At 39.7% G+C, this 72,089-nt stretch overlaps 2 protein-coding genes across 3 annotated transcripts; one reads left to right on the top strand and one right to left on the bottom strand.

Annotated features, from left to right (window-relative positions):
• Positions 1 to 29,144: 29,144 nt before the first annotated feature.
• Positions 29,145 to 32,213, top strand: LOC145014655 (serine/threonine-protein kinase BSK5-like). 2 transcript variants are annotated; one of them, XM_078973087.1, is made up of 11 exons: positions 29,145 to 29,301; positions 29,357 to 29,470; positions 29,598 to 29,824; positions 30,153 to 30,288; positions 30,369 to 30,502; positions 30,570 to 30,675; positions 30,768 to 30,853; positions 30,924 to 31,112; positions 31,222 to 31,386; positions 31,475 to 31,588; positions 31,819 to 32,213. In XM_078973087.1, the coding sequence occupies exons 1-11, from the start codon at positions 29,181 to 29,183 to the stop codon at positions 32,059 to 32,061; spliced, it is 1,635 nt and encodes a 544-aa protein (XP_078829213.1). In that variant the 5' UTR covers positions 29,145 to 29,180; the 3' UTR covers positions 32,062 to 32,213. The 2 variants fall into 2 exon arrangements, with proteins under 2 accessions (XP_078829213.1, XP_078829212.1); XM_078973086.1 differs by lacking the exon at positions 29,145 to 29,301 and having other exon boundaries at positions 29,335 to 29,470.
• A 2,225-nt stretch (positions 32,214 to 34,438) lies between these two features.
• TIM10 (Tim10/DDP family zinc finger protein) lies at positions 34,439 to 36,280 on the bottom strand. The gene is made up of 6 exons (XM_078972512.1): positions 36,157 to 36,280; positions 35,385 to 35,465; positions 35,198 to 35,250; positions 34,984 to 35,022; positions 34,800 to 34,869; positions 34,439 to 34,679 (listed from the first exon to the last, which is right to left on the bottom strand). Exons 2-6 carry the CDS (start codon positions 35,427 to 35,429, stop codon positions 34,629 to 34,631), a joined length of 258 nt encoding a protein of 85 aa, XP_078828638.1. The 5' UTR covers positions 35,430 to 35,465; positions 36,157 to 36,280; the 3' UTR covers positions 34,439 to 34,628.
• Between the last annotated feature and the right edge of the window lie 35,809 nt (positions 36,281 to 72,089).

The following is a 72,089-nucleotide window of genomic DNA, read 5'->3' on the forward strand; positions in this document are numbered from 1 at the left end:
TTCACCAGTCAGCGAGAGGGTGTTGTGATACTACGGGGAGTCGTAGTATTCACCAGTCTACGAGAGGGTGTTGTGATACTGCGGGGAGTCGTAGTATCCACCAATCAGAGAGAGGGTGTGGTGATACTGGGGGGAGCCATATTATTCACCAAGCAGCGAGCGAGAAGCGTTGTGAATCTGCGGGGAGCCGTAGTATTCACAAGTCAGGACATGACTCAGGGGAGTTCCTAGGCTTGAGTAGCCTCATCATTCGAGTCTGTAGGATCCTGGTGGTCGAACCAAGGGCGAGACTAGGGTCTCCATATTTTTCAGGAATCCTTATATTCTGAGTGGAGTTGTGGTTATCGCAGTCGAATGGAATTGGGGAAGTGATGTACGCGTGGGTTGCGGATCATGGGTCATAAGTTGAGTGTTTCATTGGGACGAGTGGTTCCAAATTAGTGTTGGACCAGACTCTCAAGTTTGAGTTTAGATTTGGTGGTGAATTGAGTAGGCGAATGAGATTCTGGATTCAGATATGGGTTCCATTTTGAGGGGTATGGTGTGTCATCTGATGTCTTAGACCTAAGTGGGTCAGTTCATTTGTATGGGAAGGACTGCGAGACACATGGAACTAATGAGTAGTAGGCGAAAGAGGTCGAGGCTGTGACATCCCCAATTTCACGGCCAGAAAAGACCAATTTTGTTTATGCTTTATGAAAATCAAAGTACCTCTTTTAATAAAAATGTTGCGGAATTTATTCCCAGAAAAACACGATAAATACGTTATCAAAGCATTTCTGAAGAAACGTATTTTATTCATTTTAAAACATTTGGGATGTCATTGTCAATATAGAAACATAAGCATAAACAGAACTTACATTCATTTCACTAGTGATCTATATCTCCATAATCTCTTAGTGTAAATGTCACAACTGAAAATTTTGAGCTATGTAATCCATACATTCAAGTTAATGTGAATCAAAAACTTCAATCAAACACATCATACAAGTACTACAAGTAGTCATCAAACAATTGGAAAACCCTAGAAGTGCTTGTTAAGTCTATTTTAGACTAGAACTTCATTATTGGCTCCAAAGGGACCAATAAGCTTCCAATTAGACTATCATGGGCTTAGAACCCTAATTAGGCTCTAATTGGACCCACACTTATTTAATTTAACATTTTAGGTCATGTTGGGCCTATAATGAAATGAATTGAAAGCCTTGATACATGAATAACCTAAACTAGTCCAATAAAAATATAAAAATCATACTACATTCTTTTAAGCTTAAAACACACCTAAGATTAACTCTAATAGTGGGCTTAGGGGCAAAAGCCCAAATTTTTCCTTTTTCCCTTCACATTCTCGGCCCAAAGGCCCAAATCCAAGAAGATAAGGAAGAGTTGACTTAAGTATGCCACCTCATTATTGTCCATAGGATCTCCATGCAAGATATTTCCTTTTCCCATGCAAGTATCACTTCAAAAATCATCTCACTCCTTCCTCTCTCTCACTCTCGGCCATACACCCACACACACACACAAAAATCTCTCAAATCCTCTCTAGATCACTCAAGAACAACTCTCCCTCCCCACTCAAAAATCTCGAGTTCTAGGAAGCATTCAAGAGGAAATCTCCACAAAATTCTTCATCTAAGGTAATATTATGCATAGATCTATGGTTTAAATTCTTTTGTTATCAAAAATCCTTTCCTAATCTATGCAAAAATCGTGATCTTGCATCCTAGAACCATCTCAAAACTCGAGATCTCATCAAAGGGAGCTAAGGCCAAAAACACTTCATTTTCCTTCCATTTTTCCTTGCAAAACCGAATCAACACCCCAAGGTGAGCTTCATACCCCCTATTTTCTGTTTTTATGAGTTTTGTGGGGGGGGGGGGGGAATACAAGTGAAAGTGTAGATCTATATGTGTTTTGTATGCCTTGTACGATTTCCATGCTTATATGTATGCTTTTATGTGTTTTTATGTTGGATCTAGCATTAAAACCCATCAAAACCGAGATATATCTTGTGTTAAATGATTTTAGCTTCAAATATATTTCTAAACACAAAGTATTTCAAGAAAAATGGCTAAGTGGTTTAGTAATAATTTTCTTTGGGTTAAAAACACAAATTTTGGGCCTAAAATGTGAAAAATGCAAAAATAAGGGCCCAAATTGACATTTCACAGATTCTGATGGATGAAGTGTGCCAAAACAGTTTCCATAAATAAATTTCTGGAAATATACTCATTTAGGGGATTAAAAACATAAATTCCAAGCTTAATGGGCTAAAAATGAAAATTTCGGCCCAATAAGGCCCATTATGCGAATTTTTCTGTTTTGGAGGGCCAAAACTGTAACATTCTGTAAAACAGCAGACTATAAGTGTTCCAAATCCTTTTCAAAGGTTTAAAATGCTTTTTAAATTTAAAAAGGACCAAAGTTGCAAAAATTTTCCAATTTGGGCCAAAATTGTCAAAGTTGCGAAAAGAAGGGATTAAAACCGAGAAAACTGCATTTTCAAGGACTTAAACTGTTTTCTATGAAAAATTTGCTGAAAAATATTAATTTCAATAATTTTTGGTGTTAAAATGTCAAGAAAAATAGTTTAAGGACCAAACCGGGAAGTATTTAATAAAAAGGGTTGAAAATGTAAATTTTACAAATAATGAGGGGCTGAAAACAGGAATATTTCAAGGCTAGTTCAATGTACACAATTTGATCAAATAATTGCACCGCGACTATCGACGAAATACAATACATTACAATACCCAAAAGTCGTTGTTAAACGAATTGGCTCGGTCTCGAGCCAATAGAAATCTACAACTACTAACACTACGACACTACGATTCATACAAGTAACGTTTGGTAATACATATACATGCGAGTGTGCACAGACGTCTACGCACCATCTTTGGGCCCCACAAGTGTAAAATCTTGTTCGTTGAGCCTAGCTAGCCCAATGACCTGATCTTAAGGCCCGAAGACATTTTTTTTACGGTGTGTTGGGTTTTACCGATCCGACACAACGTAAATGGACTTTCAATGGCTTGTATACCACCGGTCCCCAAGGGTCCTTTGGTATTGCTAGTAAAGTCTACATTTCATGCGAGGCGGGTCGGGGACCCCTCGTACATTTTATCCCCAACCGGCTAATGGAGTTACCGGGGTCTTCGTGATCTCTTTCTCTTCGGATGTGGGACTACACCTAGTCAGGGCGATTGGATAACGCGATTAGTACTGACGACGCCTTCGGAGTCGTTAGTATAACTATAAACTGGGCGTTTGTGTAACGCGGGTTTGTAGTAAATAATCCTGCTCGAAAACCTTCCAACGTCGCCTGGGACTGACACTATACGCTATGCAATGGTTTCAATGTAACATCACGTAATTCAAGGAACTAGGAGAACATCGGGTTTTCCTAGGGTTTTCAATACGAACTGATTTGAAATGCATACATTTTCAATGAACATTTTTTTTACAAGTATAGAAACGAACAAGCATACCTATGGATCTTCACAAACGTTTTCGAAAACTTATCTTTTCAGAAAATATCGGATTTTCTGGTGGTTCTTCAAACAATACAAACATTCGATTTCAAACACTACTTATGAACTCACCAACATTTCATATGTTGACGTTTTTCAAAATACTTGTATTCTCAGGGAGCCAGTGAATCAAGGGAAATCATATCCAGTGACGGTTGCGGTTTATTTTTGTATGAATTGAACAAATTAATTTTTGGGGAATGTAATGTTTAAACAATGTATGATATGTAAACACTACTGGTTGTACTATGTTGATGAATGGTGACGAATGTTGTTATGTTTCATATATATTCAATGTTATGGTATTCAATTGAGTCACGACAGCCCCCGGACGTTTCCGCCGTCTGGTTCGGGGGTGTGACAGGTTGGTATCAGAGCTTTGTTTATAGTGAACTAGCATGTCGAGCCATACATTGATATGCAACTATAAACCAAAAAGAGGGACTAACATAACTCTGAACAACACAAGTAAATAAAACACACTTGCTTGCATTAGGGATAAGAACCTAACGTCGAATCAAACACAATAATACTGGTATCTCGGTTAATTCGGGACTGTTCTTAGTGATACCAAGGAGTGAATGTAGCCTGATCAACTACATTCTCTCCAAGGTAAAACTAACACATGTCTTGATGAGATCAGGATAGCCAGGGAACCTAAAACTATACCCTTTATCACCCCAAAAAAAAAGAGAATGTTTGCTTAGTCTGTACAATAGTCATAGCATCCTAGGATAATGTTAGCATATTTACGTACTTGCGCAGACAGCATGGCTGGTTTTCATCACCCGGGAGACCCCTACTTCCCTAATCAGGGAAACAACGGGTGGCTAGAGGAGGAGGAGGAGCCTGAGGAAGAGCCTGAAGAGGAACCTGAGGAGGACCCCGAAGAGGAATCTGACGGGGAACCGGAGGCGGAAGTCGAGGGCGAGCCTGCCGAACCCGAAGAAGACGAAGAACATTTCGAAGAGGAGCTCGATGACAGCGAAGGGGGTGATTCGGACGCAGAGTCCGAAGTCATCGACCCCCCTTACCCGATCAGGGTGCCTGCTTATCGTGTGGGACCCACTGGACCTACCCCTCCTTGGGGCATTGATCTTTGGAGATGGAGCAGACATCAGGGACAGCGACCCCCGTTTGGCATGTCACGTGAGTTCTTTGACTTGAGGGACGGAGGACCAGCCGACCGAGCCCTACCGGTCATGGTGAGGCGATTACGGGACACCGGGGACCTTGCTCAGGGCACTGCTGATCAAGTACGCCAGTTGTGGACTAGGGTCGAGCGTGCGGAGCAGGAGACGCGTGGCGTCCTCCGGGAGTTTCACATGAGGCAGGTAAGGTGGGAATCTCGACTTCAGGATGCAGAACGCCTAGTGGCTCGTCTTCAGGGAGCATCCACATCTTCGGCACCCCCTCCTGACGCAGCTCATCGCGGTTAGGGATAGACTCGTCGTAGTAGATCATTAGGAACTATATTATGTACTCCGGCTCTATGTTTAAGTGACTACACTACTCATGGAGCCGTTATGCTGTCGGATTAGCGTTACTAATGTATGCTCCTACGAGCAAATTTTCTTGTACTAAATGCGGATAATATTAATAAACTTTTGTGTGTTTTGCTATGATATTCTCAGTTGTTATGTGTTGAGACGTTATGATTGTATGCTTGATGATAGTAACGTTTAGGTTCGTACCATACACCTAGTTAGTAGAGTCGCCACCTCACAGAAACCACGTACACTCAACATCTTTCCGTTTCATGACAGAAAGATGCCTCGCCCAGCTACTCGCGGAAATCCCGAACCAACCCCGCCGGAAGTTGACTCCACTGCTTTCCAGGCAGCCGTGTCTGCTGCAGTCACAGCGGCTATGGCACAACTTCACCGAGGGAACAACGGAGGAGGTAACGGGCAAGGATCCGGAAGTTCGAACAACGGGACGAATCAAGGACTCACTAAAACGTGCACCTACAAGGATTTTGCGAACGCTAAACCCCGAACTTTCAACGGTACCGGAGGAGTGATCGCCCTGAAGCGATGGATCGAGAAGGTGGAGTCGGTATTCGAGATATGTGAGTGCCCCGAGCAGATGAAAGTGAAGTTCGCGGCCTGCACTTTTGTGGACCAAGCACTCACTTGGTGGAATGGTCATGTAGAAGCTATGACACTTCCTGTCGCCAACTCTATTCCCTGGGCAGAAATGAAAGAGATGTTGACGGCTGAGTACTGCCCCCGAGGCGAAATACAGAAGATGGAGCAGGAACTATGGAATCTCACGGTGCAGAATGGGAACATCGATGCTTACATATCGAGATTCAGCGAACTATCTCTGTTGTGCCCGGGTATGATCACATCAGAGGGAAAGAAGATTGAACGATTCATTTGGGGACTGACATCCCCCATTCAAGGGAATGTGATAGCTGCGAACCCTGAAACTTTTGACAGTGCGAAGAGATTGGCAAAGAGGCTATACGATCATAACCACAAAAAGGGCGAGAAACCGGTAGAGACTGAGAAGAAGAAGGAGAGTGATGGTAAGAAAGGATGGAACAACAAGAGGAAGGGGCGTCAGGGTCCCGAGACCTCTAAAAAGCAGCAAACGGTGGCAGTTCACGCTGTCATTGCGCCGGTACCAGTCACATCACATGCTCCAGCCTCAGCTGCTTCAAATACTTCAAAACCCTATTCCGGTAATCATCCCAAATGCAACAAGTGCGGTTTCCATCACCAAGGAGAATGTAGGGAGTTCCATTGCACCAGTTGCAACCGAAGGGGACACACTGCAAGGTTCTGCAGGACTCATCCTTCTCAGAACCAGAGTCAGGGAAACAACCAGAACAACAACAACAACCACCGCAATACCAACAACACCAATGCCGGCGGCAACAACGCAGGGCCTAGCCACACCTGTTTCGGGTGTGGAAGGACGGGACATTTCCGTCGAGACTGCCCTAACAACAACAACAACTCAGGAAACAGAGGAGCAGGAAGAATGCTGACTATGGGTCAGAGTGATGCAGTTCAGGACCCCGCAGTTGTGACCGGTACGTTCCTCCTAAACCACGCTTATGCATGCATCTTATTTGATACCGGAGCAGAGCGAAGTTTCGTAAGCGAGAAGTTTAAACATTTATTAAAACAACAACCCCAGAAGCTAAATGAAACCTATACGGTGGAAATGGCCAATGGGAAAACCGAATCCACTAGGGAGATCTACATCGGATGTACCCTAACCCTTAACCAACATGTCTTACGAATAGATCTGATGCCAGTGTCAATTAGGAGTTTCGATGTGATTATCGGCATGGATTGGTTAAGCCCCCACCATGCTGAGATTATGTGCCACGAGAAGGCCGTTCGCCTTCGTCTCCCGAATCACGAAACCCTAGTAATTTACGGAGATAAACCTAGCACGAGTCTTCGTCTTATCTCGTGCATCAAAGCACAAAAACATCTGCGAAAGAACAACTTAGCATTCTTGGCCCACATAGTGGACAAGGCTAAAGAAGAAATTAACATCCAAGACGTTCCGGTAGCGTGTGAATTCCCGGATGTGTTTCCCGAAGATCTTCCAGGAGTACCCCCAGAGAGACAGGTTGAGTTCCGAATCGACCTCGTCCCAGGAGCAACTCCCCTCGCTAAATCACCATATCGATTGGCACCTGCTGAAATGCAGGAATTGTCCAGCCAACTCAGTGAGCTTCTGGACAAGGGATTTATCCGACCTAGCTACTCGCCGTGGGGAGCTCCGGTGCTCTTTGTCAAAAAGAAGGACGGATCTTTCAGAATGTGCATCGATTACAGAGAGTTGAATAAACTCACTGTTAAAAACCGCTACCCACTCCCACGAATCGATGATCTATTCGACCAGCTCCAAGGAGCTATCTATTTTTCTAAAATAGATCTACGGTCCGGATACCATCAACTCAAGGTCCGAGAAGAAGATATTCCTAAAACCGCTTTCCGAACCCGCTATGGACATTATGAATTCGTCGTAATGCCCTTCGGTCTAACAAATGCACCCGCCGCATTTATGGACCTAATGAACCGAATCTGTCGACCGTTCTTGGACAACTTCGTCATTGTGTTTATCGATGACATCCTCGTCTATTCTCGAAGCAAAGAGGAGCATGGCCAACATCTCCGACAAGTCCTAGAGACGCTGCGATCGGAAAGGCTTTACGCCAAACTCTCTAAGTGTGAGTTTTGGCTACGGAGCGTGAATTTTCTCGGTCACGTAGTTAGCCAAGATGGAATTCATGTGGATCCCTCTAAGGTCAAAGCTGTGGAAGGATGGGCAACTCTGACTACGCCCACAGAAATTCGTCAGTTCTTAGGCCTAGCAGGCTACTATAGGAGATTCATCCAAAACTTCTCTAAAATCGCCAAGCCACTTACCTTGCTTACGCAAAAGAGTGTGCCATTCAAGTGGACAGACCGACAAGAGATTGCGTTTCGAGCCTTGAAGCAAGCTCTTTGTAGCGCTCCTGTACTATCTCTACCCGAAGGAACGGAAGATTTTGTAGTTTACTGTGACGCGTCAAATCAAGGTTTAGGTTGCGTTCTCATGCAACGTGGAAGAGTGATAGCATATGCGTCCCGTCAACTAAAGACGCACGAAGTAAATTACACAACCCATGACCTAGAACTGGGAGCCGTGGTCTTCGCCCTAAAATTTTGGAGGCACTACCTGTACGGTACAAAGTGCACCATCTTCACAGACCACAAGAGCCTCCAGCACATCTTGAATCAGAAGGAGCTGAACATGAGACAACGAAGATGGGTGGAGTTGTTAAACGACTACGAATGCGAGATCAAGTACCATCCAGGCAAGGCCAACGTGGTAGCTGACGCATTAAGTCGGAAGGAGTACACAAATCGCCGTACGAAAACGCACTCGATAACCATTCAGTCTCATCTGACCGCTCAAATTGCATCAGTCCAGGCAGAGGCTATGAAAACGGAAAATAGAACTAGCGAGGCATTACGCGGAATGGAGAAGAACCTGGAAGTCAAAGAGAATGGGGTATACTACTTCATGAACCGTATTTGGGTTCCAAAGATCGGAGGATTCAGGGAGATCGTTATGAAGGAAGCCCACAAGACACGATACTCCATTCATCCTGGTTCGGACAAGATGTATTTGGACATTAAGCAGCACTATTGGTGGCCTAACATGAAGGCGGAAATCGCAACTTATGTTAGTAAGTGCCTTACGTGTGCCAAAGTAAAAGTGGAATACCAGAAACCTTCCGGATTGTTACAGCAACCGGCAATCCCTGAGTGGAAATGGGAGGGGATTTCTATGGACTTCGTGACCAAGCTGCCCAAGACGTCGGACGGATTGGACACCATATGGGTAATAATCGACCGACTGACGAAATCTGCCCATTTCCTGCCCATCAAAGAGTCCTACAAGATGGAGAGGCTGACGCGTTTGTACCTACGAGAGATTGTAAGACTTCATGGAGTGCCAAAATCTATCATCTCGGATAGGGACAGTAGGTTCACGTCACGCTTTTGGCAGTCGCTCCACAAGGCCATGGGAACTCATCTTGATATGAGCACCGCGTATCACCCACAAACGGACGGTCAAAGCGAACGAACCATTCAGACGCTTGAGGACATGCTTCGTGCATGTGTGATAGACTTCGGAAAGTCTTGGGATACCCACCTACCGTTGATCGAGTTTTCATATAACAATAGTTATCATTCGAGCATTAAGGTGGCCCCTTTCGAAGCATTGTACGGGCGTAAATGTAGATCACCGTTATGTTGGGCTGAAGTAGGTGACACCCAGCTAGCAAGAACACATACGTCAAACAGGGCATTAACGGGACCGGAAATCATTCGCGAGACCACAGAAAAGATTGTCCAGATCAAAGCTCGATTACAGGCATCGCGTGACCGGCAAAAGAGCTACGCTGATAAACGGCGAAAGCCCTTAGAATTCCAGGTCGGTGATCGAGTATTGTTGAAGGTCTCACCCTGGAAAGGGGTTATACGTTTCGGAAAACGGGGAAAGCTGAACCCGCGATACATTGGACCTTTCGAAATCGTCGCCCGAATAGGTCCAGTAGCATACAGACTACAACTACCTGCAGAGCTAAACGGTGTACACCCCGTGTTCCATGTTTCTAATCTGAAAAAGTGCCTGTCAGATGAAACCCTAGTCATTCCTCTTGACAAAATCGAAATCAATGAGAATCTCCTGTTCGTCGAAGAGCCAATCGAAATCATGGACAGGGAGGTGAAGCGTACTAAGCAGAGTCGCATCCCGATCGTGAAGGTATGGTGGAACGCAAAGCGTGGGCCAGAATTCACGTGGGAACGCGAAGATCAAATGAAGCAGAAGTACCCTCACCTATTCTAGCATTCTCAAATCTAGCTTTCAAACAGAATTTCGGGACGAAATTCCCTCTAACGGGGGGATGATGTCACAACTGAAAATTTTGAGCTATTTAATCCATACATTCAAGTTAATGTGAATCAAAAACTTCAATCAAACACATCATACAAGTACTACAAGTAGTCATCAAACAATTGGAAAACCCTAGAAGTGCTTGTTAAGTCTATTTTAGACTAGAACTTCATTATTGGCTCCAAAGGGACCAATAAGCTTCCAATTAGACTATCATGGGCTTAGAACCCTAATTGGGCTCTAATTGGACCCACACTTATTTAATTTAACATTTTAGGTCATGTTGGGCCTATAATGAAATGAATTGAAAGCCTTGATACATGAATAACCTAAACTAGTCCAATAAAAATATAAAAATCATACTACATTCTTTTAAGCTTAAAACACACCTAAGATTAACTCTAATAGTGGGCTTAGGGGCAAAAGCCCAAATTTTTCCTTTTTCCCTTCACATTCTCGGCCCAAAGGCCCAAATCCAAGAAGATAAGGAAGAGTTGACTTAAGTATGCCACCTCATTATTGTCCATAGGATCTCCATGCAAGATATTTCCTTTTCCCATGCAAGTATCACTTCAAAAATCATCTCACTCCTTCCTCTCTCTCACTCTCGGCCATACACCCACACACACACACAAAAATCTCTCAAATCCTCTCTAGATCACTCAAGAACAACTCTCCCTCCCCACTCAAAAATCTCGAGTTCTAGGAAGCATTCAAGAGGAAATCTCCACAAAATTCTTCATCTAAGGTAATATTATGCATAGATCTATGGTTTAAATTCTTTTGTTATCAAAAATCCTTTCCTAATCTATGCAAAAATCGTGATCTTGCATCCTAGAACCATCTCAAAACTCGAGATCTTCATCAAAGGGAGCTAAGGCCAAAAACACTTCATTTTCCTTCCATTTTTCCTTGCAAAACCGAATCAACACCCCAAGGTGAGCTTCATACCCCCTATTTTCTGTTTTTATGAGTTTTGTGGGGGGGGGGGGGGGGAATACAAGTGAAAGTGTAGATCTATATGTGTTTTGTATGCCTTGTACGATTTCCATGCTTATATGTATGCTTTTATGTGTTTTTATGTTGGATCTAGCATTAAAACCCATCAAAACCGAGATATATCTTGTGTTAAATGATTTTAGCTTCAAATATATTTCTAAACACAAAGTATTTCAAGAAAAATGGCTAAGTGGTTTAGTAATAATTTTCTTTGGGTTAAAAACACAAATTTTGGGCCTAAAATGTGAAAAATGCAAAAATAAGGGCCCAAATTGACATTTCACAGATTCTGATGGATGAAGTGTGCCAAAACAGTTTCCATAAATAAATTTCTGGAAATATACTCATTTAGGGGATTAAAAACATAAATTCCAAGCTTAATGGGCTAAAAATGAAAATTTCGGCCCAATAAGGCCCATTATGCGAATTTTTCTGTTTTGGAGGGCCAAAACTGTAACATTCTGTAAAACAGCAGACTATAAGTGTTCCAAATCCTTTTCAAAGGTTTAAAATGCTTTTTAAATTTAAAAAGGACCAAAGTTGCAAAAATTTTCCAATTTGGGCCAAAATTGTCAAAGTTGCGAAAAGAAGGGATTAAAACCGAGAAAACTGCATTTTCAAGGACTTAAACTGTTTTCTATGAAAAATTTGCTGAAAAATATTAATTTCAATAATTTTTGGTGTTAAAATGTCAAGAAAAATAGTTTAAGGACCAAACCGGGAAGTATTTAATAAAAAGGGTTGAAAATGTAAATTTTACAAATAATGAGGGGCTGAAAACAGGAATATTTCAAGGCTAGTTCAATGTACACAATTTGATCAAATAATTGCACCGCGACTATCGACGAAATACAATACATTACAATACCCAAAAGTCGTTGTTAAACGAATTGGCTCGGTCTCGAGCCAATAGAAATCTACAACTACTAACACTACGACACTACGATTCATACAAGTAACGTTTGGTAATACATATACATGCGAGTGTGCACAGACGTCTACGCACCATCTTTGGGCCCCACAAGTGTAAAATCTTGTTCGTTGAGCCTAGCTAGCCCAATGACCTGATCTTAAGGCCCGAAGACATTTTTTTTACGGTGTGTTGGGTTTTACCGATCCGACACAACGTAAATGGACTTTCAATGGCTTGTATACCACCGGTCCCCAAGGGTCCTTTGGTATTGCTAGTAAAGTCTACATTTCATGCGAGGCGGGTCGGGGACCCCTCGTACATTTTATCCCCAACCGGCTAATGGAGTTACCGGGGTCTTCGTGATCTCTTTCTCTTCGGATGTGGGACTACACCTAGTCAGGGCGATTGGATAACGCGATTAGTACTGACGACGCCTTCGGAGTCGTTAGTATAACTATAAACTGGGCGTTTGTGTAACGCGGGTTTGTAGTAAATAATCCTGCTCGAAAACCTTCCAACGTCGCCTGGGACTGACACTATACGCTATGCAATGGTTTCAATGTAACATCACGTAATTCAAGGAACTAGGAGAACATCGGGTTTTCCTAGGGTTTTCAATACGAACTGATTTGAAATGCATACATTTTCAATGAACATTTTTTTACAAGTATAGAAACGAACAAGCATACCTATGGATCTTCACAAACGTTTTCGAAAACTTATCTTTTCAGAAAATATCGGATTTTCTGGTGGTTCTTCAAACAATACAAACATTCGATTTCAAACACTACTTATGAACTCACCAACATTTCATATGTTGACGTTTTTCAAAATACTTGTATTCTCAGGGAGCCAGTGAATCAAGGGAAATCATATCCAGTGACGGTTGCGGTTTATTTTTGTATGAATTGAACAAATTAATTTTTGGGGAATGTAATGTTTAAACAATGTATGATATGTAAACACTACTGGTTGTACTATGTTGATGAATGGTGACGAATGTTGTTATGTTTCATATATATTCAATGTTATGGTATTCAATTGAGTCACGACAGCCCCCGGACGTTTCCGCCGTCTGGTTCGGGGGTGTGACAGTAAAGCAACTTCGTATCAATACCTGTGATACAATTAAACTGAGTGGGTCAGGCTTGGGAGCCTGGTGAGCATATAGGGTTTTTACCCCACAATAAATAAGTTTATTATGCTTAAACATCAAACAATCAACCCAATTACCCAATCCCCATTATCTTATTCATTTCTTAAGGATTTACCCTAAAAATCAACTATCACTCATTACTAAGGTTCATCCTAAGGAATAGGCACCAAGTCCATCGCTGCTCAAGGTTTATATTACAAGCACTAACAACATCGATCCCCACATACTTATCATATACAATGATCTTACTAGATCTAGCCTAAAGGATCGATATGAACAACCAACTAGCGAAACTGCTTCGGAAATTCCCTAGCAGCAAACGAGGATCGAAGAAGACATCAAATGATTGGAATAAGTTTAACCACGAACCTTTGTTCGTAAAAGAAAGAACCACCAGACAATTAAGTCAGGGGTAATTGTTAATGCCTAGGTTGTGGTCTGAATATCATGAGGTATATAACCCCCAGACGCACCCTATTCGGAAATGGAAACGCTGACTAATGCCTAGGCTGTGGTCTGAATATCGTGAGGTATATAACCCCCAGACGCACCCTATCCGGCAATGGAAATGATGACTAATGCCTAGGCTGTGGTCTGAATATCGTGAGGTATATAACCCCTAGACGCACACTATCCGGCAATGGAAACGCTGACTAATGCCAAGGCTATGGTCTGAATATCGTGAGGTATATAACCCCCAGACTCACCCCTATCCAACATCGAGAATGGAAACAATGACTAATGAAGCTCTTCCGATCACTTCATAAAAGAAACAAAGACTCCAAATCTCTTCAAAATAAAGGTATAGGGAAAATACTAATAAAGTACTCCCGTACGCTCCCGTACCCCGACACGTAATAGTGTCAAAAAGAAGAACTAACAGATGAACACATAGTTCAAAAACACCTAATGAACATATAGTTCGAGAACACCTTATGAACATATAGTTCAAACATACCTACAGATTACAAGTCTGCTAATGTTCCACTCGACTATCTAAAATAGTCTGTGGCTGTTTTCTATACTCTGCTAGATGACTAGATCATCTTAAACATCGATACCTCTCATCACCTTTTATTTCATCACACATCATCTAATTCATCTACCCCTGTTTTACCCAACATATTTGTAGATAAAAATACATATACAGTTTACAACTTGTATAAAACATCTATTCAACAGTCACCTTAATTAAACAATTAATATAATTACACATAGTACGTATTTAAAACAAAATACTTCATATATATATATATATATATATATATATATATATATATGTGTGTGTGTGTGTGTGTGTGTGTAAGGTGAAAGTGACTATACAATCACCTGGTAAGGTGGTGAGTCGGCACTCGAACAGCACTTCATTACTCTTAAAACAATTTTCCTCAATAAAACAACAGATTTTAAAGAAAATCGGGCTTCGCTCGGAGTAGCATTTCGAAACCGAAAGACCCTTTTTTTCTTAGGACTCCGGGAGCCTCGGGGCTTCCTTCGGGAGATAGGGGGTTTACTTAGGGTTTAGGAGAGCTAGAGAGAAAAAGAATTTAGAGAGAGAAGTGAGAAATGGTGTAAGGAAGTGAATGGGTCGATCTTGCTATTTATAATAAGTTTTTATGACACTCACGTCGTGAGTGTCATAAGAATCACGTCGTGATTCTCATGATTCACTCCGTAGACTTGCCATTTGCGTCCCTAGCTTCGGATGGTGGCCATGACACCTCACGTCGTGAATTGGATCTTATCCTCTCGCAACTTCTAGATTCCTAATTATGACAAAGTTTCGTGAGCGTCATCATTATCACGTCGTGAATCGGATCTTATCCTCTCGCAGCTTCTAGATTCCTCGCAGCTTCTAGATTCCGAATTATGACAGAATGTAGTCAGCGTCATAATTCTCACGTCGTGAATTAGCTAGTTTAGGGTTTTTAAAAGCTAAATCTTCGGAATGCCATAACTTTTGCATACGAACTCCGTTTTTGACGTTCTTTATATCCACGTGTAGGTGGAGACGTATTATACAACTTTCATTTAGATCCCTAAGTCAAAAAATCCTCTATCTTAAATTCACTATTTATGTCTCCCGGTGCCGTGCCGGTTTTGCCGAAAAACTTCGACGGGCCATAACTTCTTCGTTATAACTCGGATTTCGGCGTTCTTTATATGTACAGAACACTTGAGACATATTCTAAAACTTGGTTAAGATTATTTATTATAAATAATCTTTTATCGAAAAGTCGTTTTCGATCCCTATTATCTCTAAATTGACTAGCCCGGATCTACGGGCGTTACAGAGGGTGGGACGATTTTAGTTGGGATTGTAGTATTTTCTTGGGGTTAAGCGAACCTCGTGACTTGTATGTCATAATGATCCAAGATAGTTGTTGTGAGAAGGAAGTCCGTAAAATGTTTTGGGGTATGCAACTGGTAACCTTTGGAGGTTCAACAGTTGGGTCGGGAGTTGACCTAGTGCTCAGTGTTGAAAGAAATATCTGAGAGGGAGCTAGGGTGTATGATGTTAGATGTCAGAGGAAACTTCTGAGCGAGTATGATTTTTTTATGTCTGAGGACAGAGTGTTGAGAGCTAATTGTTTAGTTGGGTTCTGAAAGCAGTAAAGTGGATGGGTCTCTGGTGTAATGTGACCCTTTGGTTCCTTGGAGTATGATATGGATCATTTAGTATGTATGGTATGAGTGATCGATAGCCAATATTTGGGCATTGGCTTGTTTCTATCAGTCTCAACGAGAGAATCTGAGGGTCAGTGAGTTATTAGGGTCTATTATTCAAGAAGCGAATAACATGGTGATAGATTGAGATGGAGGTCTGGCAGCGAGACTGGCCATTAGAGTTTCCAGTTTCTGGGGTGTCAAAAGGGGTATCGTAGCGGCAGAAGGGTATGTCCTCTTCTGAGTTTCGGAGTTCCTATTTGGTTTCGAATGTCTATGGAGGAAGTTAGTAGTGTGGTATGAGATCTTTTCGGTGGTACTTTTCGGGTTTTTGGGTTCGATCTATGTGACGTCGAGAAGCGATTTCGAGGGCGAAAAGTAATTCAAGTGGGGGATAATTGTATCATCCGAACCTTCAGATGCATTAATGGGTGTTTATCTTTGAGATTTATGGAGTGACTCGACGAGTTGTGAGTCCAACTCGCCGAGTAGGGCTGGGTTGGCCACATGGATTTAATGAGTGGACTCGACGAGTCAGAGAGCTGACTCGCCAAGTAGGTGTTGGGCAGAGAAACCCTAATTTACGGGGATTGGGGCCTATTTAACGGCACTTATAGCCTCATTTTAGGCTACACTCCCCTGAGACCAAACCCTAGACGACCTTTGAGGTTTGAGAGAGAATGCTTGGCTAATTGTGAGTGTTTGGTGCATCTTGTGAAGACGAGAGAAGAATTCCAAGCCAAGGGTCAAGAAGGTGTTGCTAGATCTGAGATTATTCCTCTTCAGAGCTTCTGGGAAGGTATAAACCTTTAACCTTTCTCATTATTTTGTATAGATCTCATGATTTTATGAATCTAAGGTTTTTCCACCCAAATATAAGGACCTTGAGTATTTTATGTTCATTGAGAGGGTTGAACTACATATCTGGACCATGTGAGGTCCCTAGAGCCCAAAAGTCCCTGCTTTATCCAACCAAAATAGTGATCTTAAGTAAAAAACACTTTTTGAGATGTGTTTTGGCATTTTAATCTCAAAATGCCATGCATGAACGTAAAGCCTATGGCTTTACGTGATTGATGAGCCTTAGGAGTGCAGATCTAGAATTTGGGAAGGTTCTCTGCCTTGACAATGGCTGAGTAAGATATGAGTTTGAATAGACTCACTGAGTCAAGAGGCCGACTCAACGAGTCGGTGAGGGTTTGTCACGATTGGTTTGATTGTGCGATAACTCGGCGATTTGGGGGTCAACTCGACGAGTTGAGCTAGACTTTCTTGAGACTTCTGAAGAAACGAGGGGACTCAACAAGTTGCAAGAGTGCACTCGACGAGTCGGGTCAAACATGGACTGTTGACTCGAGTTTGACTTCTGTTGACTTTAGGGTTTCATCAAAATGAGTAATGGAGACCATGGAGGGGTAAAATGGTCTTTTACCCAATTCAAGAGTTAAAGAGAGAAGAATAACATTTGGTTGCTTAGAGTCGAGAATCTAGTATTTATTGAGATAACTACCCTATGTGTTAGGCGGTGGCTAGTTCGAGATTCGAGTACAAGGATGCTTGCATGCTGTTGAGGTGAGTCTTCTCACTATACTTTACCTAGAGTGGTAATTTTTGTGTGAGCAAAGGGTCTTATGTGTTTATTTGAGTTATGTGATATTATGCATCTTGTATGTGTGATATATATATATATATATATATATATATATATATATATATATATGTGCTATATTATGTATTACTGAGACCGGACCGGAGGGTCCAACAAGCCATGAGACCGGAAGGTCCTCACTGAGACCGGACCGGAGGGTCCAACGAGCAGTGAGACCAGAGGGTCCAACGAGCCGTGGGACTGGAGGGTCCCACTAAGACACATTGACCGGAGGGTCTTACAAATCTATAGCCTCGAGTGGCTAATCATTTTGTGTGTGGTATTTTCAGGAACTCACTAAGCTTCGTGCTTACCGTGTTATGTGTTTTGTGTTTCAGGTTTTTCTCAGAATCGCGGGAAGGCACTGGCTTGATTGTACATACCAAAGAAAGTGTTATGTATTGAGAGGATCCTGGAGTTTTGATATATACAGTTTTTGTATATGAGATTTGATGAATTGACTTTGTGACCTTTTGTGATTTTATAATGGAGATAAATGTATTTTTAAGTTGAAATTTTTGGTTTGAAAATTTATGGTGTTACACACACGCTCCACTAACGACTTAAAAAGGTGTAAAGTGCAATTTCATAGGTTAGTACCATATTTACATTTTCCTAAGTAACTAAGATTGGGAATTTATAAGTGTTTAGTTACTTAGTATTTCATTATATACTTTTAATGAGAATTTAAATGTCCTGTCAAACCCTTTCGGCTAACGATCCTCCACCAGTAAAGGAAGCGATGGGTGAGAAAGGACACCCACTAAACTCCCACTTTATAGGAAGTAACCTTATACCCCCCTTATAGATCGGCTTCGTGAATGAGGCCTACTAACGCTAAGACTGACTTTACTCTTATATATATATATATATATATATATATATATATATATATATATATATATATATATATATTAAACCTATAATATTATAATAGTATAAGGGTTGAATTTTAAACTTTTAAAATTCTAGGGTTTGAAACTAAATGTTTCAAAGTGAGACTTTGCATTTACAAATTCCAAAACTTGAGGGCAAGTTTTGAACTATTCAAAAACTTTTGGTTTCCATAACTTATAAGTTTAATATAGGTTTTATGAAAAGACTCTTGACATTCCATGACTTGAGGACAAGTTATGGAGTTCATAAAAACATTTATGTAAAAGACTCTTGAAGTTCCATAACTTGAGGACAAGTTATGGAACACTTAAAAACATTTATGATGACATTTAAAAATGCGACTTTTCACTTTCCATAACTTGAAGACAAGTTATGGATTTCACCAAAAACAATTAGATACAAAATTCCTACTAACAAAATCAAACAATTTGTCTATGATCTAATTAAACTCATCAGTTAAGATAATTCATATCAAACAAGTTTCAAGAAATTAGTCTAATCATATAAACTAATACAAATCATGAAACTTTGACAACTATCTTTTATTTAGATGAGAATCATCATTACCATGTCAACAAAATCAGATTTTATGAACTAAAACATTTTGTGGTAATGATTCTAATCCAAAACAGGCCAAAAAAACTCGAAAAACTGCCCACCAGAGCACCAACTCGGCGAGTACATGAACTAGACTCGTCGAGTTGGACTTTTTCATAGTGGACTTGGCGAGTTCACTGTCCAGAATGCAGAAAATTCGATTTTTTTTTTGCTTTGAAAACCAATAAAACATCAAGTATAGTGGAAAACAATCCTAGACTCTGATATCATTGAAGGGTTTTAGTATACTACAACATCCTATGGTGTACATACAACCCTAAATGCTTTAGATCTATGTTTTCTCTAATTATACACGCAATATTGTTTCCAAAGCATTAAGCCTACAACTAGCATGCAAATGACATAATCGACATAAAATTGAGTTATGGAGTTACCTCTTTGTTGTAGCTTGTAGAACTTCTTGAGTTGGCCTTTAAGAACTTAGTGCGCCAAGTTTTGCACTTCAAATGGAATCACAACATAGCTAGAAAAAAGGAGACTTTTGAGAGAGTATTTCTTGCACCAAAATCGGCTCAATGATCTCCAAGAACCCTAGTGTGTCTAGTGCATCTAGTAGCTAATTTTGGATGCTAAGAGGCTTCTTATATAATGTGGCAAGATTAGGGTTACACCATGTAAACCCTAATGTGCATGACCTTCCATATTCCTTAGGCTCCATGGGTTTAAACCCCCATGGATCATCCATGGGTTGTAACATTGGTTTAGCCCAACCTAAAGAATCATGGATCATTAGCCCACACCATAAGAATGAATGATTTACCAAATCAATCCCCATATATTTAACTAGTCTCTTTTGATCACAAAATTAATTCCAAATTAATTCTTGATCAATACTAATTAAATCATATGATTTCATTTTAATATATTAGAACTTATAATATATTAACAAATCATAAATAAACTTTTCTTAAAAGTCCATCCTATCAAATTGTCTTGGTGATATGCAACCCAAATGGACCATGCTACTCTCGGATCAAGTACATATCAATTATAGTTATGGGCTTAGACACCTAATCCAACACAAATATCACCCTCCCACACAAGTTCATGAGTGAGAATGATCCAAAAGGGGTTGAACCAGAAGCGTTGTTGTTTGGAGTAGACATCTGAAAAAGAAAAGAGACAAAGTTTAGATTAGATATGAATCCCTAATTTAACACCCAAATGAAAAATTAGGGCTAGGACCCAACACAATTATTTATAATTCAGAAGAGGGATGTCATAATCTAATTGCAAATAATTTAAAGGTAGGTAAATGAAGATTTACCAATTTCCACCATGAAAAACGAAAAAGGCAATTAAGTTTTTAAATGAATTGAAACTCCTAGATTATTTGGAGATTCATTGAAGTTTTCAATGGCATGTTTAAATCTCGATATGCTCTTAAAGTTTGTGACTGGGATACCGAGGATCACAAACAAGGTGTGAATAACCATGCACATGTACTTGGTACTCTCGATGTCATTTACCACCTAATCAATGTGCTGGTTAGCCACACACACTCCATTGATCTATGATAAAAATCGAGCCACCCTTTTCCACCCTTGTTAGTCCCAAATTAACATGCCGGTTATCCACGCACGCTCCACTAACGACTTGGCAAGGTGTAAAGTGTAATTTCATGGAATAGCATCATTTTTCACATTTTTCCTAAAGTAACTAAGATCGAGAATTTATAAAAAACACATTTAGTTACTTTATAGATCATTATACTTATTAATGAGGAATTAGTTTCCCTATCCTACCCGTTTGAATAACGACCCTCCACTAGTCAAGAGTGCGGTGGGTAAGAGTGGATACCCAATGGCGGTCATTTTATAGGCTACTTCCTTAAACACTTCTTATAGACCAGCTTCATGAATGAGGCCTACTAACGTTAAGACTAGCTCATCTCATACATACATACATACATATATATATATATATATATATATATATATATATATATATATATATATATATATATATATATTATAATAGTATAAGGGTTGAATTTTAAACTTGCAAAATTCTAGGGTTTAGAATTTAAATATTTCAAAATTAAAACTAATAATCAAAAATTTAAATTACAAAACTTGAGGGCAAGTTTTGAAACATTTTAAAACCTTCTAGATCAAATTTCAAATAATTTAATTAATTAAATAATTTGTGATTATTTAAATTTGACCTAATTCATTTATGGCAATGTAATTCATATTAAATAATACAAATAATTTATTTTATCATATAAACAAGTAATTATCTTATTATTTAACAATTATCTTCTAATTAGATGAGGATAATGAATACCATATTGAAAAAATCGAATTTTATCAGTTAAAAACATTTATGGTAATTATCCCAACCCAATTCTAGTCAAAATCCCGAAAAATCTACTAACAGACGAGCCGACTCGTCGAGTAGTCCTGACTCGTCGAGTTCATCAGGAAAAAGTAGATTTTTCGACTTTTTCAGCTTTGAACAATTTAGCTATGCATCAAATATAATAGAAAAACGACATAGGCTATGATACCACTGATAGGTATTGATCAAAACAAGAATCCTATGGTGCACATGCAAACCCTAAAGCTTTGGATCTAGGTTTTTCTAATTGTACATGAAATAATCATCCAAAGATTGTAAACCCTAATCTATCATATAGAAATCGAAATCAACATAAATAAAACAAGTAAGAATGTTACCTTTCAATTGTAGCTTGAAGATCCTTGCCTTTGAGAGCTTAGTATAACAAGTGTAATACCTCTAATCGATCACAAACACCAAGAAGCAAGTTGGAGAATATGAGAGAGAGAGAGAGAGGAGGCTCAAAATCGGCTCTAGGATCTTTCTAGGGTTTCAGGTAGCCGATTTGAGGTGTCCAAGGGGTCCTTTATATAGCTGAAGAATTAGCTTTTCAGTCAAAGACCTAATCCGGTTGCTTAAGCCCTAAGCAACCCATAAGAATCTTCCGTAATACCTAGCCTTGGATGAAATCTAGTGGGCTTCCACAAGGATTTCATCCACCTTTTACCTTAGGGTTCCTCAACTCATATTACAATTATCACATAATTACAATATCAGTCCCTTTAATTTAATTAACCTCTTTTGACCACAAAATTAATTCTAAATTAATTCTTGACCAATATTAATTAAATAATATGATTTCTCTTTTAATATATCATTCACATAACATATTAATAAATCACATTTATCCTGTTTCTCCACTATTCATCCAGTCAAGTTGCTTTGATGAAGGCAACCCAAAAAGACCATGCTACTATCGGGTCAAATACATACCAATTATAGTTATGGGCTTAGACACTAATCCAACATAATGTTCCTCCATTTTACCCTTTGTCGTTTCCCTTGTCATTAATATGACCCTATGACATTGCACATTTGATACTTCAAAATAGTACATCCTAAGGAAATTCGCCTTCATCTTAGTCAATGTCATTATGGGATTCTGATATTGTCCAAATTAGTCATGTATTTTTGGGGTAATTATCTTGATATTTAGGGCTTAATTATTATATTTAAAGATAAAAGATACTTAAAATGCTTTAAATTGAATAAATATATGAAATTTAGTGGCTTGGAGCACAAGGAATAAGTTGGAGCTGAAAATAATTGAAAATGTCTGAAAAACAAAAAGTGTGAAGAAAATACACTAAGATGCGTTGCGTCCCACCGGAATTCTTAAAAATGTGAGATAATAGTTTTTCAAAGATCGAGACCGACTTAGATAGTAGATAATGGTTAGTGTCGTGAAACCCAACCATTCGCACCGTTAAGTTTGAGATTCGATAAATATACGATTTTCTACCCTAATTCGATGTGTAGACAAAGGGAAACCTTTGGGTCGATAAATATCCGTCCAAGAACCCTTTTTGGTCGATCTAAAGGTTGAAGAACATGATAGGAGCATCGTTTTGAAGATCAAAGCTAGGCAACGCTATTTAATCACTCAGTTTGTTTTAGTTGTATTGTTTATCTATTGATCAATGATTGTATTATGTTTTTCAACATAGATTATGGGGTAAAAAAATTTTGATTCTACTTAGATGTAGAGGATTCCTAAATACTATGGTTTGATTTGTTAGATGTATTTGTAAAATTTGAATATTTATGTATGATTGATCGTTTTATCTTATGTAATAAAGTTCTGATTTTTATTATTTTTTTGTTGAGTTATTCGTGATTTAGATTAATAATCTAGTTGTATTAACTTTAATCTTAATTCGTTTATGAATAATAAACTGTTAGAACTAATTATTTACCAAATCCTAGCATTAGATAATATAATTATTAACTTGAATATATAAGAAAGTATTGGATATCATTGTTATGCTAAATTAATTGTCAATAACATTGATAAGAAATCATTAGATCAATTCATTCATAACTCGATTGTTTAATTAATTTTTTAGTTAGCTAATTGAAGATTATTATGTTAGTTGCTTTATAAATAATTGTATTAGTTTATCGGTTCAATGTAACTAATCATTATAATCGGTAATTAACTTATCAATATATTACACTCTAATAAATCAATCATTGGAAAATATGATGATTCAAATTCTAAGTAGAAGTACTTTAAATCGATTGTTTGAATCTAGTTCTTTGCATTTGTTTGCGCTCGTTTGGCTATTAAATCACGTTTAATCTAATTTAAATGCCCCCCCCCCCCCCCTTTACTTTATTATTTTTAGGATAATGAACTGCTGTTATATTTGAATTAAATCATACTCGTTTCCCAAGAGTTTGACAACCTTACTCATCAAAACTATATTGTTATATGATCGAGTCCACTGCATGTTGATACTATTTGGGTCATCATGGACCGATTGACCAAGATTGCCCACTTTCTGGCAATTCGAGAGAGCTCGTTGACCGAGAAGTTGGCTGATGTGTATATTCGCAAGATCATTGCTCGCCATTGGGTTCCGGTCTCTATTGTTTCAGATCGTGATGTTCGGTTCACCTACCGATTTTGGTAGAAGTTCCATGAGGAACTGGGATGGAGTTTCAGGTTGGTGACATTATGTTTCTGAAGGTCTGACCTTGGAAAGGCGTGATTCGCTTTAGAAAAATGGTGAAGTTGGGCCCCCAGTATGTTGGACCATTCCAGATTGTTTCTAGGGTTGGAAAGGTTGCTTAAAGTTTGGATCATCCGGAGGAGCTCAGTCAGATTCATAGCACTTTCCACGTTTCGCAGTTGTGGAAATGTGTATTGGACGAGGATGCAATGGTATCATTAGATGATATTCAGGTTGACGAGCGCCTAAACTATGTCGAGAGGCTAGTAGCTATTCTGGAAAGGAAGGTAAAGGTTATGCAAAGCAAGGAGGTACCTTTGGTAAAGGTACAGTGGCAGCATTGGAGGGGATCTGAGTGGACATGGGAGCCGGAGGCTAAGATATGGGAGCATTATCTGGATTTATTCATCGTAGCAGGCATCGAGGACAAAGCCTAGTCCAAGTGGGGGAGAGTGTTAACATCCTGATTTCCAGGTATGAGATTTATTCTTTAAAAGGCAAGTTTCCCTTGGAGCTCGGCGAGTTGATGGCCTCAAATCGACGCGTTGAAATGCTTTGGGTTGCGCATCTTTTTGGACCAACTCAACGAGTTCGTGAGGAAAACTCAACGAGTTGGCTGCTAGGTGAGAAACCCAAAATTTTAGGGTTTGCGCCCTATATATCCTCCTTAAGTCCTTGAGGCTGATCTTTTATCAGCCTCCAAACTCTCATATCAGCCTTGTGAACCCTAATCATCATTTCATCTCTTATTGTGAGCTAGTATGGCATTTTGGATCAAAAGAAGGAGAAGATTAAGAGAAGGAAGCAAGGATCTAGCAAGCAAAGCTCTTATCTTCATTTTGGCACTCTTTTGGACCATTGTAAGTGTTCAAGATCCAATTTGTATCTATCTATGTAGCTAGATCTTGAGTTTTGTCCCTTTTCTCCTTATTCTTGGATGTTGCAATGGATGGACTTCATAAAGTTTGCAACTTTATGAATCTCCAAGTCAATGTGACCTTATAGTGGGTTGGATTTGGTCTTTAGCCAAGCTTTGATGCCATGCATGGAGTTTAGGCCATATTTCCCCTTTTTAACCCATTTTAGGTTCAAGACATGCATTGGACATGCATGTCTATAAAGCACCAACCTTTAGGACATTTTTGAGGCTAGAATCTCTTCTGGAAAAGATGGGTTAATGGTTAAGCCTTTGAGTTTTCAAGCCTCATGGAATGGTTTTTGAGCATTTGGAGTAGCCCCAAAGGATAAAGTTGGAAACTTTATCCTTTTAGACACATTTGGAGTTTAGATTTGAAACTTAGAGTCCCTGGAATCAAAGAATCATCTGGATGTATTAAATTGAGGAAAACTCTACGAGTTTTCCAGCAAACTCGGCGAGTTGGCTAGGGTTTTCCCCGACTTTCTGAGTACTGTAGAACTCAACGAGCTCATAGGTGCGCTCGACGAGTTGGGTCAACATGGACTGTTGACCTTGACCATTGACTTTGACTTTGACCATGGTTGAACAAGTTAGACTTTTGAGGGCGTTTTGGGTTTTTCGGGATTTTGATGGGCTTGGTCATGATGGTTGTAGGCATTGATTCGGGAGCTGAGACTCGGAGTCAGACCTTATCAGTTCTGCACTACTTGTGAGGTGAGTTGTCCTCATCGTACTAATGTCGGCCCATTGGATTGATATCTTGTTATGCATGTTATTGTATTGTTACGATCTGTTAGATCGGTATCCTAGTAGATAGGATGTTGCTATGCTTAGTGATCTATAGATTTGTGTGACTGGATGTAGACTGTTATATGATTATCTGTTATATGTGCACATGATTTATTGGTGGCTAAGGCTTCACTTCTTTGTGCGTAAGCCAACAAGCCGAGGCATTCCAACCCGATAGTTGAAGGCCTAGGGTATTCCATCCCGAGGATGATTGGACCCATAGTATGTTGTCATTCCAACCCAATGGTTGAGGGCTTGGGGGATTTCATCTCAAGGATGATTGGACCCATAGTATATTGGCATTCCAACACGATGATTGAGGGGCCTGGGGTATTCCAACCCGATAGTTGATTGGTCCTAAAGTATGTTATTACTATAACTCTGTAATTTGTTATGTATTGGTATTTTGGGGGAAGTCACTAAGCTTTGGGCTTACAGTTTGGATTATGTTTCAGGTACCTCAGTGGATCACGGAAAGGCGAAGGCGTGATCGTGCACCTCCTCATGTTTTGATTTTACGATTTTGGGATTTCTCTGATGTGAAACTTATTTTGAAAACACACTATAATAAATGATGGTTTGTGGTTGTTTAAAAAGTTTAAAATTTTCAAGAATTTTACGAATGTTACACCTTTGCACAAAGAGGCATCTCCACCGACCAAGAAAACAAAGCCACCTGCTTCACTGTTTTCTTTCAATCATGCCAAACGAATTGAATCCAAAGCTACCCGTTTTGGTGGATCCTTTTTGCCCGCTTTTCACGCGCCTATGTCGGTATCCCTTTATCATGAACAAGTCGAACTTTATTCCTCACTAATCATTGTTGTCTAATTAATGTAGACACAATCGTTTGATTTTTTCTGCCTTTTGATTTCAACCGATCAACGTCTTATTCTCTTTTTTGACAACCTAGACCTAATCAAACTTGTTCCAATATCAATTTTCCACCGAACAACAAGACAAGGTCATGACCACCTTTACCGTCTTCCGTCACCCGCAAAACGAACCGAATCAAAGCCACCTACTTTGATGTATTTTTGTCCGTTTATTCCACACCTTCGGTTAGTGTCTCTCCACCTTAGAACAAGCCTGACCAAGAGAAATCAGGGTTGATGTTGAGATGCTTCAACTCGTGCTCAAAAACAATCCACATCCCCTTAAACCGAACTTAGTTCCCACTGTGTCTGCCCCGCAGCAAAGGGCTACACTTTTCTTAAAACCGACTCTCAAACTGGCCACCCTATGCCTTCACAAGCCATAGGCTCTGATACCACTTGTTAGGATCGCTACTAGCCCAACCATGCTTAACATAGAAGAACAATGAGGTTTCATTTTCTAAAATCAATTGGTAATAGAAGGAATTACCCATTGCCTTATATGCTAGCATCTAGTTTTTCTTTTTGCTGGTGTAGGAATGGGTTTGCACCCAACAATCCTCCCCTCAAACCCAAGTTCCGCCCTTGGACTCCCATTAACAACTGTTCATCAGGTCCAATCCTTTTTCATACCGTCGATACTCTCGAGACATGCTCACCTAATATGGGTCATCAAGAAGACTTTCGATACAAGGCTTCAAGATCAACTTCGTTGGACAAGGAATTACTGGGGATTGTGTCACCTGCGTCGACCACATCATTCAGGCTACGAATGTAGATCTGATACCACGTGTAGGTATACCATCTGATATTACATTGGTGCCCAATGTATGAATTGAACAAAGAACAAGAACGAGGAATTACTGGGTGAACTTTATTGCTGGAAAAAGTTAACTTAAATTTCCTAAACATTAACCATATTTATACTAATAAAACTAGACTCCTACTCTAACAAAAAAACTGCATAAAAGAATGTTTCTTAAAATACCCCTAGAACTAAAATTGTCACATATTTCCTCTTGTGATAAACTGATTAATCTAACAATGATTACAAACATATAATAAAATATACACATCAAGTTTTTGGTGTTGTTGTTAGGGATTTGTTGTCAAGTTATTTAAAGCTTATTTTATATATTAAACTAAACACATCGGCTTCCTAATTATGTCCTTTAAGTAGTTCTTAGCTAACAAATTACAACTAACCATACATCCAAAATTGTAATTCTTTGCCTAAGGTATGTATCAATTATGGAGTTAATTTGAAATGTATCGTTCATTATACTTCTCATTATGCATACTTCTTAAAGTACATCTTTTTTTTTTTTGCATTTCCCCACACCTTGCAATTATCTTGGTTTACCATCCTTCATAAAATAAAGCTACTATATATTAGCTACAACATAATTAGTTAATGCAAACCCTAGTTGAAAAGTAGACTCATACAACTCTTCCACAATGGGCTTCATATTGTTCCACTTAACTTTAGGATCATGTGCCATTTGCTCTACACCCGATCAACCTCACTTTCATCTTCAATATGTTCATTGAAGAGTCAAAAATTCTATCAAGTATCGATTTCACAAATATATATAAACATATGAAGTAACTAAATCTGGTTTCAGTTCATATTATCTGGAAAACAACAAAGGTCACAAGAGTTTGTATGAAATCTGAAAAAGTGTCCAAGTAACATATGTTGCAACAATATTTATAGTGTTATCAACGTATACAAAATATACTATGAGACTTCGCCATTAAGTACACAGTTTACAAATGCTCCTAGAAATACATAGATATATCAAAGTCACCTAAACTTTGATATAAACAACACTACCCTATGAAAATATGATTCTAAGACTTGGCATCTGAATATCTTCGCAACATATGAACTCAAGATTCATGCTCTTCCTCGTGGACATCATCATCATTATCTTCATCCTCCACTTTGTAGTATGTGGTCCTTAACATATATTCATCACATAAGTTAAGGAATGAGTCGTTTGCACATGGTAAAGTGGGTTTGAAGGTTGCTTTGAAATCCAAAAAGAACATGTAAATAAGATCATCATTAGAGCCTTCATCACATACATAAGTTTTATTTGGGGATTTTTCTTTTCTTCTGCATAATGTCTTCGCCATTTCATACTCTGAAAATCATTTTTGATAGTCAATAATCACACCAACATTGGAATCGATTATGTAATGGATCATTACAAACACACAACTTCCTATTTTAGTAGATTTAAACTTCAAAAACTCTAATTGTAAGTAAGCTCTTGCATGCAACATTGGTGTTAAGAATTAAAACATGTAAAACCTTCGTCTTCCTCTCACGGTCACTCTCAATCAAAAGTGCCGTTTGTGTAAATACAATGTGAGTTCCCAACATCAAATCACTCAAGTAAATTGGAACGAAATGAGGGTTTCCTTATGGAAACCAGGCAACGATAATAAAATGAAATATTTTTCAATTATGATGGCAGATAAGGGGAAAAAACAAAAGTGTGACTAAAAAAAGATGGCATAACCATTTAAACCTATAAATAAATTAATATTAGATATTAATGAAAATGATATAGGAAAATAGATTCACTTTTTCCGCTCAAATATATATAAAAAAAGAAAACTAAAAGAGGGAAGAAAACATGATTTTGCAGTAAGAAAAGCACATTACCGATGTCATATATACGAGGAGAATGATGATGAGTGGTGACAGGGAAGAAGCATGAGAGAGAAATACAGACAAAGAAAGGTCGATGTCCTTTCCCCCTTTTTCATCACACACAAATTCATATTTTACTCCTATCTTCCTCAAATCACAAGAATATTAGACCCTCTCTCTGCTTTTAAAACATTATAAAACTTCAATATTTTGACCATCTTACTCCCTCCATCACAAAACAAGGAAAAACAGGTATTTTCTTCGAGGAACAGCAATGGGAGCTCGTTGTTTCTACTTTTCTTTTTGTGGGTGGTCTAGTTTGAAATCCAACGATACGCATCCATCTGATTTGGGTACGTGAAGATTGACCATGGGTTTATGGAAATCTGAATCTTGAATTTGTATAATATAATCACTGTGTCATCGCTCATCAATTGTATTTTTATGTATGACTGCAATGTGTTTGATAATTTGCTTCAGAGAACGGTGGTGGGGATAGCGATAAGCTAAAGCTGCCAGCTTTTAGAGAGTACAAGTTAGATCAACTTAAAGCTGCTACCGGCGGGTTTTCTGTCGATAATATTGTCTCTGAACATGGTGAAAAGGCGCCTAATGTTGTGTACAAAGGAAAGCTCGAAGATGATGATCGTTTGATCGCTGTTAAAAGGTTCAACAAGTCTGCTTGGCCTGATACTCGCCAATTCCTGGTATGTCACCACATATTCATCCTTCTTTATCGCAATTCAGAATGTTCTTGTCTTTTTGGTAAACAAATTAAACAACCTTGGGAAACTGATCGGAAAATTGATCGCTTGATATGAATTGGTCAATAGTCGCTAGTGGTCAAGATTCTAGAGGTCCCGTGTTCAGATCTGATGATTTACCAACAGTACGATCGTTGGCAGATGTCAACAGTTTTCATCCATTGAGTGTGCTTCCCGATGTCTTTCAAGAAAAAACAAACCCAGATCTCATCAACCAAATTATTCCCTATAATTTATTCAATTTGATCAAAAAGTGAAAATTGAATTACAGGATGAAGCAAAAGCAGTGGGGCAACTTAGGAGCCTAAGATTAGCCAATTTATTGGGATGTTGCTGTGAAGGAAATGAAAGATTGCTAGTGGCAGAGTTCATGCCTCATGAAACTTTATCCAAACATCTCTTTCATTGTAAGTCTTCATTAAATTTTCAAACTTCAATCAATTCTTTATACACAAAAAAAAACTAATAATAAACAATCTCAATTCAGGGGAAACCCAACCTTTAAAATGGGCCATGCGATTAAGGGTGGCTCTCTATTTGGCACAAGCACTAGATTACTGCAGCACAAAAGGCCGATCTCTGTATCACGATCTTAATGCTTACAGAGTCTTGTTTGATCAGGTACTTTCTTAAATCATTTATAATTTATATTCGTGTTCTTATTATTTATTTATAAACATTTTTACAGGATTGCAACCCCAGGCTTTCATGCTTTGGCCTAATGAAGAACAGCCGAGATGGAAAAAGTTACAGTACAAACTTAGCTTTCACCCCACCCGAATACATGAGAACCGGTATGAGAAAAGAAAACTGTCGCTAAAAGTGAAAAACAATTTCGTGACATTTTATATGTAAAGTGATTTTTTTTTTTTTTTTTCTATTGTAGGTAGAGTCATAGCAGAAAGTGTAATTTACAGTTTTGGCACCATTCTGCTTGATCTTTTGAGTGGAAAACACATTCCTCCAAGCCACGTAAGCTCTTTCAAGTTTGAGTGCTCATTTATTTCCAGATCTACTCTAATCCTTACATAATCATTTTCAGGCACTTGATTTGATAAAAGGGAAGAATTTTCAGATGCTAACAGATTCATGTTTAGAGGGTCATTTTACTAATGATGATGGAACTGAATTGGTAAGGATAGCATCACGATGTTTGCAGTATGAACCTCGAGAGAGGCCCAGTGCCAAATCAGTTGTGGCTGCTCTTGCTCCTCTTCAGAAACAAACAGATGTAAGTGCATTTGTTGCATACTTTCTAAAAGAAATTCACAATTTTGTTTTTTCCTTTAAGAAATGACCCTTGAAACATTTAGTGACAAAATTTAGCGACACCTTAACAGATTTCTTCGCTTGTCTTGATGGGAATTAATGACGAATCTTCACCAGCAACACAGATATCCAACCTGTCGCCACTTGGCGACGCTTGCTCGAGACTAGATTTAACTGCCATACACGAGATACTTGAAAAGATCGGATATAGTGGCGATGAAGGGGTTACGGATGAGGTAATCTCTTGAAAAACACATTTTGATTAAATTTACGATTATACCCTCCTAAATGATCCTCGAATCCCGCTATGTTTTTCTTTTTCAGCTCTCCTTCCAAATGTGGACAAGTCAACTTCAAGATACTTTAAATGGTAAGAAACGTGGGGACAACGCTTTTCGAGCTAAGGACTTCAACACTGCCATCGAATCTTACACAGGCGTAAGTCCGGGCCCATTTGTTAACAGAACATGTTGTACTGTGTTCCATATGTATTCTGACAAACATATATCTGACACACAATTCGTCTTTTTCTTTCTTTACTTTTATACTAACCAACATCTATCTGTGTGACAAAATCTGTCTCAATAGGAGATTATACAATCTGCTATTGAGACAGATTGTCAAGAGTTAGAGAATCTGTAATAATGTTTAAATCTTTGGAGGTGCAGTTCATCGAGAGTGGGACCATGGTGTCACCAACTATGTATGTGAGAAGGTGTTTGTGTTATTTGATGAATAATAAGGGACAAGAAGCGTTGGGAGATGCGATGCAAGCACAGGTGATATCGCCTGATTGGTCGATTGCGCTTTATCTGCAAGCAGCTGCTTTGTTTAGCCTAGGAATGGACAATGATGCACGTGAAACACTTAAAGATGCGGTTTCATTGGATCCCGAAATGAGGGGGAATTAAAATTGTGTTGTGTTTTTTTTTTTTTTATGTTGCTAGGAATGTTGTTTGTAGTTGTGGATATGTGAATTGTTTCCATTAAAGGCAACTTTACTTTTGTTATTGAATGAGTGTTTGTAATGTTCATTTATCAAATTAAATGAGTTGAAAAAGTATGTAGATATGTGTACAAGTCTTTGTATTGATAAATGCTAGTCATTTGGTATGGACAAATTCCATATAGAATGAAAAGTATGTCAATTTAGTTTTTATGTATGGAGACATGATATGAAAACAAATATTTAAGAGGTTTTAGTAAAATAATTATAATCAAATAAGAAACTTGGTCATCGTATAAGTACTTATTACCCAATAAGTTGATTTCGTATTTAAATAATTGGTTCTTATTTGTACATATTTTTTTTCAAAAATAAAAATCTACCCAAAAGTATATTCCCTTAAAGTTTAGAATAATGTATTTTGCTCCTTTAGGTTATGTGAGACAAAATATGAGAAGACATAATATGCATTCTTGTATAATGTATAATGTATGGTGTGGCTGATGTTATTGAGATAAATTATAATGTTTTATTCCATCCAAAAAAATAGTATTTGGATCAGCTCTTGATCTCCATTCAATGCAAAAAATGCCTGAATATCATTTTCATTATAAACATTAAAAATAACTTTGAAAAAAATATCAAGTTTATAAGTTTTATGGAGTCTAGATTTGTCTTGTCCCATCAAGTATCACAAAAAAAAAAAGGAGCATTGGACAACCACAATTGCCATGTATTTAAAGTACTAGAGAGTACACAAATGAGTGAACGACTAAAAAAGGTTGCTTTAAGTGGTGCTAGTTTGGATATTTTTTTCAAGAATCATTGGAGTGAGAAAAAAATTTAAATTAAAAAAAAAAAAAAAAAAAAAAAAAAAAAAAAAAAAAGTTTTTAAAAAATAATAAAAAATTAAAGGAATTACCACTGTAAAAAAGTGTTGACCAGAGGCTAGTTCTATACCAAAGAAAAGGATCAAAAATAAAATAAAAATTGAGGGACCTCAAATGTAAAGCTTTGAAACTTAAACGGATGGAGAGGTGAATGTAATTCCCTTAAAGTAAAAGGGTCCAATTTATAAATTCTAAGAAATTGAGAAAATGGGATCGTGACTGATTTAACGTGACGACAAGTTGGAGCCATAGTAACGTTTGTTAGTTGTTACTTTAGTCGACAAATTAGGCAAATTTTTATAAAGTTTTCTAAGATGTAGACAAAAAATGCAAGCTACGATTGTTTGGAAAAGGCTTAAGGAGTGATTCGTAATGAATTTGAAAATGATTCCAGATGAATTGATACAAAAATGAAAATGATTTCAAATGTACCCAGAAAAAAGGATCCAATGTTTTTTGTCTAAATCTATGTATCTCACAAGACAAAAGTTTTATGTTTTTTTTTTAAAATGACATATATCCAAGTAACCAAGTGAAATAGTAGCAGGATAGACTACGACCATGGAAGCTTGAAATAAAGATACACGTGCTATGCTTATGTTTTATCGGTTGTAACCCATGTTTTTAGTATTATGAATGTAAAATAATGCGTAATCAAACTTGGGCATTTGTAAGTTACGAAATAAGATTGTAACAATGTTTTATTAAATACATAAATTTGTACTGTAAAAATATCGTCTGTTGGGTTTTTTTCGCCTTAAAAAAAAACATATGTTATTTGTTGATTTTGTTATTTAATGTGTAAATATTTAAGTGAGACTCATTTATAAACACGTAAAATGTTTATAAATATAAAAGTTTATAAATTACTGATACGACATGACAAATGATAGCTTGACAATATTTTGGACCTTTAAACATCATTGGAGATGTTGTGGCCATTTTTATGAATATCCCACCCACATGAAAACACTTACGATGAGAGATAACATAAACTAAAACATTGCAAACATTGCAATTTTTAAGCATACAAAAAAAATACTCTAGAGTTCTTAAAAAATTATAAGAAACAGTTCTATAAATTGTAAGAACTTTTGTCTCTAAATTATTGTCAAGTGTAAACTTTGAGAATTTATATTTAAAGTTATAATTTCTAGTCTCTACAAGACCTAGTTTGCATACCTTTCTCTAAGATTATATTTCGACAAACTAACTTATAATTAAGTTTTTATTTTATAAGCAAACTTATCAATATAAACTGCTTCAAACTAACATATCAATAAACTATCTTGTAAGCTACTGTGTAAACTACATGATTACAATAAACTACTTTTATAGTTTTATCAAACACTACATTACAATAATTCATATATCAAATTTTAACAAATATATCTACCTCCCACAAAAATTTCTAAGAAACATTTGTTCCTTAAAAGTTAAAAGCATTAGATGTGAAAGAAAACGAAGCATGTAAAATTCATGGCATTGGTTCACTCATAGAAATATTCTGAAAATACTCCAAAATTATTTCAGGGTTTTGAACAACTTAGTTGATCTATATGATTTCATCAATCATCAAAACAAAAAAAATCTAAAGAACCCTTGACTATTATAATTAAAATTAAAAAACAAAGTTGAAGATTCACATTGGTGGTCTCCCAGAACCAAGTAGTTGACCTACAAGATTTGTGACCTGAAGATAAATGAGAGAGAATGTTACACATTCACATATGTTTGAAAAGGTTTATAAATATATCTATATTTGTTTGCATTATGATTATAAATCTTGAAAAAATATTTAAAGAAATGTTACCTGCCAATATTTTGAAACACAACGATCAATGCAGCTGTTTTCACCCATGTTTAACTCAGACTCTTTGTACCTAAAATATTACGCTATTCAAAATCACATCTTTGAAACACTATATTTTGAATTAATGTGCCTTGAAGGACTTTTTGTATTATTATTATTGTGAACAGAAGAGAAGAGATGATACCTTTTCTCAACACATTTAGCAAAACATGTATGAGTTAGCCTGCATCAAATCATACATATGTGTTAAATATTATAAAACTTGCATAACACAGGAAATGGAAGAGAATATACATTATAGGGTGTTGTTTAATTAATAGAAAGGTCTAAAATATTTATGTCTAGGCATAATGAGTTTTAAACACATTACAAAAGAATCCAAAAATGAAGGTTCTTACTTGTTAAACAATTCAACCCTGTACTCCATCTCCTTCTCTGCCATTCCAAAGATCTATACATCAAGAAAAACACAATAAAGTAATTACAACCTAAGCTTTAGAGACAAGAAAACAAATGGAGATGCAATGCTTTTTTTCTTTTCTTTCAGACCAATGAATTGCTAAAAACAAATCAAATGGAGTTTACCTGTTCCTTGTCTAATGCAACGGGCATCTCATTATTTGCAGCCATTGTAGGTTGAGTGGAGATGAAGAAACTAACAATAACCTGCAAAAATTTTAAATACAGATTATAAGTGTTTGAAAGGTATCAGACCAATTATCAAGTATTTTCACATAAGAAAATGGAACCACTGCAGAATTTCTGTTCTATCGATTCAGAAAAATGTTATTAGCAACCATACTTGATACAATGCATTAGACAAATAATTGTGTATGATCAACAACTCCCTAAATCAGTATTTAAACTGTGACAAACTTGGAAGATTTACAAAGAGGGATACTTCTGGTAAGGGTAAACATCGGACTGCTTTTTGTTATGTCAAATAATCCAATTATGCATATTAACCAATCAATCACGATCAAGAGCAAGAACAAAGTGAGAATTCGATCATTTCTCACTATCTCATTGGTAAGTATGGTTCAGATCCATTCAGAACCAAAAAAGACTCGATTCTTTACAACAAAAAAGCATCCCGAAATCACATCCACTATAAATCAAGTTCGACTAATAAAACTATTGAAGAGAAAGAAAGGGATTTTTTTCAGATTTTGATATCATGATATCAGAGGGGTCACAATAGCGATTGAAGAATAAAAAAAAAAAAAAAAACCCTCCAGCGATGTCACGGTAGCTCTGTTTGGGGTCGACTTCAGAGGAGGTTGTTTGGTTCGAATGTATAAAATGCTATTAAAGAGAGAGGGAGATAGAGATAGGGATAGAGGTAGAGAGATATTACCTGCGATGAAACTCCTTGAACAACCCTGTGACGAAGTTGAGAAGACGCAATGGAGAGGTTGTCGGCTGAACGAGAATGAGAGGATGTTTAGGTTTACCTGATAAAGCTGTGGTAAACTGGTAATATTTAGTGAGGGCAAAATCGTAATTGCCATTTTCCATTTTCCATTAATTCCAGTAGGACGGTGAAAGAATGGATTTTCCTTCGTTCGAAGGAAAAATATTTAATTTCATTTCATTCCTACAAAACAGAAATTCCATTCCTACAAAACAAATAACCAAAGAAATTAGAATCATTCTCTTAAATTTCATTTCATTCCTATCAACCTAACAAGTAGGGAATTAAAATCTTTTTCCCTTAATTTCATTTCATTCTTGACACACCCTTAGACTATTCCCATTAACAATCCAACACAATCTAATTTTTCAATAAAAAAATAATTTATTTCTTTTTCACATATACAAACCAATCCAATCCAATTATCTATACTCATTAGAAACCCAACCCAACCTATTTTATAATAAAATTTTACATTTATAAAACGATATCAATATTAGTCTTATTTTGTAGAGAAAAATAAATTAGATATATTGATATACTTTATTTTATTTTATATTAAAGATAAAAATTACTTATAAAAAAATTACTTTTTAGCATAAAAATTAATTGGTTTCTACCATGAATTTGCCATTCGAGTTGGGACGAGCTGAGGGCGCCCACACAAACAGGTTCACAAAGGATTGTTTCATTTTAATTTTTTAATATCTTTTTCCCAAGAAGCGGCTCGCAAAAATCCCCCGATGGAGGGTAGTCTTAGGGTTTTAGGAAGGTAAGACGATGTGGTATGGGTCTCGTTGAGACTCATTGTGGCTGGGATGGACGCCAAAAACGGCGTTGCATCTCGTTGTACACCGGCCCGCTTGGTCGTTTTGTTGCTTCTCGTGGTAACAACCACCTATAGCAACGACGTCTTCTTCTTCTTTCTTCCTCTTCTTTTCTTCACCTTAACAGAGTATAAAATGAAAACACAATCCCCTAATCTCGTTGTGGAGAAAAGATGATGACGTAGTTGCGTTGTGGGTGGGTATGGGTGTTGCTCATACCCAATGCTCTAAAAGAATACCCAATTTGGACACTGTTTCCTTTTGGTTTTTGATACTAGGCACAATAGTTTTCTTTTCAACATTAATGTCATAGTTCTTTCCATTTTTTGCATTCGGTCATTTTTAGATTTTTATATTTGTACTCGTACTATGGGCATTAGGACTTTAGTAGTGTAAATCTAGGCTCCAAATCAGGCAGTTGAAATCGATCCTTTCTCGTAAAGCAACCGGTAAAAGTAGTGAGCTTTGATTAAACGAGGCTAACCTTTGAACAGGTCTTGTCCAAATAAACTGATTTGTAAATAATAATTGGCCTACAAACCGATCTCAAGCAGGGGCTTTTATTAGTGTCGTATTTAAATGAAACAAAAATAATTCTTACTACAAGGTTAAGCTAATATTAGTTTTTGGAGTAAAATACATGAATTGTCTTTTGCGTAGGGCCAAAAAAAATACATTTAGTTTTTATTTATAAAAATTAACTTGGACTTTTGATGTATTGCTTTTTTCACTTGGACAATCTTATGTATATAAAATGATTTTTTTTACTCTTAATAATTATTTCTTTTAAATTTCTTTTGTTTTGTTTATCTTTTAGATTAAAAAAATAAAATATGTATCATCCTCTTCTATTTCTCTTTCCCCATTTTCCTTCTACCTTCCTTGTAAACCAAAATACACTACATCATCAGTGATTGGAAACAACAATACATTACATTACCGACAAAAACCCAAGTATCAACATTGGTATTATCCCCATCGCTCTCATCCTTCTTTCTCTGACGAGACCAACCACTGCCCTAGCCGATATACAACGTGGTCAACTCCTATCAGACCTCCACCATTGACAACCATACACATGCCCTCCTCTTTCTTCTACTCTCGTTTCTGATCGTCAGCTAACCCAACCAAAACCATCATCGATCACCTCCCAGAAAACCCAATGCTCTCTATTCATTTCGTCTCATAACCCTAGCAGCTGCTACCCACCGAATGAGTAGATTTCATCGGGATTCCATCCGGGGAGTTACAAATCAAGAAGGAGACGAAGTACAGTACTTAGGTGAGGGATTTCTTGAAGCTCGCAGGGAACGACACATATGGTATGAATGGGTGAATAACGATGGTTTGAAGGGGGCGACGATCTCTACTCTGCCATCGTGATATCCCTCTGTCTCTCTAGCCATCTTTCTCGGTATTGCATATGTACATGTACATGTGTGTGTGTTTTGTGGTTCTTTTTTCTCTCTGATTAGTCAACATGAAGGTTTGGAATTAAAGGGGTGGGAAAAATAAAAGGGAGGGTAGTAGAGTGGGCATGGAAAATAATAATAAAAACATCAAACTAATTGCAAAATAAAAACACAATGGTATTATGGTCATTTCAGCTTTAGCACAGACTAAGTTCACAACAAAATCGTTTATCACGGATGAAGCGTACAAGTTTAAACCAAAAGGGGATAGTCCGAGTTAATTTTTGAAAGTAGAGACTAAATGTTTTTTTTGGGCTTGCACGATGGATGATTCGTGCAATTTACTCTAGTTTTTGGGATTTGCAAATATAGGATTAGCTTCCTTGGTAGATATTTTACCTCTGAGATTGGAGGTTCTTGGTTTTAATCTGGGTGTTTGTGGTTTCTACTAACTTGATAGTATTAACTTTTAATCATTAACTAGTCGTTAAAAAATAGTTTTTAGGATTTTTTTTTTTATAGATTTTGTTGTATGGTCTGAATTTTATACATAGATATTGGACATATATAATCCTATATAGTTTTGGAGTTTCAAACATATCATGAAAGCCATGATTTTTGTAACATCTCAAAAATACGATCCAAAATTTCCATTTTCAATTATTAAAAAAACCATAGTTATCAAATGATCACATAAAATCATAAACCATTGTATCTCAAAACATCAAAATCATTTGTCAATATCACAGTGAAACATCCCAGGCTAAAAACATGGTATGTGCACTACAGTCATCCCGAGCTCTCTCTTGCTACCGGAAGTACCTGAAACCAAAACCGAAAATTATAAGCATGAAGCTTAGTGAGTCTCCCCAAACTACCACATACCATACACATAATTATGCTACTAGGAGATACGAGCCCCACCTACACTCCACTAACTAGGAGATACAGACCCCGCCCACACTCTGCTGAATACGAGATACGGGCCCCGCCCACACTCGGCTAAATACGCGGACCCCGCCTACACTCGGCTAACTATGAGATACGAGTTGTAACATCCCAATATTCAAGGTCAAAATTTTCGTTTTCTAAATAGATTATAACATAAAAACCATCGGTCTAAAAACATTCATAATGATATCTGATGTCAAAATCAATATGTCAATAATCCAAAACATGTCACCATAAAAACTAGTTTGTCAAAAGTAAAATAATTCAGAGTAGACACCCAGGAAACTCCATGCGGAAAACATGTGTGTGTGATGCGTTGCTACACCACCGGCTCCTTCCCCTTAGACGAAAAGGTACCTAAAACCAAAACTGAAACTGTAAGCACAAAGCTTAGTGAGTTCCCCCACCATACCCATAGCACATAGTCATCGATTTCTTTCAACCGGTAACCGGGAGCTACCCTCCCCTTCGATATCTTTCAACCGGTAGTCAGGAACTATCCTCCCATTCGGTATCTTTCAACCGGTAACCGGGAGCTACTCTTCCCTTCGGTATCTTTCAACCGGTATTCGGGAACTAAACTCCCCTTCGGTATCTTTCAACCGGTATCTGGGGACTATTTCACCCCTACCTCTATCACATATTACATGTCATAACATATTGGTTTCATGATAACATACATAGAGCATATTGAGTCATATAATGACATATCATAAGCATACAACTATACATGTGTGGGTTTTGTCCACCCCTTTGGTATCTTTCAACCGGTAATCATTTCTGGTATCTTTTAACCGGTAACCAGGGGCTAGCACGCCTTACTACTACTAACACATACTCAACACAGATATAGCAACCAGACAATTATCACAAAGATAACCATCTCACCCATAATCACCTACTGGTGGGCCGACATTGGTGCCGTAGACCCACCCCTACTGGAAGGTAACTCAACTCGTGAGGCTGACTGCTGAAAAGCTGATCGACAGATGTCCAACTACTGCTCCGCTGATCCTCCGACTATAAATCCCATAAAACACTTAGTCAGACACTGATAACTGTTCTTAGGGTAAAATGACTATTTTACCCTTGACCAAGTCAAAGTCAAAGTCAAAGTCAACTTTCCAGTGGACCTGACTCGCCGAGTTGGGCCTCCAACTCGTCGAGTCCTTACCCTTCACCTGCCCTTCTTCACGCTTCTACTCATCGAGTTTAGCAATGACTCGACGAGTTCTCCTTCTAAAACAACCTCGAATGACCCTTCATCCGACTCGTCGAGTTGTATAAACAACTCGTCGAGTTTATCCTCGTCCTACAAACAAGTCTGGTCCTTGACTCGCCGAGTTGTATGAACAACTTGTCAAGTTCATCTTCAAAAGTTGGGAGATTGTCTTGGACTCGCCGAGTCTGCTCATGCACTCATCGAGACCTATGAACTCAAGGTTTATGGCTAAGTCCAATACGTTGGGTTCACTCCCTTGGACCCTCTAAAACCCTTCTAACACTCAATCGGGTTCCTTCGAACCCTAACAGAAACGTGGTGTCAAGCCTCGGACTCGCCGAGTCCCAAGAACAACTCACCGAGTCGAGATTGTCCAAGTCTTATTTCTCGATTTCTGATGTACAACACTTGTCCAAATGATAGATCTAGGCTCCTAAGATCGATATAGCACAAAAGTTACGAACTTTTACGTGCATGCATGGGACTATGAGCTAAAAAGATCCTAAAAGAAGCTCTTAAGTTGCATGGGGCTTTCCATGGGTGCAAAAGCAGTCCCTTTTTGCCTTCTAACTCCTTAAGGAGCCTAGATCTAAAGTCTCAACCCCTAACCATGCTTGCAATCATGGTTGGTCACCAAGAATGGCTTATAAGAGCCCTAAATCTCCCTAAAAAGGGATCTAATACAAGAAGGAGCAAGGTGTCGACTTTATACCATCCAAGAACTATAGATGATGCACAAGTTTGACTCATCTGGCCAACCTCTTGGTTCCTCAAGCTTCTTCTTCCTTCTTGCCACCACAAACCACCAAGAATCACCAAAAAGGCCTTTAGATCTTCACAACACGATTAGGGTTCTGTATGGAGTGTTCTAGGAGCATAAAGGGGCGATGGAGGTTGTATAAGGTTGTTTAAATAGGATGCAAACCCTCAGATTAGGGTTTGCCCAGCCAGAGTCTACTCGTCGAGTCTTGTCGCCGACTCGACTAGTCCGCCACTTAACTCCCGGGTCTAAACCGCTACTACTCGACGAGTTGGGCCATCAACTCGTCGAGTCTCAGTCCAAATTGCGAAACATACTTAAATGAAATACATACCAGGAACCGGGTGCTACAAATCTCCCCCACTTATTATAGACTTCGTCCTCGAAGTCTGATGTTCGTTCTTGGAAAAGCTCTGGGTAATGCTCCACCATCTCGTCCACCGGCTCCCACGTCCACGATGAGCCCTTCTAGTGCTGCCATTGCACCTTCACTAGCTCGACCCTCTTGTTCCTCAGATCCTTCGACTTGCGATCGAGGATTACCACAGGTTGCTCAATGTAATCCATGTTGTCGTGAACCTGAATATCCTCCAGGGGCAACACTACCGAGTCTTCCACTAGGCACTTCCACAGTTGGGAGACATGGAAAGTATTTTGGATCCGACTGAGTTTGGCTGGCAGATCCCAACTGTATGCCACCTTGCCCACCCGGGCTATAACCTTGAAAGGTCTAATGTACTTAGTGATGGGTTTTGGACATAAGAACTTTCCCTATGTGCACATACAACTCTATAGCTTGGATCTAGGTTTCACTAATTGAACATGCAATATATCCAAGACTTTCATGGCTAGATCTAATGTAAACTAACAATCAAAATCATATGAAAACAGATCTAGATTAATACCTTGAGTTACTTGCTTGAAACCTTCTTCTTCTTGGAGCTTAAAGTCACAAATGTCACTCCTCTAATGGATTACAAACACCAACTAGCAAGAAGATGATTTAAGAGAGATGAGGAAGAGGGAAATCGGCTCTAGGGTTTCTCCAATCATAATAGTGGCCGATTTCCTCAACCCTGTGGGTCTATTTATATTGTGAGCTCTTAGGGTTTCACCTTAAAACCCTAATTAGATAACTTAGCCTCAAAGCAATCCAAATCCTTTCCTAGATAAGGCCTTGGACGATTTCTAGGTGATCCACATCCATAAAATCGTCCAACCCATATCAATAAGAGTTATCATCTCAAAATACAACTTTCACACATTTGACAGTTTATACCTCTTTATTCAATTAATCTCTTTAAGTCACCAAATTAATTCCTAATTAATTTAAGACTTATATTAATCTAATAATAATATTATTCTTTTAACATATTATTCCTATAATACATTAATAATAATATTTCTTCTCTCTAAATCATCCTATCAAGTTGCTATGGTGAAGGCAACCCAAAAGTACCATGCACAACCGGGTCAAGTACTTACCAAATATAGTTACAGCCTTAGACACTAATCAAATAGTCTCCCACTTGGATATGTCTAGTAACTATAAACGCAAACACAATCCGATTAGAAATCGTAGCTCTCAAAGACGCTATCAACTCTGATCTTATCAGTAACCTGTCCTTTAGATAAGGGATCGTACAGTCCTCTGTTTTGATATCGTGCAGACGATTATTATACTTGTCGTCTAGCAACTATTTTCTCGATCTCGGATTTATTCAAAAAAGAACTTAATTGAACACATCAATTCAATCCTGACCGGGCCCGACACATAAGTCAAATCAAATCATCGAGCGGTCGTGATATCGCTTTTACCATCTTAGGATAAAAGTAACAGTTAAACTTCGACTTATATCCATTTACTTATCGACTAACCAACTATACACAACAATGCGTTTTATGACATCAATTTACTGATGCGGTTTCGCATTATCAATGTACAACCAATTAGTAAATAATAAACCATATATCTAGGTTTTAAGACCATATGATATTATCGTCTTGCGATCACTCCAAAGTGATTCCAGCAAGCGTGGGATTTATTCCAATGCTCAAACCTTGTTCATAAGCACTCATGAACGTTGTAGCAAACCTTTGCTATGTCTAATACCATTTAGACAACCTACACACCAATTCACGACAATCTTCATTCATACCTACTTCCAACATATGAACGATTGTGGACAGTTTGAATAATTCGATTATTCTTAATAAACTCAATTATTCTGGAAGTCAAAACATGCAAAGTGAAACAATAGCTAAACAATCAACATAAGATAGTAACTTTACTTATAAACAATACTCCTTTATTTAATCATCAGATGTCAATTACATTTACCTATTACACGTTTCTAAAACTATCTAATCTAAACTAATATCATCCTTCAGCCCAATACTCCTAGCATACTGCAAGTGCTTAACCCTGCTCAATCCCTTCGTAAGCGGATTTGTTGGGTTATCTTCTGATGATATTCTCTTAACTACAAGGTGTCTTTCTTCTACTTGATGCCTAATAAAGTGATATTTTATGTCGATATGCCGAGATCTACCATGATCCCTCGGTTCCTTGGTCAAGGCAACCGCTCCTTCATTATCACAGAAAATTTCCATGGGCTCCTTTATAGCAGGCACAACTCCAAGATCGCCAATGAAGTTATTTAGCCATATTGCCTCTTTTGACGCTTCGCTCGCTGCAATGTACTCTGATTCGCACGTTGAATCAGCTACAGTTTCCTGTTTGGAACTTTTCCAAGTTATCGCTCCTCCATTAATGGTAAATACCCATCCCGACTGCGAACGGTAGTTGTTGTAACGCCCGGGTTTTCAGGGCTAAGCATTTTTGTCAATATAATAGTCTAGGTCAACTATTGTAACTCTTTTTGAAGTAATAAATATGAAATATTTGAGTATTATGTGAATTATGTGTGTTTATGTGTTTATTATTTAATTATAAATGTATAATTAATAAAGAATAAAATTAGCGTCAAAATTAAAGTGTGAGATAATCCCGATATCTCTACATAAAGTTGTAGAATATGTCTCAAGGTTTCCGTGCATATAAAGAATGCCGAAATCCGAGCTATAACGAAGAAGTTATGGCCCGCCGAAGTTTTACGACAAAACCGGCACGATACCGGGAGACGTAAATAGTGAATTTACGATAGAAGACTTTTTAGCCTTAGCAATCTAAACAAAAGTCGTAGAATATGTTAAACTAAGAACATCGATAAAAAGAACGCCCAAATTTGACTTCGTATGAAGAAGTTATGATTTTTCTAAGATTCGGCTTAGCAGTGCACGGCCTGAAACTCGAATTTTAGTTCGAGCGGTTTTTGGCTTACGCAACGTAAATGAGAGTTGAAGATCTCATTAATAGGAAATCAACGGTAAAAAGACAGACAAAAACAAAGTCCGTATGTAGAAGTTATTAATTTTACGCAGACGTTTAACAGTATAATCTCCTTGTACTGTTAAATTTAAGATCGGTCGAGAATTAGCTGACGGTGTCAAAATGAAAGTTGTAGATCTTATTATTACCTACGCGTGGATATAAAGAACGTCAAAAACGGAGGTCGTATGTGAAAGTTACGGATTTTAGAAGTCGGAAGTGTGCTGTGCGAAAATGGGTGATGTGGCACAATCTTGGCCATTGCTTTCTCCCCAAGGCTTGCCACCAGATGGTGACATGTGGCACCAAGTTCAGCCACATTTCACCCTATAAATACCACCTCTCCCACCCTCATTTTCTTCACACCTTTCCCATTCTTTCTTCTCTTTACTCTCTCTCTCTCTCTCTCTAGAACCTCTCTCTAGCCCCGAAATCCCCCGAAAAGCCTAGGGAACCTCCCTAGCACGAGGCGGAAGCCCCGGAGTGCTCGAAGGCTCTGAGAAGAAGAGCTTTTCGGCTCGGGAACGCTGCTCCAAGCAAAGCCCGGTTTTCTATAAAACCCGCTGTAAGTGAGCTACGCCTACGCTATTTTTAATATAACTTTTATTTAATTATAGTAACGTTATTAGGAACTTATAATAAATACTTGGGCTATTATTATGGGTTATATAAGTATTTTTTTTTGACGCTTATATAATAATAATAATAGCTAGACTATTAATTAGTCTCGACGAATAATAAACTAAACTCTAGTGGTAATAATACTAGGTTTCGTCGAAGAAAAATTCTTTTTAAGAAGCGAACCGCTGTCTGAGTTCGGAATCACCACCTTTTCCGGTGAGTGCATAGTTACCTTCAACTTACACATAGATATGAAGTATTTTATATAAATTACGTGCTATGTGTGCATATTATCTGAATACTTGCTATCTATGCTAGATGAACGTTGTTATACATGTTTTCAATGATTTAAACTGTATATGTATTTTATATCTACGAAAATGTTGGGGAAAACATGGGTAGATGTAATAGGTGATGTGTGATAAAATGATGAGAGGCCTCGATGTTGTTGTTGTTGATCCAGTCATCTAGCGGAGTATAGATGACGACCACGGACTCTTCTAGACAGTCCAGTGGAACACTAGCAGGCTCGCAACCTGTAGGTGTTGTGAACGATGTGTTCACCGGTGTACTCCATCCCCCACATGGTTGCCTATTAGGACATTTATTGCTGAGGAATCCCCTTAGCAGTAGTGTTCGTCCCGATGATGATCCTTAGGCTAGGTCCCTTATGATAGGTGTTTAGGGACGTAAAGTGAGGATAACGGGAACGGGTAATCGGGTTATTGTTGATTGATGAAATTAATAAACTTATTTATTGTGGGTTGAAAACCCTATGTGCTCACCAGGCTCCCAAGCCTGACCCACTCAGTTTTATGCATTACAGGTAGTGGCGCATGAGCATAGGTGTGATGTTTTGGACGAGGGATTACGGATATAGGCCTGTAGATATGAAATAATGTAGTAAGGCTTATATTGTACTGTTTATACTTTTGATCTGTACGAACATGACATCCCGAGTCTTTTAATGAAATACATTTCAATGGAAATGCTTTTGATAAATCTTTATCATATTATTGTTTTGGGACAAATTCCGCAACCCTTTTATTAAAAGATAACTCTGATTTTGAAATAAAGTATAAACAAAACCGGTCTTTTCTGGCCGTGATTTTGGGGAAAACCACCAGTTAGGCAAAACCACCGATAGTTAGGCAAAACCACCAGGATGGAGGAAATGATGGACGTGGATGCAAATACAAGGATTTCATGGCATCCAATCCACCGAGTCTATCCGGAAGCCCGACGCCGGTGGAAGTCATGAACTGGATCTCTGAGATGGAGACAATGTTTGAGAGTTGCGAGTGTAGCAATAGGCAGAAGACTGCTCTTGCAGTTCCTCTATTGAAATCTGGAGTACTAAGCTGGTGGAAGCTATTAGCTGATTCAATGCCCAAAGGTGAAGCAAGCAAAATGTCGTGGGAGGATTTTCTGGTGCAGTTGAAGATGCAATACTGCTCTGAGCAGGATCTTCTGGAGATCAGCAACGAATTCCAGAATCTGAAGAAGGGAAGAATGAGCGTTACTGAATACGCTGCAAGCTTTACTGAGAAAATGAAGCTTGTTCCTCACCTCTTCCCAACTGAACTCTCCAAGGTTAACAAATTTGCCCTCGGATTACCAGCGGACTTCGGTCCAATGGTCAAGCAAACTACCACTCTAAAAGCTGCCATCTGGGCTGCTAAGAATGTGGAGACCCAGATACGAGAAAAGGGTTTGGAGAGAGCGGAAGTGGGAGAGAAACGGAAATTTGACGGATCCTCGAGGTCCGGTAAGAAAGGTAGATTCTCGAAGTCTAGTTCGAGAGGAGGAGGATCAGAAGCAAAGTGGTGTGACAAGTGCAAGAAGAAGCACTCTGGGAAGTGTGATGGAGGGGTCACTTGTTACAAATGCGGAAAGCCTGGGCACTATGCCAACGAATGCACCCTTAACCAGAAGGCCTGTTATGGGTGTAATGAAGAAGGGCACATTTTGAAGGACTGCCCGAAGAAGAAGAAGGCAGGAAGACCCAACATACCACCAAAGCCGAAGGCGAGAGCCTTCCATATGACGCTCGAGGCTGCAAAGGAGGCAGCAGACGTCGCTTCAGGTACCTTTCTTGTAAATGGTTTGCCTGCAAATATACTGTTTGATTCCGGAGCCAACTACTCCTTTGTGTCGCATAAATTTAGTGCGAAATTAGCATTACCTGTAGAAAAACTTGATAACACCCTAATTGTAGAAGTTGCCAGTGGCAAATTCGTACCTGTTAGTAATCATATTAGGAACATCGTCATTGACCTAAACGGAAACGAATTCCAGGAGGAACTATTACCCATAGAGTTAAACGGTTTCGACATCGTTTTGGGTATGGATTGGCTTAGCGCCAACGATGCCGAGATATTATGCCGAAAGAAGATAGTTAGGATAAACCCACCCGGAAAGGAATCATTTATGGTGTACGGGGACAAACGCAGAGTGAGTTCTGGAATCATATCCTTGATGAAAGCTAGGAAATGTTTGTCCAAGGGATGTGCATCGTACTTGGCATTCGTAATCGATGCTAAGAAAGAAAAGAAAGAGGTGCAGAACATACCGGTTGTGTGCGATTATCCGGAAGTCTTTCCCGAAGATCTTCCTGGATTACCACCTGATAGGCAAGTAGAATTGCGTATAGACTTATTACCAGGAACAACACCGATAGCAAAGGCACCTTACCGATTAGCACCGACGGAGATGAAGGAGCTCATGACGCAACTTCAAGAGCTGTTGGATAGCGGTTTCATTCGACCTAGTTCATCACCCTGGGGAGCTCCGGTGTTATTTGTGAAGAAGAAGGACGGAAGCATGAGGATGTGCATAGACTACCGAGAGCTGAATAAGGCAACGGTGAAGAACAAGTATCCATTGCCGAGGATTGATGACCTATTCGATCAGCTGCAAGGTTCAAGCTACTTCTCAAAGATCGATCTTAGGTCAGGATATCATCAGCTGAAAGTGAGAGAGCAGGATATTGAGAAGACTGCATTCAGAACAAGATATGGACACTACGAGTTCTTGGTTATGTCATTCGGACTAACCAATGCTCCCGCAGCATTCATGGATTTGATGAACAGGGTTTGTAAACCATTCCTCGATAAATCCGTGATAGTGTTCATCGACGACATTCTCATATACTCGAAAAGCCAGGAGGAGCACGGCAAGCATCTACGAGAAGTGTTGGAGGTGTTAAAGAAGGAGAAGCTTTTTGCAAAGTTCTCCAAATGCGACTTTTGGATACGGGAAGTCCAATTCTTGGGTCATGTTGTTAACCAAGAGGGAATAATGGTTGATCCCGCCAAGATCGAGGCTGTAATGAAGTGGGAACGTCCGAAGAATCCCACGGAGATTCGAAGCTTTCTAGGATTAGCCGGATATTACCGACGATTTATCCAAGGCTTTTCTTCGATAGCTGCTCCATTAACAGCTTTGACCCATAAAGGAGCTACATATACATGGAGTGAGAAACACGATGAGGCGTTCGAGAAGCTAAAGAAGAAGTTATGTGAAGCGCCGATACTTTCTCTACCCGATGGAGTCGAAGATTTCGCAGTTTATAGTGATGCATCTGGAGTCGGGTTAGGTTGTGTTCTGACCCAAAGAGAAAAGGTGATAGCATACGCATCTCGACAATTGAAAGAGCACGAAAAGAACTACCCCACTCATGATCTGGAGTTGGCAGCGGTAGTATTCGCCTTAAAGATATGGAGGCATTACCTCTACGGCACGAAGTGCAAGCTCTTCACTGATCATAAGAGTCTCCAGTATCTCTTTAATCAGAAGGAGTTGAACATGAGGCAACGACGCTGGCTAGAACTTCTCAAGGACTACGACTGTGAGATACTTTACCACCCAGGTAAAGCAAATATTGTTGCTGATGCTCTCAGTCGGAAAGTCAATCTTGAAAGAAGAAGGCCAAGAGCGTTAAGAATTGAAGTCGTCTCGACGATTGTGGAAAGTATCAGGAAAGCTCAAGAAGAAGCCTTAGAAAAGAATGACCGAAAGGAAGAACGTTTGGGAAAAACGTTAGTGTTCGGTACGAACAGTCGAGGACTGAAGGTATTCCAAGATCGAATTTGGGTACCTAAGACGGGAGGAATAAGAGATCTTCTAATGGAAGAAGCACACAAGACCATGTACTCGATTCATCCCGGTAGCACTAAAATGTATAGGGACCTAAAACCCTACTACTGGTGGCCGACGATGAAGCTCGATGTTGCGAAGTATGTGGCTGAGTGCGTAACATGTGCGAGGGTTAAGGCACAACATCAAAAACCGTATGGGAGTTTAGAACCCTTACCTGTACCCATGGGTAAATGGGAAGACATCACCATGGATTTTGTGACTAAACTGCCCAGAACGAAGAATGGTCACGACATGATTTGGGTAGTCGTGGATCGTTTCACCAAGAGTGCACACTTCATAGCAGCCAACGAGAAGTGGTCTATGGATAAGCTCGCAAATGCTTACGTGAAGGAAATTGTAAGACTTCACGGTGTCCCTCTTACTATTGTGTCAGATCGTGATAGTCGTTTCACATCGAGGTTTTGGAGGAGTCTACAAGAGGAGTTGGGTACAAAGTTGTGTTTGAGTACTGCTTACCATCCGCAAACTGATGGTCAAAGTGAAAGAACGATTCAGACGTTGGAAGATATGCTGAGAGCATGTACCCTCGAATTCCAAGGGAATTGGGACGAGCACTTACCTCTGGTAGAATTTTCTTACAACAATAGTTTTCACTCGAGCATCAAGATGGCTCCTTATCAAGCCTTGTATGGGCAGAAGTGTCGTACGCCGTCTTGTTGGCTTGAAGCCGGAGAGAAGCAATTTATGGGCCCCGAGATAGTCCATGAGACTGCTGAGAAATTGAAGGTGATTAGGGAAAGAATGTTAGCAGCTCAGGATCGTCAGAAGAGCTATGCCGACAAGAAAAGACGACCGATAACCTTCGAAGTTGGGGATTCCGTTTTACTTAAAGTCTCACCGTGGAAGGGACTTATACGATTTGGGAAACGAGGAAAGTTGAGTCCAAGGTTTATTGGACCATTCAAAGTTCTTCAGAGGATTGGGAACCAAGCTTACAAGTTGGAATTGCCCGAAGAACTCAATGGTATTCATAACACCTTCCATGTGTGTTATTTGAGGAAATTCATGGGAGATGTTCCCGACATAATTCCAATCTCGGAATTAAGGATGGATGAGAATAAAAGGCTGATCGAAGAGCCTGAGGCAATTATTGACCGTAAGACTAAGAAGTTACGATACAAGATGGTCGACTTGGTGCTAGTCCGATGGAAACATTCGAATGGGCCGAATCTCACTTGGGAAACAAAGGATGACATGATGAGTCGCTATCCACATCTGTTTGCTGATGCATGATTCCGGGACGGAATCATCCTAAGGGGGTGAGAATTGTAACGCCCGGGTTTTCAGGGCTAAGCATTTTTGTCAATATAATAGTCTAGGTCAACTATTGTAACTCTTTTTGAAGTAATAAATATGAAATATTTGAGTATTATGTGAATTATGTGTGTTTATGTGTTTATTATTTAATTATAAATGTATAATTAATAAAGAATAAAATTAGCGTCAAAATTAAAGTGTGAGATAATCCCGATATCTCTACATAAAGTTGTAGAATATGTCTCAAGGTTTCCGTGCATATAAAGAATGCCGAAATCCGAGCTATAACGAAGAAGTTATGGCCCGCCGAAGTTTTACGACAAAACCGGTACGATACCGGGAGACGTAAATAGTGAATTTACGATAGAAGACTTTTTAGCCTTAGCAATCTAAACAAAAGTCGTAGAATATGTTAAACTAAGAACATCGATAAAAAGAACGCCCAAATTTGACTTCGTATGAAGAAGTTATGATTTTTCTAAGATTCGGCTTAGCAGTGCACGGCCTGAAACTCGAATTTTAGTTCGAGCGGTTTTTGGCTTACGCAACGTAAATGAGAGTTGAAGATCTCATTAATAGGAAATCAACGGTAAAAAGACAGACAAAAACAAAGTCCGTATGTAGAAGTTATTAATTTTACGCAGACGTTTAACAGTATAATCTCCTTGTACTGTTAAATTTAAGATCGGTCGAGAATTAGCTGACGGTGTCAAAATGAAAGTTGTAGATCTTATTATTACCTACGCGTGGATATAAAGAACGTCAAAAACGGAGGTCGTATGTGAAAGTTACGGATTTTAGAAGTCGGAAGTGTGCTGTGCGAAAATGGGTGATGTGGCACAATCTTGGCCATTGCTTTCTCCCCAAGGCTTGCCACCAGATGGTGACATGTGGCACCAAGTTCAGCCACATTTCACCCTATAAATACCACCTCTCCCACCCTCATTTTCTTCACACCTTTCCCATTCTTTCTTCTCTTTACTCTCTCTCTCTCTCTCTCTAGAACCTCTCTCTAGCCCCGAAATCCCCCGAAAAGCCTAGGGAACCTCCCTAGCACGAGGCGGAAGCCCCGGAGTGCTCGAAGGCTCTGAGAAGAAGAGCTTTTCGGCTCGGGAACGCTGCTCCAAGCAAAGCCCGGTTTTCTATAAAACCCGCTGTAAGTGAGCTACGCCTACGCTATTTTTAATATAACTTTTATTTAATTATAGTAACGTTATTAGGAACTTATAATAAATACTTGGGCTATTATTATGGGTTATATAAGTATTTTTTTTTGACGCTTATATAATAATAATAATAGCTAGACTATTAATTAGTCTCGACGAATAATAAACTAAACTCTAGTGGTAATAATACTAGGTTTCGTCGAAGAAAAATTCTTTTTAAGAAGCGAACCGCTGTCTGAGTTCGGAATCACCACCTTTTCCGGTGAGTGCATAGTTACCTTCAACTTACACATAGATATGAAGTATTTTATATAAATTACGTGCTATGTGTGCATATTATCTGAATACTTGCTATCTATGCTAGATGAACGTTGTTATACATGTTTTCAATGATTTAAACTGTATATGTATTTTATATCTACGAAAATGTTGGGGAAAACATGGGTAGATGTAATAGGTGATGTGTGATAAAATGATGAGAGGCCTCGATGTTGTTGTTGTTGATCCAGTCATCTAGCGGAGTATAGATGACGACCACGGACTCTTCTAGACAGTCCAGTGGAACACTAGCAGGCTCGCAACCTGTAGGTGTTGTGAACGATGTGTTCACCGGTGTACTCCATCCCCCACATGGTTGCCTATTAGGACATTTATTGCTGAGGAATCCCCTCAGCAGTAGTGTTCGTCCCGATGATGATCCTTAGGCTAGGTCCCTTATGATAGGTGTTTAGGGACGTAAAGTGAGGATAACGGGAACGGGTAATCGGGTTATTGTTGATTGATGAAATTAATAAACTTATTTATTGTGGGTTGAAAACCCTATGTGCTCACCAGGCTCCCAAGCCTGACCCACTCAGTTTTATGCATTACAGGTAGTGGCGCATGAGCATAGGTGTGATGTTTTGGACGAGGGATTACGGATATAGGCCTGTAGATATGAAATAATGTAGTAAGGCTTATATTGTACTGTTTATACTTTTGATCTGTACGAACATGACATCCCGAGTCTTTTAATGAAATACATTTCAATGGAAATGCTTTTGATAAATCTTTATCATATTATTGTTTTGGGACAAATTCCGCAACCCTTTTATTAAAAGATAACTCTGATTTTGAAATAAAGTATAAACAAAACCGGTCTTTTCTGGCCGTGATTTTGGGGATGTCACAGTTGTCCCTGTCGGTCTGGAAACTGGCGTCACTATATCCTCGCACCTTTAAGTCATCACTCCCTCCGAGAACTAGAAACCATTCCTTGGTCCTCCGAAGGTACTTAAGGATGTTCTTGACCGCAATCCAATGCGCTCTACCAGGATTCCCTTGATATCTACTGACCATGCTCAAAGCAAAGGCCACATCAGGATGAGTACAAGTCATAGCATACATGATTGAGCCAACTGCGGAAGCGTAAGGTACTCGGATCATCTCAGCTATCTCGGCTTCGGTACTCGGACTTTGAGACTTACTTAACTTTGTATTACTTTGTATCGGTAGTTCTCCCTTCTTCGAGTTTTCCATACTAAAACATTTCAGTACTTTATCTATGTAAGTATTCTGACTAAGTCCTATTAGTCTCTTACTTCTTTTTCTCACTATCCTTATTCCCAATATATAGGAAGCCTCTCCGAGGTCCTTCATAGCGAAGCACTTCCTGAGCCAGGACTTTACCTCCTGCAGAGTCGGAATGTCGTTTCCTATGAGCAGTATGTCATCAACATACAAAACGAGAAAGCTAATTGTGCTCCCACTGGCTTTGACATATACACATGATTCATCTTCGCTTCGTATATAACCCACAGGTTTCCAGGATCGAAACATGGCTCTGATACCACTGATGGGTTTTGGACATAAGAACTTTCCCTATGTGCACATACAACCCTATAGCTTGGATCTAGGTTTCACTAATTGAACATGCAATATATCCAAGACTTTCATGGATAGATCTAATGTAAACTAACAATCAAAATCATATGAAAACAGATCTATATTAATACCTTGAGTTACTTGCTTGAAACCTTCTTCTTCTTGGAGCTTAGAGTCACAAATGTCACTCCTCTAATGGCTTACAAACACCAACTAGCAAGAAGATGATTTGAGAGAGATGAGGAAGAGGAAAATCGGCTCTAGGGTTTCTCCAATCACAAGAGTGGCCGATTTCCTCAACCCTATGGGTCTATTTATATTGTGAGCTCTTAGGGTTTCACCTTAAAACCCTGATTGGATAACTTAGCCTCAAAGCAATCCAAATCCTTTCCTAGATAAGGCCTTGGATGATTTCTAGGTGATCCACATCCCTAAAATCGTCCAACCCATATCAATAAGGGTTATCAGCTCAAAATACAACTTTCACACATTTGACAGTTTATACCCCTTTATTCAACTAATCTCTTTAACTCACCAAATTAATTCCTAATTAATTTATGACTTATATTAATCAAATAATATTATTATTCTTTTAACATATTATTCCTATAATACATTAATAATAATATCTCTTCTCTCTAAATCATCCTATCAAGTTGCTATGGTGAAGGCAATCCAAAAGGACCATGCACAACCGGGTCAAGTACTTACCAAATATAGTTACAACCTTAGACACTAATCCAACACTTAGGGACCAACTTGCCCTGTTTCCTGAACCGGATGACGCCTTTCCAAGGCGACACCTTCAGGAGAACCATATCTCCGACCTGGAACTCCATGTCTTAACGACGCTTGTCGTCATAGTTTTTCTGCCAACTCTCTGCAGTCTGGAGCCTGATCCTAACCTGCCGAATCCTCTTTGGCATCTTGAGCACCACTTCGGTGCTCCCCATGACCCTCTGGCCAACCTCACCCCAACATATCGGGGTCCTACACTTTCTCTCGTATAACTGTTGGATTAATGTCTAAGTCCATAACTATAATTGGTAAGACTTGACCCGACCCAGCATGGTCCATTTGGGTTGCATGGCATCATGCACTTGGATAGACTATAATGAGAGAAATAAGACACTTACGGTTATTAATATATTATAAGTTCTAGTATATTAATAATAAGAATAATGAGATTATTTAATTAGTATTGATCAAGAATTAATCTAGAATTAATTAAGTGATCAAAAGAAGACTAATTAAATATATGGGTTGATTGTGTAAATCATTCATTCTTATATATGTGGGCTTGTGATCCAAGATTCCTTATGTTGGACTAAGTCCATGGGGTGACCCATGGATACTCCATGGAGGTTAAAACCCATGGAGCATAAGGAATGGGTAAAGTCATGAGTTACATGGTGTAACCCTAATAGCCACCATATAAAAGAAACCCATGGCTCAAGAAATCGTGACTATGACTAACACTATGTGTATGTATGAGGGCTACACGATTTCATGAAGTGTTCTTATTTCTCTCTAAGTTATTCCAAGTGCTTATGGTGTTGTGTGAACCATTTGAGGTGTCACACTTGGGGCACTAAGCACTCAAGCTTCATGAAGACAAGCACTATCAAAGAGGTATGTATTCTATCTTGTTATATTGATAATATTGTATGCTAGATTAGGATAATACCTTGGATGTTCATATTTGCATGTATAATAGAGAAAACATAGATCCAAGGTATTTAGGGTTGCATGTACACTTAGGAGTGTTAGAATGCTCATAACCCAACAGTGGTATCAGAGCCTAGGCTTGTTTTCTTGTTATACCTGCAATAGAAGCTGAAAAAATCGAGTTTTGATGCTGTCAGCCCAGTTGACTCGCCGAGTCCATAAAGGGACTCGACGAGTCCAAGGCAAAATGCATCCAACTCGCCGAGTTGAGTTCATGCACTCGACGAGTTGGACCCCAGACAGCATATCTTCGAGGTTTTTGGCTAGAAATGGACTAGGAACATTACCCTAAGTTGTTTTTGAACTTATAAACTTGTTTTTAAATGTGGTAATGTTCATGCTAATCCATTTTCAAGATAATTGTCAATAGATTCATGTTTTGTATTAGTTTAAAGGTTAGACTAATTACATGAAAAAGTTTGATTTGAATTATCTTGTTCTTATGAGTTGCTTAGATTAATAGAAAAGTTGAGTGAAAAAGTTGTTTTCAATCCAAATTAATCTAAGAGTTGAGTATAAAATGTGTTTGTGTAACTTATCCTTAAGTTACATGAAGAGTCACATTAAAGACTCATAAAACTCATAAAGTTGGCAAAGGTTACAAAAAAGATGAAGAGTCTTGTCCTTAAGTTATGGAGGTTCAAGAGTCACTTCATTAATAAATAAATAAATAAAATATGTAACCTTAATTAATTCCATAAGTTATAAAATAAAGAAAAGATTAATTCTTTATTAGTTTAAAGTCTTCCATAATTTATCCACAAGTTATGGAACTTGAAGAGTTTTTGGATTAAAACTACTTTAAATACATAAGTTATGGAATTAATTAGTTTTGAATAGTTTCAAAACTTGCCCTCAAGTTTTGGAATTTGTAAAGTTTTCTCTTATGAATACTTTAATTCCAAGTTAGCCCTTAGAATTTTAAAAGTTAAAATTCAACCCTTATACTTTATAATATTATAAGTTAATAATATTTATATGTATAAGAGTAAAGTCGGTCTTACCGCTAGTACGCCTCATTCACGAAGCCGGTCTATAAGGTGGGTATAAGGTTGTTGCCTATAAAATGGCAACTTAATGGGTGTTCATTCTCACCCACCGCTCGCTTGACTGGTGGAGGGTCGTTAGCCGAACGGGTTTGACATGACTATAATTCTCCCTTCATTAAAAGTATTAATGATAAATACTAAGTAACTAAACTTTTAATAATACCCAATCTTAGTTACTTATAAAAATGTGAATAAGGTGCTAATCCATGAAATTACACTTTGCACTTTGTTTAAGTCGGTTAGTGGAGCGTGTGTGGTTAACCGGCACACTAACTCGTATTTAACAAGGTAGGCAAAGGGTAACTTAATGTTTATCATAGTATCGATGGAGCGTGTGTGGTTAACCGGCACATCGATTGAGGGGTAAACACTTAAGGGTACCAAGTAATTTGCATGGTTACTTCACACCTTGTTTTGTGATCCTCGGCATCCCAGTCACAAAACCTGAAGGGCACACTCGAGATTGAAACATGCCATTGAACAGTTCAATGAATCTCAAAAGATCTAGGAGTTTCAAAACCAATTAAAACCTAATAATACATTTCGTTTATCTTGGTGGAAATTGGTGAATCGTCATTCACCTACCTTCAAATTGTTTTATAGCTTGGATTACGGCATACCTCTTCTAAGTTATAAAATAGTTTGTTGGGTCCTAGCCTTAATATTTCATATTGGGTGTCATATTAAGGACTCAAAGATCAACTATCTTGAATATCTCCCATAACATGTCTGAATTAGACATTTATGATCTTCCCAAATCTCTTGAAACAAGCTTTCCTAAATGAAGATGATGTCCCATGGATATCATACTTCTCTAACCTCCTCCAATTATTCTCCCTAACCCACAAGTTCTTGAAAAGTTTAAGGTCACTCAAGCCCTATTGGAAAGGCAAGGTCTAGGTGTGATCACATCTTGGAGATGTAGTCACATATTGACAAGCCGGGAGAGTTGTGTGTCAAAGTCTTGAGAAAGTTGGTGGTTCAATCACTTTCTAAGTCACATAGTGAGTTCCTTTGGGACACCTATGAAATAGACTATGACAAGACCCTTAATGATCTTATCTATTGTTAAGATCAACTTCCTGAAACTTTATGGACATTGACAATGGTGACACTGGAAATACAGAAAAAGCATTCTCTTCCCAATGGAAAGGGATCGGCCATAGTCAACTCGGTTGAACAAATGGTAAAGAGAAAAAAAGCTAAGTCTGTAATAGGCCTGTGTACCATTATCAAAGGGTCCATATGTTTATATTGCCAAAGTAAGGGTCATTAGTTGCGAAGCTGCCTAATTTACCTAAGGATGTTAAAGTCAATAAGATTGACTCTACTTCAGGTAAAAGTCCACAAATCTAACTCTGTTAAGTTTCTATTCTGAGATTCCTGATACATGTTGTGACTGGGTCACATGGTAATGTTTTAAGAATCAAAGAAAAGTAAAGGAACTTAAAAGAAAGAATATGCTGAATCTGATCGCATAGATGGATTTCTATCGCGTAGTTTGAAGATCGGATTCTTGAGCTACTTCTTAGGAGTTATGAGATATTGCTAAGGAATAGACAACAACAAGTTTTCGTATGGATTGTAAGGATAAGTTTTTCCACATAGTTTTAAAATAAAAAGAAAATTTTGATGTTATTTATTTTAAAATATCCTTACAATGGCATTTGAGGAAAAATTGTTGCTTATACGATTCCATTAATAGCAAGAGTGGAAATATGAAATTGATTCTTTCATTTGTGGTAATGTCTAAATTTACCAAACAAGGAAAGATTCTCATCATCCAAAGTCTCAATTGGACCGAGACTTGGAATCATGCAAGTTGTATAGCATGATGAATGAGAACTTTCAAGTATTGGAAAAATTAAGACTAATTACTTGTTCACATGGATGTGTGAGTCAAGTAATGGACTAAGGGATCGAGTACATAGTCATGTGCACTGATTAAGTCCACCACAAAAGATGTAAGGCTATTCGTCATAGTTTACTAAAGCTCAGTAAATATGATTATACTTACAAGCTTAAGTGTAACTCTGAGACATTGGAAAAGGTTTCAATGCATAGCAGAGCGAATAAGAAGAATCAAATTAGGCAGAAGGATAAAAGTTTCTCAAATCTGAAAAGATGGGAGAGTACTTTAGTATCAGTTTTGTGATCATCTTAATGATTAAGAAACCATATCAAAATTAGTTCTCTAAGGAAGTCTTAGTTCATTCTTATGACTAAGAAGAAGGGATCTTGAATTGTTGAAATGGTTAAATCAAGAAGATGAGTCATACTTCGTTCCAATACAAGTCTTAGAGTCATACTCCAGGATTGTAACTTGAGTGACATGTCTCAAAGAAGGTTTAAAACACTTATCAAATGTAAGAGTAAAAGTTTTCTACTCTTGTACATTTGAAATTGGTAAATTGTGATGTTTTGGATAAAACAAAGACCAACTTAGGCCAATTGTGTGAAGTGTTTGTCTTGATTAGAATCCACACTATCTCTTGAATGTTTGACAAGGAAGTCTTATATGTCAAGAGGACAGTGGGAGTCTTATAGGTCTTGAAAGTCTCAAGAACTAATCAAGAATAAAAACCTAAAGTTCTTCACTAGCACACGACTTAAGGTTTATAACCTATCGTGTTGACATATTCTGTGCCCATTCTAGTTGAAGTTGGCTTCGCATATGAGTTCTTAGAGTTCTCAATGTGTTGCACAATAACTTGGAAGCAATGGTAGGCCCTTGAGCTGCCAGGTGGCAAGAAATTAAGATTGAGTTCACTCCATATGAGTTTGGATTTGTCATTATCCTTGTCTTGTGACTATGGTTTTGACAATTCACATGGATAAGAACACATACACCATTAAACCGAAGTGTCATAAGGTTTCTCTCCGATTCATGAAAATGATGGTGAGGAAACACTTTCACTAAGTAGATTTTAGCTAGATAGCAATTGTGATGTTTGCATTCTCAAAGTCGTTAGTGGAGCGTGTGTGGTTTACCGGCACACTAACTTGGACTTGTGAGAAATGGCAAAGGTCAAAACGATCAAGACTATGATTACGGCATTCCTTTTCATAGTTCTTAAAATTGTTTTGACACACCCATGAGCTATCTAAGGGAAGGTGTATGTTTTTTGATAAAGTCTTATCAAAACAATCTAGTATCAGAAATCTGAACTTTGGTAAGAAAGTCAATAAAGTATTGATTTCTAGAAGTCGAGCTTTCTAAGTACATGTCAAAGCTAGTGGGAGCATAAGTGTTATGCTAATAATCATCATGTTAGTGGGAGCATGATAATTACGATAAGTATTGCAAGCTAGCAATGTTAATTATAGAAAACAAAAGGTTTCGGTTGGGAAAAAGTTGTTTTGCTATAATTAAGGGAGAGGAAATTATACTTCATCTCAAATCTATAAGCTTAGATCGTGAGGCATCTCAAATCTATAAGCTTAGATCGTGAGGTTTAATCATTTAGTCAAGGATATATATGAATTTCATGTTGGCATGGCTCAACATAAGGAAATTCTGTATATGGGTCCATTATTTGCGTTCTTAAATTCGATTATGATTACGGCATCCCTTTTCATAATCTGAATTATGAGAACTTGGCAAATTGAAATGGAAATGTTATAGCAAAAGACTGGTTTAGTATTTATGTGAGACATCATGAATCGTGTCTGTAACAGCTCAAATTTTCAAATAAATTTTTCATTTAAAACAAAACATCATTATTCGACAAAAGGGTTTATTCCAAGTTTATTTCAAAAATATAAATAATAAATCTCCAGGATCTTCAACAGTGGCAGTGTGTACGTGTCACGCCGGCGCCTTTCCACGGTCATCACTAGTACCTGAAAAACATAAACACAACTAGTAAGCATAAATGCTTAGTGAGTTCCCCAGTATACGACTTACCCACATACGCCTTCCGGCCCGGACCTTTCGGTCCACATAACATTGCCTTCCGGCCCGTAACATAATCGCCTTCCGGCCCATAACATATCGCCTTCCGGCCCGTATTAAATTGCCTTCCGGCCCATAGTATTTTGCCTTCCGGCCCATAATAGTATAAAACATAACACATGTAACATAATACACATAACACATAAGTCATACATCATACCGTCCTTTCTATCACATAAAGTCTCGCCTTCCGGCCCGTATAAGCATACATCACATATAAGCATACATCACATATAAAGCATCTACCTCTCTAGACATAGCATGAATATAACACATACGACCTTCCGGTCTCACAGTCAAACCCTTCCGGGTGAAGTATAGTGAGAAGACTCACCTCGTAGTATGCAAGCTATAAACCCTTCGAGCTACTCGCACTCGATCCGCTAATCTGCAGGTTCCCTATAATACCACATACCTTTGTTAATGATCTTAACAAACAAGACAACTGACCCTACTAAGTTATATACAGGTCAACGGTCGATCTTGACCGGACTCGTCGAGTGCAAAGGGCAACTCGGCGAGTATAGACACCCTGACTCCACCCGCCGGGTCTGAAGAACGACTCGACGAGTTCCAGTAGATCTTCAAGCTACTCGCCGAGTCTGAAGAACAACTCGGCGAGTCCTAGTGAACCTTCAAGCTACTCGCCGAGTCTGAAGAACAACTCGGCGAGTTCTAGTGAATCTTCAAGCTACTCGCCGAGTCTGATCATTGGACTCGGCGAGTCCTCGCCATGCAGTCAATCCGCTGCCTCCTGTATTTCGCATGATTTCGAAGTATATAGATATGGGGCTTCCTGGACTTTCACATATACTATTACAGGGGTTTTTAAACACTTATAACAACACTATAATCTAACAATTCCCTAAATGGGTTTCCTAAACCCTAAATTCGCATACAACGTAAAAGCTACAGATTTTGATCCGAAGATTACCTGGAAACGTGTTCCCTGTGTCCCCAAACCTCCAGTACTCGATTCCTTTGATCACCACCTTGCTCCTCCTTGTCTAACAATCTCTTCAAGCTTCCTCAAGTCCTCACTCTTGCTCCAGATGCTCACACACTCCCAAGGTATCTTCAATCGGCCAAAAGACGCGACATGACGGCCATAAGATCGTTATATACGATTCAGAATTGAAACGGCTAGGGTTCAGCTGAATCAGCGTCGACTCGCCGAGTCCCTATTTGGACTCGTCGAGTCCAGTCGCGTATCTGCGACTGCGACCAAGACCATGGCCCTACTCGGCGAGTCATGCACCAACTCGCCGAGTCCCCTCTTAAATGTGCCCCAAAAATAATTTAAAGAAATACCTGAAATTCCGGGCTGTTACAACTCTCCCCCACTAGAACTAGACTTCGCCCTCGAAGTCTCATTCTGCGAATAACTCCGGATGTTGCTCCCGCATTTCTCTTTCCGGCTCCCAAGTCATCTCCGATCCTTTCCGATGTTGCCACTGAACCAACACCAGAGGTATCTCCTTGTTCCGTAGAACCTTGATCTTCCGATCCCTGATAGCTACTGGTCTCTCGGCGTAATTCAGGCTCGCATCCACCTGAATATCTTCTAACGGAACCACTGCTGCCTCATCGGCTATACACTTCCTCAACTGCGATAAGTGGAAGGTATTGTGAATCTGACTTAGCTCCACTGGCAACTCCAACCGATAAGCTACCCGACCTACCCTTGCAATTACCCGAAATGGACCTATGAACCGGGGCCCCAATTTGCCCCTCTTCCTGAACCGAATTACCCCTTTCCAAGGAGAAACCTTTAGGAGAACGAAGTCGCCGACCTGGAATTCGAGCTCGGACCGGCGTCTGTCCGCATAACTCTTCTGTCGGCTCTGGGCGGTCAATAACCTCTGCCTCACTCGCTGAATCTGCTCGGTCGTCTGAAGTACAATCTCTGTACTGCCCATCACTCTCTGTCCTACTTCTCCCCAGCAAATGGGAGTCCGACACCTCCTACCATACAACAACTCAAAAGGTGGCATACCAATGCTCGAATGATGGCTGTTGTTGTAGGAAAACTCAGCCAACGGCAGATGCGCATCCCAGCTACCCCCGAAGTCTAACACACACGCTCTAAGCATGTCTTCCAATGTCTGAATCGTCCGCTCGCTCTGACCGTCGGTCTGAGGATGGTATGCGGTACTAAAATGCAGCTTAGTACCCAACTCCTCATGGAATTTCTTCCAGAACCTGGAAGTGAAACGTACATCGCGGTCCGAAACAATCGAGGTCGGCACTCCATGCTGAGATACTATCTCTCTCACGTATAACTCTGCCAACTTCTCTGCTGATGAACTTTCGCTAATGGCAAGGAAGTGTGCACTCTTTGTTAGCCTATCCACAATCACCCAAATCGCATCGACTCCTCTGGCAGTTTTCGGCAATTTGGTGATGAAATCCATCGTGATCTGATCCCACTTCCACTCAGGAATCTCCAAAGGTTGCAACTTACCGTGCGGTCTCTGGTGCTCAGCCTTAACTTTACGGCAGGTCAAACACCTCTCAACGAACCAGGCAACGTCTCTCTTCATGCAAGGCCACCAGTACTCCTTTTTCAAATCCAGATACATTTTCGTAGCACCGGGATGGATCGAGAATTTCGACCTGTGTGCCTCCTCCATCAAAGTAACACGCGTACCGCCCACAAATGGCACCCAGATCCGACCCTGAAATGTCAGAAGTCCCCGCCCATCCGTAACGAACTCTGAAATCAACCCGACGACCCGCTCCTGTTTCTGCATCCCAGACTTCACAACCTCGGCCTGTGCCCCACGTATAGCATCTAATACCGGAGTCATCACCGTCAATCTCAAACATACGTCCCGCAATGGAGTACTCTCCGCCCTACGACTCAATGCATCAGCTACCACATTAGCCTTGCCTGGGTGGTATAGGATCTCACAGTCATAATCCTTAACCACGTCTAACCATCTCCTCTGACGCATGTTTAGGTTGGGTTGATCCATCAAATACTTCAAACTCTTATGGTCCGTGTATATGGTACAACGAACCCCGTACAGGTAGTGACGCCAAATTTTGAGGGCGAACACTACTGCCCCCAATTCTAAGTCATGCGTGGGATATCTCGCTTCGTGAGGCTTCAGCTGCCTCGATGCATAGTCTATCACATGGCCCCTCTGCATCAACACTGCACCCAGTCCTGAAATCGATGCGTCGCAATATACGACAAAGTCCTCCATCCCTTCCGGAAGAGCTAATACTGGTGCTTCGCACAGTCTCTGACGAAGTGTCTCGAAGGAAGTCTGCTGCTCGGGTCCCCAAGAGAATGTAACACCCTTTCGGGTCAATTTGGTAAGTGGCACCGCGATCTTGGAGAAGTCCCTAATGAACCTTCGATAATACCCCGCCAACCCAAGGAAACTCCTGATCTCCGAAGGTGACTTCGGTGCCTCCCAACTCATCACCGCTTCCACCTTGGCCGGATCGACCAATATCCCTGCCTGATTTACAACGTGCCCCAGAAATTGAACCTCCCGTAACCAGAAGTCACATTTGGAGAATTTTGCATATATCTTCTCCGACCTCAGTACCTCAAGGACCTCCCTCAAATGTCCCTCATGTTGCTCCCTAGACCGCGAATACACCAGAATGTCGTCGATGAACACAATCACAGACCGATCCAGCATCGGCCTGCATACCCTGTTCATGAGATCCATGAACACTGCTGGGGCATTGGTGAGCCCAAAAGGCATCACCACGAACTCGTAATGCCCATATCGCGTCCTAAAGGCTGTCTTCTGGACGTCCTCATCCCGCACTCTTACCTGATGGTACCCTGATCTCAAATCAATCTTGGAAAACCAAGATGCCCCTTGCAACTGATCGAATAGATCATCGATCCTCGGTAACGGATAGCGGTTCTTGACTGTCACCTTATTCAGCTCCCAGTAATCGATACACATCCGGTGTGAACCATCCTTCTTCTTGACAAACAGAATCGGTGCTCCCCACGGTGAGCTACTCGGCCGAATGAATCCCTTTCCCAACAACTCTTGAAGTTGCGAGGACAATTCTTGCATCTCTGGAGGTGCAAGACGATAAGGTACCTTCGCAATAGGTGCAGCCCCTGGAACTAGATCGATACCAAACTCCACTTGCCTCGAAGGAGGTATTCCTGGCAAATCCTCGGGAAAAACATCTGGAAACTCGCGCACCACTAGAACCTCCTTCAATGTCTTCGGTCTCTCGGAACTCTCCCGCGTATCCATCACATACGCCACGAAACCGTTACATCCCCGCTGTAGGCATTGCCTCGCCCTAGCGGCCGAACAAAAAGCTGATCCCGAACGGGTACCCTCGCCGTATACCGTAAGAACTCCCCCACTAGGGTCTCGTATAGTCACCAGCTGATGCTCGCAGTCAATGACAGCGCTGAATCGGCTCAACCAGTCCATGCCTACGATGACACAGACATCACCCATCGCAATAGGAATTAGGTCAATCGGAAATGCGACCCCGAAGATCTCTAGCACACATCCCCTAAGAACCTCCGTAGCACAAATCACCCTCTCAGCCGCAATAGAAACGCTCAAAGGCCGACGTAACGGCTCACGACTAATGCCGATGTGCTGACTAAAAGCTAACGATACAAACGATCTACTCGCACCCGAATCAAATAATACTAGAGCAGGCATAGAGTTCACAAGGAAAGTACCTACACATACATTAACATAAGCATAACATTTCGACCTTTAATTAAATACGTGAATGATAACATACCTGCCACAACATCGGGCGCAGCGCGGACCTCCTCCGCAGTCAGCTGAAAGGCTCTCCCGCGAGCCCTCGGGGCCTCGACCTTCGCCGGTCGGGTCTCAGTAGTCCGGGTAGTAGGTGTAGCTCCCTGACGAAGTTGCGGGCACTCGGCCTTCCGATGGCCTGTCTGGTTGCAGTGAAAGCAAACCATAAACCCCTTAGGGCAATCCCTGGCAATATGTCCCTCCTTGCCACACTTGTAGCAACCACCAGCTCGACACGCCCCCTCGTGACTCTTGCCGCACTTCGCGCAAGTGCGACCCTTCGAACCTCCCATCCTCGAATCAGCGAACTTAGTCCGCTTGGCTGCCGGCTGAGACTGGGCCGGTCGTCGATCCACCTACCGAGACTCAGCCTCCTCCCTCGCTTGCGTCTCCAACTCGATCTCGCGCTTCCTGGCGTTCGCCTGAAGCTCAGTGAAAGTACGATAGGTGGAGTTTGACACAAACTCCCGGATCTCCCTCTTCAAAACACCCAAATAGCGGCTCATCCGCGACTGCTCCGTAGATACCAGCTCGGGGCAGAACATTGCCCTCTCATGAAACTTCCGTGTGATCACTGCCACGGAATCAGTACCCTGCTTAAGGGTCAAGAACTCCTGCATCAATCGCTCCCTCTCTACCGGGGGAACGTACTCGTCCCTGAACATCTCCGTAAACCTCTCCCATGTCACCGCCGAAATCTCTGCCTGAGTGAAGTTCGCCGTCACGAACTTCCACCAATCCTTCGCTCCCAGACGGAGCTGGTTCAAGGCGAACCGTACCCTCAAGTGCTCCGGGCATGAGCAAGTATAGAAGCACCCCTCGATGTCGGCGATCCACCTCATAGCTGCAATCGGATCCTGCGTCCCATCAAATTCAGGGGGTTTCGTGTTGCTGAATTCCCTGAATAGTAATGAATCACCCCCTTGCGGCCTGGCAGCAGCCACCGCTGCGGTAGCGGCAGCAACTGCAGCTTCAGTAAGTGCGGCGTACCGCTCCTCAAACTCCTCCATCAACGTGGTCTTAATAGACCCAAACATCTCCGGGATCTCAGCCCGGACCGCCGCAGCTACCTCTTCCTGAATAATCTGACGAATCTCCTCGTCACTCGCACCGCTCGAACTCGCCCCATTGCGTGTGATAACCATGATGTCTCTGAAATACAACATAAAATCATTAGAGACTCCACCAAGTACAATTGTACTCAATACGCGCCCTACCCAGTCTCCGATCTCCAGGGATTCTTACTTGAGTCTTCCACTGATCCGGTGCCTTCGGTAGTACGGGCCCAATACTACCGACCACACCGTATCAGTATTCGTCCCAAATCTTCCTCCCCAAATCCCGAATAATGAGTACTCTACCTCTAGTATTCACTATCTACTTGCACGCTACCAAATATCTCATATAAGCAATCTCCCTAGACTAAGGCATCACAAAACAGGCAAATCTAGTCCTATCATGTATACCTAGTCTTCTAGCATGCATAACAATTCATAATTCAGTACATAACATAACATCGTAAGGTATTCTGGGGATCTTTACCGTTCGGACGCTGGCTGCTCGTACACACTGTTCCATCCTTGTTTTACCGCCTTACCATTTATAAAATATTGTGTCCTTATTATTTAAAAGAAAAGGTTTTTCCTCAAATCCTCGGTCTGAGTTCAGTTGCACCCAAAAGTACACCCGAATCCCTCAAACCAAGGCTCTGATACCAATTGTAACAGCTCAAATTTTCAAATAAAATTTTCATTTAAAACAAAACATCATTATTCGACAAAAGGGTTTATTCCAAGTTTATTTCAAAAATATAAATAATAAATCTCCAGGATCTTCAACAGTGGCAGTGTGTACGTGTCACGCCGGCGCCTTTCCACGGTCATCACTAGTACCTGAAAAACATAAACACAACTAGTAAGCATAAATGCTTAGTGAGTTCCCCAGTATACGACTTACCCACATACGCCTTCCGGCCCGGACCTTTCGGTCCACATAACATTGCCTTCCGGCCCGTAACATAATCGCCTTCCGGCCCATAACATATCGCCTTCCGGCCCGTATTAAATTGCCTTCCGGCCCATAGTATTTTGCCTTCCGGCCCATAATAGTATAAAACATAACACATGTAACATAATACACATAACACATAAGTCATACATCATACCGTCCTTTCTATCACATAAAGTCTCGCCTTCCGGCCCGTATAAGCATACACCACATATAAGCATACATCACATATAAAGCATCTACCTCTCTAGACATAGCATGAATATAACACATACGACCTTCCGGTCTCACAGTCAAACCCTTCCGGGTGAAGTATAGTGAGAAGACTCACCTCGTAGTATGCAAGCTATAAACCCTTCGAGCTACTCGCACTCGATCTGCTAATCCGCAGGTTCCCTATAATACCACATACCTTTGTTAATGATCTTAACAAACAAGACAACTGACCCTACTAAGTTATATACAGGTCAACGGTCGATCTTGACCGGACTCGTCGAGTGCAAAGGGCAACTCGGCGAGTATAGACACCCTAACTCCACTCGCCGGGTCTGAAGAACGACTCGACGAGTTCCAGTAGATCTTCAAGCTACTCGCCGAGTCTGAAGAACAACTCGGCGAGTCCTAGTGAACCTTCAAGCTACTCGCCGAGTCTGAAGAACAACTCGGCGAGTTCTAGTGAATCTTCAAGCTACTCGCCGAGTTTGATCATTGGACTCGGCGAGTCCTCGCCATGCAGTCAATCCGCTGCCTCCTGTATTTCGCATGATTTCGAAGTATATAGATATGGGGCTTCCTGGACTTTCACATATACTATTACAGGGGTTTTTAAACACTTATAACAACACTATAATCTAACAATTCCCTAAATGGGTTTCCTAAACCCTAAATTCGCATACAACGTAAAAGCTACAGATTTTGATCCGAAGATTACCTGGAAACGTGTTCCCTGTGTCCCCAAACCTCCAGTACTCGATTCCTTTGATCACCACCTTGCTCCTCCTTGTCTAACAATCTCTTCAAGCTTCCTCAAGTCCTCACTCTTGCTCCAGATGCTCACACACTCCCAAGGTATCTTCAATCGGCCAAAAGACGCGACATGACGGCCATAAGATCGTTATATACGATTCAGAATTGAAACGGCTAGGGTTCAGCTGAATCAGCGTCGACTCGCCGAGTCCCTATTTGGACTCGTCGAGTCCAGTCGCATATCTGCGACTGCGACCAAGACCATGGCCCTACTCGGCGAGTCATGCACCAACTCGCCGAGTCCCCTCTTAAATGTGCCCCAAAAATAATTTAAAGAAATACCTGAAATTCCGGGCTGTTACAACTCTCCCCCACTAGAACTAGACTTCGCCCTCGAAGTCTCATTCTGCGAATAACTCCGGATGTTGCTCCCGCATTTCTCTTTCCGGCTCCCAAGTCATCTCCGATCCTTTCCGATGTTGCCACTGAACCAACACCAGAGGTATCTCCTTGTTCCGTAGAACCTTGATCTTCCGATCCCTGATAGCTACTGGTCTCTACATCGGCTTGGAAGGAGAACGAAACATTTCTTATAAGGGGTGTGGATACCTTCCCTAACACAACGCGTTTTAAAGCCGTGAGGGCAGCAGATCCCATAAGAACTCTGCAGTTAAGCGTGCTCGGGCGGGAGTAGTACCGGGATGGGTGACCCCCTGGGAAGTCCTCGTGCCGAGTGGCCCAAAGCGGACAATATTGTGATACGTGCCAGAGGGGGGTGTTACAAATGGTATCAGAGCTAGGGCACGGGTCGATGTGTTCGACAGGGACGTCGAACCCTATAATGGGGGGTGAAGGTGGGTTGCACCTGATCCTACATCGGCTTGGAAGGAGAACGAAACATTTCTTATAAGGGGTGTGGATACCTTCCCTAACACAACGCGTTTTAAAGCCGTGAGGGCAGCAGATCCCATAAGAACTCTGCAGTTAAGCGTGCTCGGGCGGGAGTAGTACCGGGATGGGTGACCCCCTGGGAAGTCCTCGTGCCGAGTGGCCCAAAGCGGACAATATTGTGATACGTGCCAGAGGGGGGTGTTACAGTGTCCCATATGCTTCGGATATAGGACCGACTACATGTGCTATATTCATCCTTTCTAAAATTTTCCAAATGCCTGGGGCGTTAAGAATGGAAAAGGTTTAGAACTGGATATGACTAAAAAGGATTAAACAATTGTCGAGGACAATCTAAGGTTTACCAAAGATTGGTTTCTCAAGGACAATTGGAAGTATAGTAATAATTCTGGAAGGACCATATTGACATAATCTGTAAGGAGGCAACTCTTGTTCAGAAGTGATAGTCAAAATGGAATCTGGAAATGTTTCAAAGTTAGAATTTTCAATCTGTGTAAGGTTAGGAAACTTAATGCAAGAAGGATGGTTCCAAGGACTTGATCTCCTTTGGAATGCTCTGTAATGATTGTTGTTAAGTCTTTCTGACTTTGTGCATAATCATTACAAGAGGATCGATGCATATAAGTTTAGAATCTAACAGATTTCAGTAAATGACATGAATTTGGAATTCTTGCATTTGCAGTAAGGATTTGGGAGTGTGAAAAGAGAATCATTGAAGTTATGTTCATTTGATCTAGTTCACAAAATAAAGATCATAGACAAACATATTATGCATACTTGGTGTATGGCATGACTATTGTTTAGAAAACATAGTGTGCATGCTTGGAGCATGGGACAACTATTGTTTCAAATTCAAGAATAATGTTGATAGCTGAAACAATATACAATGAATAATGTGTAATCATATGGTGATAAATAAAAGGATTTTTATTTATATTCATAAGTTCTGAGACCATATTGGATTCAATTATTATTGTGTTTCACTTTGCATGTTTTGACTTCCTGAATAAACTAGGTTATTCTTCCGGAATGACTAAGTTATTCAAACCATCCACAGTCGGTCATATGTTGGAAGTAGATATGAATTAAGACTGTCATGGGTTGGCTTGTAGAGGTCTAAGTTGTTGGACAAATGGCTAAAACACTCATGAGTGCTCATAAGTTCTGGGTATTGGATTCAACCCACGCTCATTGGAATCACTTCATGGATTTTATCACGAGTGATCATGAGACGATAATATCTTATATTCTTCAAACCTAGAGATATGAGTTGTTACTATGAGTTGGTTGTACATTGATTGCACGAAACTGCATTTGGTAACTCGGTGCTATAAAACGTGTCTTTGTGTATGATTCAACAAGTAGTAGAACAAGCCATATGAGTCGAAGTTTATCCATTCCTTTTACCTTCGGGATGAAAGCGATATCTGTGGGCCCCTCGATGATTTGATGATGACAAATGGAAGTGCTCGGCCGGGCCAGGACTGATTTGATTTGTTCAATTAGTCAGTTGTCATAAATCGGAAATCGGGAAACAACAAATGGACAGAGAGAATGATTATAATCCATGTCTCGGTCCATATGATATCTAGAATGGAGGAATATATGATCCCTTATCTAATGGACAAGTCGTTGACAAAGATCAGAGTTCATCTACAAGGTCAGAGTTCGACAGAAGCTTTTGAGAGCTACGATTGCTAGTTGGTTCTTGAAGTCATACGCAATAATAGTTTTAGACTTATCCAAGTGGGAGACTGTTGGATTAATGTCTAAGTCCATAACTATAATTGGTAAGACTTGACCCGACCCGGCATGGTCCATTTGGGTTGCATGGCATCATGCACTTGGATAGACTATAATGAGAGAAATAAGACACTTACGGTTATTAATATATTATAAGTTCTAGTATATTAATAATAAGAATAATGAGATTATTTAATTAGTATTGATCAAGAATTAATCTAGAATTAATTAAGTGATCAAAAGAAGACTAATTAAATATATGGGTTGATTGTGTAAATCATTCATTCTTATATATGTGGGCTTGTGATCCAAGATTCCTTATGTTGGACTAAGTCCATGGGGTGACCCATGGATACTCCATGGAGGTTAAAACCCATGGAGCATAAGGAATGGGTAAAGTCATGAGTTACATGGTGTAACCCTAATAGCCACCATATAAAAGAAACCCATGGCTCAAGAAATCGTGACTATGACTAACACTATGTGTATGTATGAGGGCTACACGATTTCATGAAGTGTTCTTATTTCTCTCTAAGTTATTCCAAGTGCTTATGGTGTTGTGTGAACCATTTGAGGTGTCACACTTGGGGCACTAAGCACTCAAGCTTCATGAAGACAAGCACTATCAAAGAGGTATGTATTCTATCTTGTTATATTGATAATATTGTATGCTAGATTAGGATAATACCTTGGATGTTCATATTTGCATGTATAATAGAGAAAACATAGATCCAAGGTATTTAGGGTTGCATGTACACTTAGGAGTGTTAGAATGCTCATAACCCAACAATAACATCTCAAAGGGAGGACGATCGATACTCATGTGGTAGCTGTTGTTGTAGGAGAATTCAGCCAACGGGAGGTAAGTGTCCTAGCTACCACCGAAGTCTAGCACACATGCCCGCAGCATATCCTCCAGAGTCTGGATGGTCCACTCGCTCTAACCATCCGTCTGCGGGTGAAATGCAGTGCTAAAATGGAGACGAGTACCCAACTCGTCGTGGAATTTCTTCCAGAACCTGGAAGTAAACCACACATCCCAGTCTGAAATCAGTGACACTGGCACCCCATGCCTCATCACCACCTCTCGAATGTAGATGTCGGCCAGCTTCTCGG

This window comes from Lactuca saligna, chromosome 9, assembly GCF_052625555.1.
Source record: "Lactuca saligna cultivar CGN05327 chromosome 9, ASM5262555v1, whole genome shotgun sequence".
In the NCBI taxonomy this organism is placed as follows: Eukaryota; Viridiplantae; Streptophyta; class Magnoliopsida; order Asterales; family Asteraceae; genus Lactuca; species Lactuca saligna.

Bases quoted from the DNA above. Each gene is read 5' to 3' on its own strand.
- LOC145014655 (XM_078973087.1), top strand. From the start codon at position 29,181: ATGAGAGAGAAATACAGACAAAGAAAGGTCGATGTCCTTTCCCCCTTT. The intron at 30,289-30,368 runs GTAAGTCTTCAT...ATCTCAATTCAG, and splicing joins ATCCAAACATCTCTTTCATT to GGGAAACCCAACCTTTAAAA. The intron at 31,387-31,474 runs GTAATCTCTTGA...TTTCTTTTTCAG, and splicing joins ATGAAGGGGTTACGGATGAG to CTCTCCTTCCAAATGTGGAC.
- TIM10 (XM_078972512.1), bottom strand. From the start codon at position 35,429: ATGGCTGCAAATAATGAGATGCCCGTTGCATTAGACAAGGAACAG. The intron at 35,251-35,384 runs GTAAACTCCATT...CTTGATGTATAG, and splicing joins TTGCATTAGACAAGGAACAG to ATCTTTGGAATGGCAGAGAA. The intron at 34,680-34,799 runs GTAACATTTCTT...ATTTATCTTCAG, and splicing joins GTGTTTCAAAATATTGGCAG to GTCACAAATCTTGTAGGTCA.